General features: G+C 39.3%; 1 protein-coding gene across 1 annotated transcript; it reads right to left on the bottom strand.

Annotated features, from left to right (window-relative positions):
* Positions 1-22777: 22777 nt before the first annotated feature.
* Positions 22778-69394, bottom strand: ARSJ (arylsulfatase family member J). The gene is made up of 3 exons (XM_030450623.1): positions 69258-69394; positions 68765-69150; positions 22778-25115 (listed from the first exon to the last, which is right to left on the bottom strand). The coding sequence occupies exons 2-3, from the start codon at positions 69139-69141 to the stop codon at positions 23699-23701; spliced, it is 1794 nt and encodes a 597-aa protein (XP_030306483.1). The 5' UTR covers positions 69142-69150; positions 69258-69394; the 3' UTR covers positions 22778-23698.
* Positions 69395-72089: the final 2695 nt, after the last annotated feature.

Raw genomic sequence — 72089 nt, 5'->3', positions numbered from 1 at the left:
CCTCTTGGATCACTACTTGGTGAGCTACTATGGCTTTACTTCCTTTGTAGCCATCTTCATCCACTGTGCAAACTATAAGCTTGAAGCACACAGGTCTTTCTAAGCCAGCTGATATGCAAAGAAAAAGCCAGTAAGCAGTCAGTTAAGGTTTTCTTGTCAAATATTAGAAACATGGAAGATATACATCCACACCTCTGTCCTACATCACGATACAAATTCAGTTTTTATTCAAATAACACAAACTTGTGCCTCGTACTGTTGATGTAAATAATACGACTCATTTTGCAAGAGCACAGGTGAATCCCTGCCAGAGTCTGGTTTGCAAGCATTACTAATTCACGCTTTTTGTTAATGTCAGGTATTTGGACAGACGTTAGTATTTACTCAAGTAGTCTTGATTAGCAAAAATCTGACCAGCTTGTGCTGGTAGTGAGATGTTAATTCCTTTCTGATTAGAAATACTTATTGTATCAGGAACCATGGAAGTTTGAAGGCAGAGTTTATTAAGTTTTCTGCTTCGACATTTACCTAAATATATACATCACTTATTAAATATTTACAGAGGAAACCTCTTAAAACAATGAAATATAAATGAGTTATTTGGTGGAGGCGATGCATTTTGCTGCCAAGTCTTATCCAGACTTGTATTTGGGGCATTTTATATAGGGATAGGACTAATGAATCTGGCAAGAGGGAAACAACATGAGAATAATTAATTTAACGTTCTCTTCTTATTTTTCAAAGTGACAGATTGATGAAGGGTCCTGAAAAAATACTAAGCATTATAAATTTTTTTCTACTGTAGGCAGATTAGGTTAGATAAAGAGAACTGCTCTGAAGCCTCTTCCTATCTGACACAGGGATCTTTTTAGAGTGTTATAGAGGCTTCCCAATGAAAATAACAATGATATTTAAAGGAGTAGCTCTTTACACTTCGTGAATGTGTATATTGTAAAGTGGAAGCATAACATATCAATGGACTCTGTACTTAATTTTCTCTATATATTTCATGAACTGTGGTTGAATTTCGTAATTTAATACTGGAGTGTGTTGGTCAGAAAAGAGAGTTCTAACATAAGGGAAAATCTGTGGCTGAACAAGTAAGAACTGCCAGTCAAACAGGGTTGTTTATCTGATTGCCCTGAGCAATTAGGGAGGAGCTACCAGCCAACTGACAACTGTCAGCAGTAATAATCATAGCATGTGGGGTACCTCTCAGAAAAATCCAGAGAGAATAAACCATAAAACTATAGAACAATAAGGGCATGTTATACTGAGTATAGTTCTTTAAATTTCTTTTCATTTGATCTGGTTTCTGACACAATTGATTTGCTGTATTCAGAAAGTGTTATTACTTTCTCTACAGCTTAATTTTTTTTTTTTTCCCACAGATACTCTTCTCTTCCTTTTCTCCTTTCCTTTTCAATGTAAATAAATAATGGAAGGACTGTAACAGCCACACTGGCTGCTGAAACTTGCTGCCTGATTGTAGAGGAGCTAAAGTAAAAGCACAAGAAAGGCAGCCTCACCTTGTTAGCTTCTAGTGGAAAGAATGCCATTGACTCCTTGGGATAAGGATAATTTAACACTGAGTCAGGAAACATAAATACTGGTATTACTATACATTACTATATTTCTAGTATTTCATAGCACCACCCAACAAAAAAATGTCTGCTCTTACCATTTGCTGTGTCTGACTCAGGAGATAAACATCATGGCCATCTTTCCTGTTTCGCAAATCAGAAGCAAACGTCAGCTGTGTTAGAAATGGCATAACCCACAGTAGCAGGATCACTCAGCCGGGAAGGAAAATCACTTATCAACATTGTTGAAATACCTGAATGCAGCCATAGTTTATAACTGGGGCTCTAGACAATGTTTCTTTGGTCTTCAACATGAGTGAGATACCCATATTGCTTTAAGACTCAGTAAAAACAATATTTAGATGTAGTTCCTGATTTAATTATAGAATTCAAAAGCACATAAATGAGGTGTTTAAGCCACTACTTGTTACTCATTGTCTCTCCTCTTGATTAAAGAATACTAAGTTTCTGACATTCTAGATATTATATAGTATCTTTAACCCTTGACTAGTAAGTATTGCAAAAGACCCTCCTTTAGCTCTAGGCTTCGACAACTCAGCTACTAATACTATGAACACTAGAAAGTCTAATAGCCCTTCAATAGTTCACATAATTCAGTAGCTGTTCCACTCAAATTTGATAGAAAACATTGCCATCACAATATTTGAATGACTAAATGAATTAAAAAAAGTTTTGATTCATTTTCTAGAAATAAATGTTCAATAGTCAGTTTCCTGAAGAAGTGCAAAGATAGTAAACTAGGGCTGGTTTAAACTTTCAAATTTATTTTAAGTAGTAATTTCCCACCGTCCTTTGTCAAATTAAACAAATATTAGAGTTTGTGAACAACTGCAGTAGTTTCAGTTTAGATCACTTCAGTTTTGTGGACACTCTCAATTTAAAATTCATGCTCAAGTGAATTCTCTCAACAAATGCACAAACTTTCCTTTACAGCTGCCAGAATAATAACGGATTGAGCTCTCTTAAGTCTTACTCTTCAAACTCCAAGGGGAAAATATTATTGCATGCTGAGACTCATTATCATGGTTCTAGCAAGTTAGGAAAAAACCCCCCTAGTTTACAACTTCATACCAAATACTTTCTGAGCAATAATGGATATTTTGGAAGTTGTTGAAGAGACAACTTCTTAGCAAAACTGAAGAGATGCCTGTGAGGTCTTTGCAAGCTTATGGGGTAACCACATCCAACTGCAGCATTTTGTCCCTAACACACAGTCTGAAGAACACATTCATAACTCTGTTTATTGCAAAAGGGTTCTCATGTATGCAGGAGGTAAAATGGCTTTCTAAGAGAGCATGAAGCTCCTGTTCTTGAGTAGTGCTAAAGTACTGCTCTGAGGAAAGCAGAATGTAACCTTTTGAAGACGGAAAACTGCCTTTTGGCTGCAGTGTCTGTATTAAACTGAAGTCTCATAACATTTTAGTAATCCATGATCAGAGTTTGTATTGTGCAAGTGCCTTTACATCTTGCCTGCCTAGAAATTTCTCAGCCTTACAGCTAGTAGGCCAACTTTTTCCAAACATTACTCCTCCTGAAAATGAGTGACTCTGTGAACACTATCACCACTCCCAACTTAGAACTCCCATACCTCCCTGGGAAAAAACCGATTGATTAGATGCAACATATGAAAACAATATTAGACTACACTTGCCATATGTGGAGGATACAATGCTTGCTAATTTCTGCCTCTCACAACTCATTCCCTTGGCTACTGCACTTAATAATACCAAAACCTGACTTGTTGCCTGGAGCATTTGTAGGCTAAGATGCTGCTTTCACTTTGTACCTGAATTCTCTTTGCTCCCATATTTGCCAAGCTTTTGGTTTAGACCTGAAGTGGGAAGTCACAATTAGCAACTGACATTATGAAGTACAGCTCGTTGAGATCTGATTCTTGTCTCATCAGCATCTTCCTATGGGTTTCAAAGTCACAGCAATACAAATGATACATAATAAACCTTTCCTATAGTTATAAGGATATTGTCTATAATTTGTATCATCCGTAACATGAGAGTATGTATACATACAAATCAAGCAGTCACAACAATGTAAAGTGACATAAATAACACTCAAGCCATTTCTTAAAACAAAGTAAATAATCTAGACCCCTTTAATAAGTTCTGAGGGCACCATTCAGACAACTCTGTCCTTCCACTGCCTGCTGTATGATTTATGTTTTCAGTACTTACACAATTGCTGTTCATTTTCTGCAGGAGATGACTTATTTTACATACAAGGAAACAAGGAAAAAAGAAAAAAAGGAAAACCAAAAGATGAAAGCGTGTGTTTCCTCTTTGCAACTTTGTAACCACTCTGAGATCAAAAGTGGTTATTAAATCTTTTTATCTGGAGTACATTTAGCAAATTTCTATTCATGAACCATTTTTATACTTTACAATAAACTTTACTGAAGTCTTTGGAAAATGTGCAGCTGTGCAAAAAGCATTAGCAAGATGGCAGGATGTATGAAAAACAAGTGAATAAATAAGATGAAAATTGTGAATCCTTTATAGAAACAACAACACAGCCTCTGCAGCCAGCACTTGATACCTCACATAATGAAGGGTGATGCAGAACAGAAGGATTAAGAAAACAAAAGTGATTAAGGGGCTATAAAGCCTCTGGCATGATAAGGGAAAGAAGGCTCTCTGTTTTCTGAAGAGAACCCACAAGACAGATATATTAAAGTAAATCAAATAAAGGTGACTTGGGAGCTTCTGTCTCTGCACCTCTTTCATCCAGGAATAAGCCAATATCAACAAAATTAAGGGTGTGAAAACCAGGACTGGCATAAAAATACCTCTCCATAGTAACTAAAACTCTGGAACTCACTGCTAACAGAAACCACCAAATCCAACAGCTTTGCACACCTCAAGAGGAGGGACTAGGCATCAGGATAATATATTATTTTTTTTTATCATATTAAATGCTATGCTAAATGTACAGTGATTCAGGTCAATACATAACTTGCAAATTGGCAGCAAGAGCAAGCATGGAAAGCCAAGGTAGTCTCTTTCTTGTTTGTCCTGAAGCACCTGGTATGGATACCACAGCAGAAAGAAAAAAATTTGAATTTAGATGAGTCAAAGAAAGCATAAAGACATTTGCATTTTTTTAACCCTAACACATAACTTCACTTATTTTCCGTTGCCATATCAGTTCAGTTATAAAAATTTAATTACGTAGAATAATTATTTCTTTTTGGAACACTACAATATGGCGTAATTCAAATATTGAATTTGTATTTTTTAAAATGTAAAAGAAAACTAATATTAACAAAGAAGTTGACTGCTGGTGCTCTGTGTGTGTGTGCCAAGTCTACATGAAATAAATTTATTTGCGTGCTGAAATTTTTACAGAACCCATTTTTTTCCATGAGTCCAGTTTTACTGCAAACATAGCATGCATGTGTGACTGGTTTTTTGGAAGACAGTATAAAAGTGGAAAAAAATGTATGCTCTCTCTTCCCAATCTTTTCCCTATGCTCTATATAGCTTGCTATATTTTATTTCCTTAATAGCAAGTACTGTTGTTATAGCATAGCTATCTTCTAACTGTCATCTGTTTTTACTTAAGTAATTTGAAAGAATGTTTTTAGTTTTACACCCAATTCAACCAGTAACTCATAACATGCAGATCAGCTAAGTGAGAAAAAAAGAAAAGGTCATGAAAATCAGGAAAATTTTAAAGAAGATTATTTAGTACAATTAATTATTTGTTAATGTTTTCCCCTTCTACATGATTCCCTCTTGAAAGTCATCTGTTATAAGAAAATTATATCTCCTATGGCCTGTAATACTTTAGGTTAATCAATTTGGAAGTGTTGCCTCAGAAGTGCATTAGTTGACCCATATTCCATTTTGACTTAGTTATGCAGTTTGACACAGCCTTTTGATGTATCTATAATTAAACACTAGTAGTTAACTTCCACCTGAATGGAAGTGGAGCTGGGCATCACAAAATAAAGGCAGGCTCCAGGATGATTCTTGGAGTTGCTGCTGTAACCTCAAAAGTTGGAACAGACTGTGTACCAAAAATTTATTTCTAGACATGATTTATTCTTAATGCGGAGCCAGCTTTATTTCCTGAAGTCCAACACAGATAGACTTTGGCCCATCAACAGTCATTCTTAATTAGAGATTAAAATAAACTTACCAGACTAGAATTTTTGTCAGCAGCTGAAAAACAAGGACACAAGTTAGAGTTGTCTCTGGAAGTGCTGCTGAATTCATACAATGTGCTATGCTTCATGTCAAAGAGTTACAGCTCTTGGGTTCCACATGCAATATTGTTAGTAGAGTAACCATGAGAACAACCTCCAAGCCTGGCAGATTTAATGAGTCTGAGCACACTTCTCACATCTCAAAGCAGAGCAGCTGGAATCTGAAAACAAATATTCAAAGTTTTGCTGTCTAAGGACTGTATGGATAGAGAAGGCCTAATGCTAGGGAAAAAACACTCAGAAGACATAGATTTAGTAGAATTTTATGAATGGAAAAGTAAAGGTGCCCAAATTCCATACCCAAGTTGCTTCATACAGTTTTGCTGTGAGATTAACTTTGCTGACATCATATAATGATGCTTGCAAGTCTCTTGTCTTATCTTTTATTGTCTAATTATATTTTATTGCACTAAGTACACATGTAGGCAGTGATTTGAGAACAGGATTTAACAGTCATCTGTTAGTATAAAAATCCCAGATGAATGCTTCTGTTATCTGGAGGTTTTCATTCAAAACACAGATGAAGAACTGGATGAAGCATCAACGTCCTTCCTGAATACAGAAACCAATTACAGCGTGCAGTCACTGATACATCTATATTGAGAGGCTGAGTGCATAGAGCCATGACCTTCATTTGCAGAGAAATGAAGGGAACTCTGTAGATATCTCTATCTCTGGATTTCTCTAACCTTGTATTCTGCATTTTGTATCCAGAAGTTTTAAGGTCCAGCTGAACAATTCCTGAAGCATGTTCCTTTTGCCAGTATCTGATTAATTGCTCCCCAAAACCGGCATGGAGTTGGTTCCAGATACAGTACCAGCTTTTCTCTCATGCTCCTCAGGTGCCCTGTTTTTTACAGGAGCTGCTGCTGAACTTCTCTGTGAAACACAGGAGAAGAAGTCACAGCCACAGTAGTCATGGAACATAAGGAAAGAAATATTGTACTCTGCAGGAAGAATGCAGCTTGGAGGGAATGAAAAATTAATCATGTTGAATAATTTTCACTCACTGAACATAGTACAGAAACAGAGTGTGGGGGGGAAGGGTGTGAATATTGTTGCTCTCTCATTTAGAAGAACAGCAAATCTTCTCAGGACCCCTTAAAAGCTATATGAAACATATACATGTACAGCTGTACAAAATTAAAGGTCTTTATTTAATGCAAATATCCTATGTATGCCTTGAGCTGGATTAACTTCTGCAGAACTTTCTGTAAAACAAGAAATATGTCTCATTTTACTGTATTTTTATTTAAAGAATGTTGCTTTTAATTTAAGAATTTTATAAAATCATTTGAGTAAAGTACATTTGATCAAAATTAATGAGGTCATTCTGGAAATAAAATACATTCAAGATAAAAAGGTAATCTGGCACCCCTCTAAAGTAGAAATTTTGTAAGAGGATGTGTCTGGTTTGGGCCAGGATAAAGGTGATTCCTGTCTTGTAATTTTGCTTTCAGCTAAGTTTCTTGTAAGTAGCTGCACTTACTGAAATTAACAGCAAGTTCTCAATAAGTGTCTGCTTCTAGGCTGATAATACTGGATGTTTATAGTTACAGCTAAGACTGGTATGGAGATATGGAGAACCAAGGATGCTGCTTAGTTCTGAGGAACATTTTGGCCCTCCGGAAGGAGAAAAGGAGTAAACAGGTCACACCTGCAGCCCTCCTTTGGGGAGGAACGGACAAGACAGATGGCCAGAACTGACCAGAGTATTCCATCCCATACATGTCATAGTATAAATTTGAGGGATCACGAGGGGTCAAACCCCTTCCTGCTTCCCCTTCTTCACCTATCCCTGTTTGCTGCGGCATCTGGGAGGATTCCATCCATTCTCTGCCTGTGGTCCTGATCCGTGCCAGCCTGAATCTATGTGTTCCTGCCTCCAGCTCCTGACTGCTGCTGACTCCAGGAGTCCAGCCTGGACTTTCCCAGGGCTGCCCTGCAGCCTTGGTGATTGACGTGAGAGTTACTGGGGGAAAGGGGAGAGGAACATGGTATCAATCTTCCTGTATATTTGTATATATTTAGTAATTTTTTCTTTTATCATTAATGTTTCATTAAAGATGTGTAGTTTAGTTTCCAACCCATAAGCCTCTCTCCCTTATTCCCTCTCCTTTCTTTATCAGGGAGGGAAGGGAGATTAACAGAGAACATCTGTTATTTGTTTTAATTGCTGGGCCAGTGTTAAACCATGACAATGAGTTTAAATTCTTTTTCAGAAATGGCTGTGATGACATGCACCAACAGATGATGATGATGATGATTGATGATGATGATGAGGGATGGGAAACTGAAATTTACAGGGGCACAAGTTCTGAGAAGACCAACAGATACTATAGTATTTCAATTAGGAGCATTCAAATACCCCATCTCAGTGGTCTTGGATGAAGAAATAAATTCAAGTTGTCTCTGGAGGACAAAGCAGATATTTCTGTAACCTCAGTTAACAGAGTTTACCTTAAATGCATTTTTCACTGACTCATCTCCATGCTGTGTTGCTACAAGTTGGCCTCAGCATGGGAAGACAGATTGGCCAGAAAAAAATTCCTCTGCTTGCTCAGGTTCTTCTTAGTTGACTAGCAAGGGCCAGGTTTTCCAGTGGAGCAGGAAAATGTGCCAAGAAGTGTAACTCAGTTTGTTTTTCTTTCTTACTCAGTCAAAAAAAAGGAACTGCTGTCCTGCACCACAGAAGATACAAGTTAGGACAGTCCTATGATTCACAACTGGGTAGGCAGAAGAGAAAAGTATGTGCTGGATGCACAGAGCACTTTTGCCAGCCCAGCTAGAAGAAAACCAAATGGTTTGGTGACAATGTGAGTGAAAAGGAAGCTGCTATAACAGGAAGAAGAAGGATAGTTCCCCCTCCCTCTTCCTTATTAAGGTGAAAGCAAAGAGCTCCGGAGAAGATCTTAGCACAAGAAAAGACTCCCCTGACACCCCAGATCTCTGTTTCCTTCTCTTTGTCCCCCACTTATTTAAACAACAACAACAAAAAAAGAATTACTGCACTCTTTCTTTGGAAAAAAAAATCTTCAAAGCACTTCAATCCTCACTTTGTTGGAGAACAGTATCTGAAGATTTTGTTTCCTCTCAATCTACACGGTACACCATGGGGGAACATGAATATTATGATCTGAGAGCCAGACCATGAAATTGGGAAAAGACAATCAGAAAAAGGGTGCACAACTATGATCTGGGTAATTTAAACATTGGGACAATTTATCAAGATTGGGGTGGATCTTCCATATGGTTAACATGTTTTTTGTACTTAGACTGCTTCATAATATGGTATCTTGCAGAAAATTGTAATCACTGTTTGGCAACAGAAATTTTTGGCTTCAACTTCAGCAAACTGCATAAATAAATTTAAAACCACTAACAGGAAGGCTAAGGAAAACATAATGAAATCACACTATCAGCCATTCTGTTAACACAACTCACCTTTCCTTCAATAGGGTGAGATTTCAGGCAATCTCCAAAAGGGCAGATTGGGTTAGAAAGGAAAAATAATAATTGTAAGAGATTTATAATTAAAGCCAAAGATTCATTTCCGTTTGAAACAGATGGTCAGGCAGAGGCATTCTGGATAATTTAGCAAAAGCCTGTGCTTCAACTAGCTAACAAAAGCATGGATTTAATCTTCCATCTAGTTGCACAGGGTAACTGTTTATTGAGTTTCATGGATCAGCATCCAATGGATATCTATCTACATTGCTTAAAAACTAACACGCTTATAAGACCCATGCAGATTACTGAACAGCCTTTGCTGCTTTCAATGAAAATAAATTAAAACTGCAGGCAAAGAGAAAGACAATCAAGCCTTATCAAATTCCAGGAAAGCACAAGAGACTGAGGGCTGAATGAATCAGGATAACCTCACATGATTAAAAAGTAGACACCTAAAGTATCACTGAGGCATTGCAGTAGAAGCAGTGTGGGAAAAATGCAGTACATTTGATAGACAATAAAAAGTTTGTTTCTTTAAGGTAAAAAAAAGAACCGTAATATGACACCGTTAGAATATTGGATGGATAAATCTCCACAACAGTACCAGAAACTTGCTTTCCTACCTTCAGAAATTCGCTGTCTGAGGAGACAATGCAGAGGGGAGTCACTAACATGGCTTTCCTCTGGGAATAAAAGAGAAAGTTGGCAACATTATATTTACAGTGTTTTTAGTTCCATCTGCCCTACCTCTAATAAACAAATTCGAATTTTGGTTTACTGTTGTCACATCTGCCATAAGCAATTCACAAAATGTCCATTTAAGTCAGTAAGCATCTCACCTGGACTGATAAACATCAGTAACTTCAAACTCTCCCACCTGCCTGTTGTCATTATTAAAGCTGTTCATGTTTTCCAGCAGTACTGATGGTCTTGCAATGCAAATCTACTTCTGTTTATATTTTCAGGAAGTACTTGGTGAAAAAAAATAAACTAATGATCTTTGGGTAACTAATATCACTAGGCAACTACAGACTGAATTTAATTCTGGAATTAGAAGACTGTTCCTCAAATGGTATTTGATACTGTTGTAGGGAAAATATCACTCATCTTGTTGGATGCAGCAAAAGATTTTAGGATGCAAATTATTGTTAGCCTGAGTGTTCCCCTAACCTCTGCACCTCCCAGCTGAACTCTGGGTCCAGATGGTAGCTGATTTTAGAATGTGACCTTTGCCTCCCCAGTCCACTGGATGATGGTGAGAACATCCAAATTTGTTCTTTGTCTTCAAACACCATCCCCAGGCAACTAGGGATGGGTATCACAGTAGTGTCACAGAGGGAATTACACCATGATAACCAGTGTGTTGTACTCAGAAGCAGGAAAATCAGAATTGAGAATTTGTCCCTAGTAATGGGAAATGGAGTAACTATTTTCTGACACTGATTACTCACCTACTCTATCTTCAAACATGTTGGGAAAATGCAACTGCTAAAACACTACAATTATGTGTGCTACCCTGAGGGCTATATCTGAATAAATATATCTGATTTATATAGTGTGAGTTAAACAGTGTGCACCTTCTGGATTCATGAGATGTGAAAAAAAGGCTTTTGAAAATTTACTCGTGGGAGGAGGATATCCATATTTTTCCTGAACTGGACATCATAGGCATAGCTGTTGTTAGTATATTTTGGAATATAAAAAACTAATTAGAGTTTGCTCTGTATCCTCTTTATTTTATACCTTTTCCTCTTCTATGTTTCCCAGGAGTCTTTTGAACCATGGCTGTAGAAGTTGAGACAAGGAATTACTGTGAGAAAACATCAAATCATTTTTCTAGGAGACTTTCAAGCTTGCTTTTAATTTTATTCTTTTTCTGTATAAGATTAAACAATACCTAACGAGCAAAAGGCTGCTTCACATGAAACAGTAAAAATTAATAGAAACTACACAGCCATTTCCCTGCCTGGGCTCCTTGTCTGGGAGTGCCATCCCAAGACAGAAGCAGCAGGGGATGCTCTAGGCTCAGTGCAGCCTGCAGGGCAGAGTTGGAACATTATAGCTCCCTTCCAGCTCAGCAGATTTAGGCTTTCACGTTTCCTGGATGCCAATTTGTTTTGCTACCGGACCCAAGAAATCAACAGGTTAAAATAACTGTGATAGCACAAGCAGACCATACACCAACTTGCACTGGCAATGGCTACTACCTGCTGCCTGCTAATGACTACTACAGCTACTACCATGTAGCTGTTGAGAAGACATCCTACAACAAGGAGGAGAGGACAGGTGCAAAGTCATGCATATAACCTGAAAAAAAAAGCATAGATTTTGTGTACTGAAGTTTATGTAACAGGGAATTTACCAGTAGAAACCTTAAATCAATTTGAGAGCACAAAGGATATGCAATTCAGCAGAGGCAGAGGAGTTCTCATTTCTTAGAAGGTGATATTTCTTCCCTTTATATGGTTTGAATGAAACTTGTATTGGAACACTGCACTTACTTTCGATGTCCAGATTTTTCCTAGTATACAGAAAGACTGTAGAAAGTCTGCAAAAAAGCTTCATCACCTGTCCAGGAACTGGAGAACATGCCATACAGTGATTAGACCTTAAGAACCCAACCTCTTCAGCTTCTAAAAAAAACTGAGATTGGGAATAAAGATGTACAATCATAAAAGGAGAACACCAGGTACCATAAGACTCTTAGTCTTGGGATAAATGTAACATAATGCTTGAATCTCACAAAAAATCAAACTAGATAGAAAGCATATATACTTTTGACTGAGAAATTTACTATTGCAAGAGATTTACAATGGGAAAAATTAAATTTATTGTTATTTTTCTGCTTTAAATCAGAACTGGATGCTTATCTTCAATGTTTATTCAAGTAACAGTTATCTTCTAAGATAAACAGAATGAAATGGGCATTAAAAGATTTAGGAAATAGCAACCTGGCAGCTTGTGCCATTAGCCAAGACACTGTATGTTTAACAACTCTACTGTATTAGGCAGACAGGATGATGAGAACAGTTTATTCTCTGTTTATGAATTTAAGCTGAATTTAGTATTATCTTATATGAAATGCTTTTCTGTTTGTTTCTGAGGAAAAACCATGACAAATATGAGAAAGACATGATTTTAGCTGGACTTCAAGGATTGTCTTTCTAGTACAAACCTCATGCTGGTCTTTGCTGGCATGGAGTAGAAGGAAAAGAATTGCCATGGGATCTCAGCCTACTGAATTCTGTAAAGAGAATATAACCATCCCACAGGTGTGGAAGTAAGTGGTTGGAAAGGAAGGACAAGATTTAGAAAGGGCAGCATTTCAGCTAAAATTATTGATTAGTATGGGGATAACGTATCGGATCTTGGCATACTCACATGCTAAACAGCTTAATGACTTTCCTGTTATTCACTTGGTAGCTGGAGCTGTGGGAGGCTGAGGAGAGCAGTGGAAGCAGCATGGTGTGCTCCTCCTCATGCAAACACCAGGCACTTCTTGTTCTTGTGCTACCTTTCTATATAGGGGGTTTCCAAGCAGACTCTCCACATCTGATGTCGAAAGCAAATTAGTCATTTAGCCTTTTCCCTTTCAAAGAGAAACAAAAAGAAATCTAGTGGCAATAAAGATCTCCAAGAAATCAAGTCTGAGGACAAAAGGTTGTGAGTTGCTGAAGTCATTCTGGCCTTCGGGCCAGCACTCTGTGCTCCCTCTGCATCTCTGTAAGCCTTTCTTTGTGGAGATTACCTTTAATTAACTTCAGATACTTTCCTCTGCTGCCCAAACAGAATGGAGAGGATGTAAATATGATTTTCAGCTCCTCAATAGCCACACATAGAATAATTAGAAATCAATTAACTAAGTATATTAGAAATAGGTCTTGCTAAGATATTGCAATTTGGTAAATACCAATGAAAAAGCTCCAATATGTTCTTCATCAACACTAAATATATTCACTCTGCCCAGAGTGACAACATCTAACAAAATCTGCTCATGGAAACCCCAATAAAGCTGGAACCGATCACTAAAAAAAGGTATGCTTACAGAGAAAGACTTAAGAGGGTTGCCCAAAGGTAAGACATTACTAGTTACATTCTTGGCCATAAAATAGGGCCAATATTCAGAGCTTTGAAGGGCAGGGATTTAAAAATAAAAACAGATTATGAGAGGTGAATTATTTGTTTTATGACATTCAGTTCCTCCTCCTAAAATGCTCCTTTTCAGCAACTCATAATTTCTTCATTCCATGTACAATGCCAGTCACAGTGTAGTACTCCGCGTTTTCTCACAGGGCCACGTTTCCCCTCCTTCTCCAGCCCACCTCCAAAAATAAAAAAGTATCTTGGTTATCTAAACAAATGAATTAGTCTATTGCATTAGATTTTGGCAAGTCTCTCCAAATTGATCTCTGGATTCCAAATAGATACTGGATTCTGATACTACTGATGTCCTTTTTAAAAATGTGCTGTATATACTGAGACTGGAAAACCATTCTTAATTTTAGAGCCGCTTTTTGACTGTCTCCTGCAGTGCTGGTTAATCGTAACCGGCAAAAGTAAAAAAAAAAAAACTTTGCAAAAGCAAAGCTGCATTTCAAAGAGGAATAAACACAACCTTGTCAAGTAATTTTCTAAAGCAATCTTTTCACGAAAATCTAGGGAATAACACCAAACATCATGAACTGGTTTAATTTAAGGTGTTTAAATACTTGACTTTTACAAAGACTGATCTTTATAATGAATTTTTAAAATATGTTTTTCAGGCTCTGTTTCTGTGACATTTCAGGACTCCGTTCTCCATTTTTTCTGTTACTTCAGTCACAAGCTAAACTTTAGCAATGTTGCCCTGATTATAATTGAAATAAATGGAACTCATGAAATAACTTTTAACCATATGATGGAATATACCTTTGCTGCAATTTTAATTCAACTCCAGGCACTTGATTAGATCTTCTCTTATGATGTTAACTATATTTATATCTATTGTTATTAATTCACTTGACAGAGGCAAAACCAAGTGTAATTCAGGGAAATAGAAAATTCTTGTATTTTCATCCAGGCCTGCCTTTTACACGACCCCTTCATTTCATCAAGACCTTGACACATGTTCCCCAGCAATGAAATAAAATGCATTACTAAGTAATCTGCCGAACAGGAATGGAATGCTGAAGTGAAGTCTGTGTTATCTAAATACTAAATTAAATCTTATGCTCTTTTTTTATTTCTGTGAGAACATGCATTCTCTGCCCATTCTTGGAAACAAGAAAATAAAAGACTAAAAGCAGCAAAAGGAAGCCTACTGCTCTCCAGAGAGTACAGTTCATTAAGTCAGTAGCCACAAGGTATATTCTATACTCCAGCATCTTTCTCTGTGTTAACATTATCTTTTGGAAAAGTGAACCTAACATCAATAGTATAATTTATGGTGTATGTTACATAAAATAAACTAGATTTTATGTGCTATGCTTCAACATCAGTGATGGGTTTAAGCCAGATGACAAAAGGAAGTTGTAGTTTGTGTTAGTCTGTGTCTGTGTTACATATTGGTAACTACTGGTATTTTTTCCAGGACTTGTGCATAATGAACTATAGTCAGCAAATGGGAGGAACTCACGATCTCCTTGCAGTTCACAGAGAACTCATGCATACTCATTTGTCTAATTACATTGTGAAAACTACTCTTACTCTTTGCTACCAACCAAACTGGAAGATCCTTCAACTTCAACAAAAGCAAGTCCATTCCTGGTTTAGTTCCTAAATACTGCAGCCCAGTATCTAACCTAATACATTTTCACCTTTGCAGCTGCCTCACTATTCGTTGCAGAAAGCTAATGCTTTTTATAAAATGCAACGTTCAAAATGTGGATGGCTGGGTAACAGTGTGCATGTTGTTTTTGGTGGTGAACATGCAGTGCATGAAACACTGGCAAAGAAAAAGAAGCTTATTCTGTGCAGTGTCATTACAAAACCCCAAGTTTCAGTGTTGTCTGGAGAATACCCCAGATAATCCATTATGCACAATCTTGCCCAGATGGAAACACAAGTGCTCTTTCAGCAGCTTGAAATCAAATCAGCACCTATTACTTCTAGGGAGAAAAAGAAAGTTGCTGGCTTTAATGGTCTATTTCACTTTCCAAAAAGCCTCACGCTCCAGCGGATAGAGGAACCTTTTGAATGTCTTCAGACACTAATGACTCCATTAGTTATGATGATTCATATTCTATGCCTGAGCTTCACAACCACATGGACTTACATCTTACTACACGACCCATACATAAACTCTGCCATTTTAGATTTATTTACCATTCGTAGCACTTCCTCCCACTGGTGGTTGTAGCCAGGGTAGTCTCCCATTTTATGTCAGACTAAATGACAACAAAAAAACATCAATAACAACAACAACATTAACGATACAATTGTTTAACCACTAGGAAAGTAATTCAAAGAGTTGGGATAAAGCTGAAAAACTTGAGAAGGACAGAACAAATCTTTTTCGCTCTTAGAAGATGTTAAAAACCAATTTTGCATGACATATTGTGTTCAGGGAGCACAGATCATAAGGCAAGGCTTTCTTGCTTCTGGTTTCCTTGAGTGTTTCTTCTTCGTCAAGTGCTTCTTTCTTCCTCTCTTCTCTGCAGTTATCCTCACTTTTCAGGTTACCTTGGTGTAGAAATGACAATCCAGGATCACAGCTATCAGCAGTACATGGAAAAAAAAGAAATACTGTCTCCCTGCTAAGGCTGGTCCACCCAAAAGTGTGGATGTCACTAAGACCAGATGAGAGAGTTACTGTCAGGCCTGCATCTTTCTTCTGCCCTATGCTGTATGCCCATACAGCATAGCGCAAATAGAAGACTTGAGACAACTTAAAAACAATGAGCAAATCCTCCTCACCCTTCCTTCCCCCCATACAGTCTTTTTCTAGATCTCCTAAAAACACATCAAATTGGTCTTCAAGTGTGCTTTCTCACAAACGCAGCTGGAGTGAAGTGAGAACTCCCTTGTGATGTCTGCCCAGCAGTCAAGACTGCTGGGTTTCCTTCAGAGTAGAGGATCTGTGGTTTCAATAAGCCTGGCAGCCTTTCTGAGTTGTTTTCAGAGTTTACCTCTCATACCTTCCCCAAGCCTGGGTACGTAACACACTCTGAGGCATAAATAACCTGTAAAACCCTGATGATAGAGTATATGAACTACTCACAGCTCTGTAAACAGAAAGTTTGAGAGCTACACAGTTATCACCAGAAACTAAGAGACTACTCTTTTGCTGCAGTGAAAAGAGAAGTACTGCAGGAGTGCAGACACAAAAACTGCCATACGGTATTTTCCCAGATTCATGAAGGCTTCCAAACTGTGGGTATTTTCTAACCCACTCTAAATCCAACTTTTGCCCTGTAACAGAGTATTGATTTCAAGGGAATCAGCCTAATAAGAAGCCAGTGCAGCCTCAGAAAGCTATTTCCATTGTGTACTCTACAAACACTGACTCCTGTGGTGCACTTTTTTAATATTCAGGCATGCAAGAACTGCTCCACTGCTTTGTCCTCATTAGTTTCAAGGACTCACATTTTGCCTGAGAGAGAACAGATATAAATAGTTATAGAATAAAATGTTGCCAGAGAATAATGCTTTCTTGTTGCATCAGTCCAATAGAAGCCAAAGCAATCATAAAACTTCCATGGAAAAGAGCGCTCACTGATTCTAACACTTTATTATAGTGCCTTGTTTCTATTATGCCAAAATAAATTAAAATATTTTACATTGAGTTGCTGGACCAAGTTCAGAGAAGGGCAAAAAAGCTGGTGAGGGGTCTAGAGAACTAGTCCTACAAGAAGAGGCTGATGAAATTGGGAATGTTTAATTCGGAGAAAAGGAGGCTGAGGGGAGACCTTATTGCTCTCTACAACCACCTGAGAGGAGGTTGTAGGGAGGTGGGTGATGGCCTCTTCTCTCAAGTGAACAATGATAGGAGTAAAGGGAATAGCCTAAGAAAATTTGCACCAAGGGAGGTTGAGACTAGATCTGAGAAAGAATTTCTTTATTGAAAGAGTGGTCAGGTGTTGCAACAGGCTTCCCTGGGAAGTGGTGGAGTCACCATCCCTGGAGGTATTTAAAAGCCATGATATAAGGTTACAAAAAACCATGATATAAGATCCATGTAAACAGATGAGGCATGTCAGAACATGCTCTAATGGGGCACAGTGGTTTTGTTTGTTTTTTTTTTGGGAAAGTGTTGATAGTCAGACACTGTGATCTTAGAGGTCTTTTCCAACTGTGGCAATTCTGTGATCTTAGTCCTTCTTTATGTATAGTTTAGCTTACACATTTAATTTTGGCCTTTTTAAAATGAACTTGGAAAATCAGAATCATTACTATTCCTTTCTAGTGCTGAACTAATGCAACATGAGTATTTCAAACATAAACATCATAGTTTATGTGTTAAGGCAGCATCCTGTTTCAAAATCAGTTCCTGCTTCCTTCACTTCTCTTCCAATGTATATTACTAAAATGTAGATTCTTTCCCAAAATACAAAAGTGAGGCAGTACAATCTCGAACTGTTAGTACCGAACAATTGTTGATGGAACAATTCGACCATAAGCCCTGGGCTATGTGCAAGGACAGTGCTGCTTAAAGCATATTTTGTAACCACAAGGAACAGCACGTTAGAACACTCGAAGGTTAAGGAGTAAGCAAGACAATTAGATTAAGGGACTCGGCACGATAACAACATCTACGAAGAAGCTCGAATGTGTGAAAGATAAGCTTTGTTAGTTAATTGTTGCTAAATGCTTTGTAGCCAATCAAGTTAAAACGTGTGTAACGAGATGTAGAAATCACCAATCAGCAATATGTATACGTGGCACTAGCTCTTAGATTAGTGTATAAATATTGCCTTCTGATTCAATAAAGTTGGACATTTGTTTGCATCAAACTGAGTCTCCGTCTCGCATCTGTTTGCATCAAACACCCACTGCGACAAATGGTGACCCCGACGTGATACGGGCTAAAGACTGTAAATAAAAATTAAAAAATTACTAAAGATTATTAAAGAAAAAAGAAGATTGAAGATTATCCGGTCGCAGGTCTCCAAGAACTCGAGAGTGAAGAAAAAGGCTGAAAGGAAGCCGGTAATTGTGGTGCGCACCTTCATCACCTCCTCACGATTGGCAGGTGAGTTTGGAGAAACTTTTTGTTATGGATTTAAAAGAAGAACGAGACGTTTATTATACTTTAAAGACTTTACTTAATAAGGATAAAAAAGTTATATCCGGCCATGATCTAAAACTGCTTTTAAAATGGACTCGTGAGCATTTTTCTGACATCAATTCGGTCTCTATTTATGACCCTACATTTTGGGAGGTCGGAGTTAAATTATGGGATGCCACTACACGGGGCAATAATGAAACCGCCAAACTCTTAGTACCTTGGCGAACACTTTTTGAAACTTTAAAAGGAAAAGAGTCTACTACTTCATCTGCTCCCCCTTCTGCCCCCCCCCTGCCAACCACTGCCTCTATGGTGAATGCGGATTTGGACCCAGAACCCTTTGACCCTGGGGGCTGGATGAAAACTAAAATGGGACTGAGAAGCAAAACCAAAAGCGACCGAAAACACCACCAGAATCATCGGAGTTCCCAGAGGGAGAGAAGCCGGAGAACACAGGCGAGGAATCTTGGAATGCAGACTCCCTCCCTCGTGCCTGCCTACCGCGGCTCCCGACTGCTCTGCCACCTTTCCACCTCGGAAGCCTGATTTATCTTCTTGACCACAGTTGCCATCAATTAATCCTCTGTTTCATCTGTCAACACCATCAGTGCCTGCTATAGAGCAACAGCCAAGGAAAGAACTGGGACTCGGAGACAAGCAACTAAGGAAACTGCTGAAGAAGCTGACAGAGCTGGAAACCAAGGATGAGTATACCCCTGAAAAAACTCTAGTTTTTGCTCCAGGGAACATCCCGAACAAGGGAGCACTAATCCATTTTTACCCCCTGATCTGTTCCCTATTCCTGCTCCTATTTCCCTTAACCCTTTAACACCCACTGCTCTACCTCTTCCAGATCCAGCATGGGGAGGGGAGGGTAGTGGGGGAGGTGGTAATGTGTATCCAGTAACTAGATGGAAGGGAATTATTCAAAATGCTATAGTTGAAGGAGAAATGGTTCCCAATATGAGTCCGATGGTTTTCCAGTGATTGTGGGACCCGGAGGAGGAGGTCAATGGGTTGCATTAGATTGGAAAATGGTAAAAGAAGCCAAAGTTGTCATTGCGCAGTACGGTTTGAAATCGGCTTGAGTCATCTCCTTTGCAGTATCTTTTTACTGCTCAATTGTTGATGCCATACGACAAAAAAAATGCTCATTAATACTCTATTAATTCCTTCTCAATAATTGCAATATAGTTCTCAATATTGATGCATATTGTGGTGCATGGTACACTGGTGTTTCATACAGAGATAAAAAACTTGGTTGGTAATTATACTTGCAGTTTTGATTTAGGAAATTGTACCATTTCATTTTGTTTCAGGGTGACTTTACCAGATTTTAGTAGCAATATCATTTCATTTTTTAATCTTCTAGTGGTGGTTGTTAGTTTTTCTTATATATTGGTGAGAAGTAAGACAAAAAACACAGTTATGAGAATGAGTATTCCTTTTTGGAGGCTGGAAGTTGCTGTGGAGAGCAAGAGTTGCTCCTGGTACGGAGAGCACTCCCACTCCTGCCTCCGCAGCCGCTTCTCGCCCCCCCCCGCACACACTGCTGCTGCTCAGAAAACGAGCCCACCATACCTCTAAAAATGTATCTAAATCCACCAACAAACTTTTATTGCTTCCCCCGGGTTTGTTTTTTTTATAGACCATGGCCTGAAAGTTGCTGAGGAGAATGAGAACTGCTCCTCGTACAGAGAACACAGAGTAAAAAAAAAAAAAAAAAGAAAAAAAATGAAAAAGAAAAAAGAAAAGAAAGAAAAAAAAAAAAGAAAAAAAAAAAAAAGAAGAAAAAAAAAGAGTGTGTATGCCTTTGCTATTTAAAGGCTTGGAATTTTGTCTGTAAATAATTTTATTTGGCTTTTTAGGTTTTAATTTGGCAACCATGGAGGAAACTAGGACCACCGTGCTGTGATCCGGGAGGGGTCTGGGGACGCTTTTGGGGCCCCCCGACCAATTTTTGTCGGATAAGTCTCCTCTACCCCCTTGGTTCTATGCACCAGTGGACATCTGAACTTCCTCATACTAAAAAGTTGTTAAAGTCCTTCCACTGCAGTGTGAAATGTCCTTTTAGTATTGTGTTGTATTGATAACATGTTTTGTTAGTGTTGTAATTCATGTGATCGTTTATATGTCGACTAAGGGATCCCTCGTCTATATGTTGATTGTTGATTGTGCTATTCTGTTGTACTGCTCTTTTATTGTTAGCTTTTAGGTCATATTTGTGAAGATTTTAATGGAATGTGTTGTATGAATCTTTCTGATCACTCTCAATCTATACATGCTGCAATGCAATCACTTAAAGAAGGGGTTGCACATTTGCAATCACAAGATAATTAAGGACTGGTTTGATAAACTTTTTTCAGGATGGGGTCTAACGGGATGGTTGCGAAGTTTAGTTAAGACTGTTTGTTATGCTTTACTTGCTTTCTTGCTTTTGCTAACATTGCTACCTTGTATCTTCCAATGTTTTCAACGGATGCTCAACCGTGCCATGAAAAGAGTTTATCTTGTTCAGTCAGAAGGGGGAATTGAGGCAGTACAATCTCGAACTGTTAGTACCGAACAATTGTTGATGGAACAATTCGACCATAAGCCCTGGGCTATGTGCAAGGACAGTGCTGCTTAAAGCATATTTTGTAACCACAAGGAACAGCACGTTAGAACACTCGAAGGTTAAGGAGTAAGCAAGACAATTAGATTAAGGGACTCGGCACGATAACAACATCCACGAAGAAGCTCGAATGTGTGAAAGATAAGCTTTGTTAGTTAATTGTTGCTAAATGCTTTGTAGCCAATCAAGTTAAAACGTGTGTAATGAGATGTAGAAATCACCAATCAGCAATATGTATACGTGGCACTAGCTCTTAGATTAGTGTATAAATATTGCCTTCTGATTCAATAAAGTTGGACATTTGTTTGCATCAAACTGAGTCTCCGTCTCGCATCTGTTTTGCATCAAACACCCACTGCGACACAAAAGATACATCATAAAAAGTCATAATTCCTGCATTACTCAAATCCTGTGTACTGATTGCAGATCCAGACTAACTTCAACATTCTCACCTCTTCTCGAAGGCAAAAAAAAAAAAAAAAAAAGACGTTTTCTCAAATGCATGGATTTTATACATCACATTTTGGAGTATATCTCAAGGTGCTATGAATATTTATTTTAAGGACATCAATGGCACATTAAAAAAAGAAAAAAGTGACAACTTTGTGAAAATTTGCATTTCTGATTACTCTTTGAATAATCTAAATCTTAAGGAAAATTAGACAGATTTTGAAGAAAATTAATTAGTCCTCTTAAGAACCACACAATCTGAAAGATAACAGTGATAATATTAAACACACAAGTACACATAATCCTTATATAATTATTATTTATAGGTAAGTATCCAATAAGTCAATTTCTATCTTCTCCCTGGAATCTTCACTGAAAAAGTATCTCTAAATTATGAGTAACTTGTTTCTAAATGTTTGTAAAGAACAGCTTTATTTTGCATTTTAGAAAAAAATAGACAATTTACTAGGTTTTGGCAGTATATGTCTGCAGTTAATTTAATTTTACAAAAAATCAGGGGATTTTTGAGCACTGGACATGATTCAGATTTCAATGTCCAGTGATTCTACAAATATTTAATTTTTAACATTAATCCATCTATATAAATGTGATTTCTGGGTCAAGCAAGATGTAGTTGAAAAGCATGCTTGTTTTAAATTTTAACAAAATATGTTGCAGCTTTTTAACACATGAATCATCAATTTTACTTAACGTAATCAATCTTGAAACTTAAATGTGCATCTGAATTGCATCAGTTATCACAGATCACAAAGAATATGCAGTCAGTAAATCCATTAATCATCCCTGCAGACACCTTGGGAAAGGGTAAAGTTTGAACCACATCTCAAATGACAGACATATTGGAAGAAAAAATTCTGTTTCAGAAGATAAATGTCATCAAGTCATCTCTGCACCAAAAATAATAGCACTAAAAATCTTACTGAATTCTTTTAAAATAAAAAAGGATGTAATTGTTATCTTTGATGAAAAAAAAAAAAAAAAAAAAAAAAAAAAAAAGAGGCAGATTACTTTTATGAATGCCATAAAAATAAACTATTTTAATAGATATATAAATAAAAGGTTTAAAGTAGAATTTTCTCCCAAACATAAAGATGGCCTAGCTTCTGTACAGAAACCTAACAATATTCACGTGACTACTAAATTAAATAATCACTGTTACATTCAAAATAATTGGAGGCAAATACATAGGAAATTATTCTCCTTTCTCATTGTAGCAGTGTATACAGCATTTTCTTGTTTTACAGTACTCTGAGGATATCAATCTGTTAAATAAAACTCTGACTGATAGAGTGGAAATAAAATTAGAAATCAAAGAGAAAAAAACCCAAACAATCCTAGTACACAGAAGGGTACCTTGCATCACCCAGTAATTAAAGATTTAATGGAAGTGCTGTAAAATAAATTATTCCTTTTACATATTTTTATCTAGTTACCTTAAAGTGTTTAAATATTACATTCACTTTGGCAATCTGTTTTTGTCTATGCCTATAATAAATTATATGTCGTGTGCTGGCTGTTCACATGTGTTGAATAACAACCTTCTGGTTTCACTACAAATCAGGGGAGCTTAGCACATTAAGGGAATTTAAAAAATATTTCTGATTTATGTAAGACAGGTGAAGTCTAATCCGAAGCAGCTTTCCTCCTATCATGTCCCCCTCCACAGCACCTCTAAGAAGTTATCCTGATGGCTTTATGTTGGTGTGTTGTATCAAAAAGTGTCATAGGTTGATGACTAACGCCTTATGACCCAAACAGATTCTCAAGTTTTATTTTTTCTTTCTATGAATCATCTGTCAGTTCAACATCTGCCATTAACATCTCTGTACTCTCTGAATATTCCAGTTTATCTAGGCAAGGAACCACCATTTGTCCATCAAAAATGAGTTTAGGAGTTATCACCATTGTTATCTGAAATGGAGCTGTGATAGGTGAGCACCATTCACCCTGTAGAGGAGAAAGTTTGTCATGGGAAAACTCAAGGAGGAGCATTGAGTTATCTTGAGAGAAAAAATTAAAAGATGACAACTTTCATCCATAGTGCAGAGATAGCATTTCTAGTATATTGTGTCCGAAGTTCCAGAAAGTTGGGCCAAGCTGACATATGCTTAGCAGGAGAGCATGCTTAGAGACTATCCACCAGCAAGATGTGAATGACAGTGGAATGATTGCCCTTTTTTTGATTGCCCTTTTTTTCTATTAGCTTTTTTCTTATTCTTGTTCTTCTTTTCCTTATTTGCACCTTTACTTTTATCTGATTTCTTTTTCTTTTCATCCTCTTTAAACCATGGACCCCAGACTCCTCCATTCAGCTTCGGGTTACTCCGAGGGTCCTTAGGTGGGTATCGAACAGGAACTGCCGTCTTATTAAACTGGGAAAGCCTCTGCAGCAACTGCTTCACAACATCAGGATACCTTGTGGAGAGGTCCACTCGTTCGTAGGGATCAGCAGTGATGTTGAAGAGCCAGACAGTTTTGCCAGCTGACCAAGAAACACGTTCGTTGTGCCAGCGGTTGGGGCCTGCGTTACTGAAGGCCTGAGGAGGTACCCAATCGCTATACCCTGGGTTTCCCGTCAGTAGTTTCCAGTGATTCACTCTGATGGCAGATTGAATTGCAGTGTTCCAGATCCCATAGCCAGCTGCCCAGGACCCATTCTTGGCTTTGGTGTAAATGGGGTCAATGTTGTGCAAGATATCCACCCGCGGAGAACGCCTGCCTTCACTAATGGTTTCCCATATATCGTAGCCATCCAGCTGAGTGTCTTCATCGATTTGCCCTTCTGCCAGCGTGATCAAGGTGGGGAACCAGTCTGTGATGTGCACAAGCTCCTTACACACAGACCCTTTGTTTTTCAGAAGGGGGCTATGGACAAACCCAACAGCACGGATACCTCCTTCCCAGTAAGTCCCCTTGCTTCCTCGGAGAGGCCAGTTACTTCCTCCAGCCATTGGCTGCCCACCATTATCTGAAGAATATATGATAATGCTGTTCTCATAGTAACCATAATTCTTTAAAGCAAGGGTTACATTGTTTATGGCTTCATCCAAACAAGCAAGCATTGCAGCATATCTTCGCCTGTTGATGTTATTTATTGATCGATAATGTTCAAAATACTTGCCTGGAGCCTGAAGAGGTGAATGAACAGCTTGGTATGCAATATATAAAAACAGAGGTTTCCTGGGGTTATGAGAAGCCAGGATTTTTTGTACCTTTTGGGTGTACATCTGCGTTGAGTAGATGCCATTATCATGATCCCAAGCTGCATTGTCATTCTCATATAGGTCATAGCCACAAATCCCAGGGCTGTCGCATTTGAAGTGAGTGTAGTAGTCCCCACTGCCTAAGAGCGAGCCAAAGAAAGTGTCAAATCCTCTCTGTGTGGGCATGCATTCTCTGCGATAAAATCCCAAGTGCCATTTGCCAACCATGTGTGTTGAATACCCGACCTCCTTCAGCTTCTGAGGTAGCGTGACATTATCCAGAGGTAAGCAGTTGGGCTGAGTCGGTCGAATGATGGAGTGCTGAAGGCCAGTGTGGATCTGGTACCTGGAGGCAGGGAGGAGACAGGCATCAGATATGGAGAGCTCAGGATACCCATGTGCATAACTCTAGCAGAAAACTTCCCTATGCATGCAGAAACTTTGAGGATATTTTGTCTTGTGCATGTCAAAAACTAACAAGGTCAAACTATAAAATTTGCTGGAACAGGAGAATGGCATTTGCTTCATTTCACAAGTGATTCAGAGCAGTTCCCCCACCTCCTCTGGCCGGTGGGCAACAATACTGAACAAGAACCATGACACAGCAGCATCACATCCTCCTCTCCCTGTTGGCCTCATTTTTAATGTTTTTATTTCCATTTAGCTGTAAGCGATGTCAAATCAGGATCTCAGAGGCACTGTGCTACCTATGAACTGTTATTTTGGTACTACTGCTTTCAACCGAGCCGTCAAACATGCAGACCTTTCTAGTCTCCCTTATGTGTAAATGTAACACCTTTTTAAAAATATTTTTATTTTTTTTCCCCTGAACATCAACCTGTACTACAGCACTGACTTGGTTCCAGCTCTCATGGCATGTGCAACACTGACAGCCCAAGGGTCTGATTTTTGGTCATTCATCATGTGATACGCAGATGGACTATGACTTTGCAAAGGTATTACTAGTATTATCATCACCGAGCCAATTGCCAGATTGCACATGATGGGTCTGGCTCTGCTCTCTCCAGGAACTCCAGAGGTGTAATGGCTTTAAACTGGAAAAGGGCAGGTTTTTTGTTAGACATTAGGAAGAAATTCTTCCCTGTGAGGGTGGTAAGACACTGGTCCAGGTTGCCCAGAGAATTACAGAATCAGAATTGAAAAGGATCTCTACAGATCATCTAGTCCAACCCCTTGTTAGAGCAGGATCAGCTAGAGCACATTACACATGACTGCATCCAGGCAGGTTTTGAATGTCTCTAGAGGACACTCCACAACCCCTCTGGGCAGCCTGTTCCAGTGCTTTCTCACCCTCACAGTGAAGAAGTTTTTCATGTTTATATTTACCTTCTGTGTTGCAGTTTATGCCCATTGATCCTCATCCTGCTGCAGGGCACTTCTGAAAATAGTATGGCTCCACGCTCCTTACCCTTGCCCTTTAGATATCTATACACTTTGGTAAGGTCTTGGCTCAGTCTTTTCCTCTCCAGGCTAAACAGTCCCATCTCTCTCAAAATTTCTTAATAAGAGAGATGCTCCAGTTCCTCAGTCATCTTTGCTGCCCTTCATTGGACTCTCTCCAGAAGTTCCCTCTCTTTCTTGAACTGGGGAGCCCAGAACTGAACACTGGATTCCAGTTGTGCCCTCACTAGGGCAGAATAGACAGGGAGGATGATCTCCCTCTTACCTACTGGCCACACTCTTCCTAACGCATCCCAGTATACCATTGGCATTCTTGGACACAAGGGCACAATGCTCAAATGTGCACAATGCACAAATGGCTCAAAGTTGTGTAATGTCGTGGATGCCTCATCCCTGGAAAAGTTCAAGGCCAGGCCCGGAGCAACCTGGTCTAGTGGGAGATGTTCCTGCCCACACAGGAGCTGGAAGAAAAAGATCTTTAAGGTCCCTTCCAACCCAAACCATTCCATGATTCCATGATGCTATGATTTGTTCCTGAGTGACAGGCATGAGTACGTGTGAATGGCAAACACCCAGTCCAGAACTCAGACACACATGCAGGCATAGTGAAATTGATTTATGAGTGACCACTCAGAAGGAAGGGCTCACTTAATCCCTGGATCATTTGGGCAGCCGTCTTCTTCTGTCCCTGCCTAACTGTTCAATGAAACACTTCCCTTCATAAGCCAAAATTCCTACATATAATAGTCAAAATATCTACATATAGAAAAGCACAGGTATTTTGTAGTAGTTTCTTTTTTTCCACAGGAAGCTTTCACATGTCCCCATTTAACAATTATTATAGCAGAACACATAGATAGATGGAATTTTTAACAATACCTTGTAATTTGTTAGTGTAAACATATCTGAAGCATATAAATATGCACCAACTCCCTTAGGCACCTCTTGTGATCCTGGGTGTGCCTTACACAGGAACAGGAGTTGGACTTGATGATCCTGATGGGTCCCTTCCAGCTTGGCATAGTCTAGGATTCTGATTCTATGTAACAGCAGTATATTTAAAGGATGGGATAATAAATTCTGCAGTACAATCTATGTGTAAAGAATACATATGGCCTCCATATGATTACAAAATTAATTCCGTATGGGCAGAAGTATCAGAAATCAAGGAAAAATCCATTTGTATCAGTTTGTCACTAAAATCTAAAATGTAATAGCACATTATAAACCAAAGAAGACTTCTCCCTGAGTATGAGAATAGATCAAATTCCCAGTCATGAGTAGAACAGCTAGGTCAACCAATACTGCCATCCTCCCCCCAAACCACTTTTTTAATTAACTTGTGGTAGTAGGAGTTGGGACTTCTGGACACATTCTGCTAGCATTGCCAACATGATGGGCCTCCTGAGCTATCTAGAAAGTTAAAAACATTAGGCTCTGCCTGTCCATAAATAAAATCTGCTTTTATATGATGTCTTCCTGGCCAAGATCTTAGAAGACACCACAGATTTCTTTAATGCCTGCCAATCTGTAATCATTGTGCAACTCTCATTTTACTTTGGAACTTATTTCCCCAGAACCAGAAGCTCTAGTCTAATTTATTGCAGAAGCTTTAGGTGTTGCGTTCCTCTGCTTTAAGCTAGTCTGGACTCAGTACACTGCAGCACTGCTGCTTTTCTTTGTCTCTCTGGTATTTTTTTAGCATATTGTCTCTCCCAGAGTTTGTGGATCTGGAGCCCAGCCACCCAATTGTCCACACACTCACAGGCTGGTGCTGACACAGGAGATATTGCAGTAGTTAAAGCATACTCTCTAAATTATGGGTTATGCTTTTGTAAAAGAAATTTCATGCACACATAGATGCCTCCATCTTCCCCATGATTCAGGTGTATTATTCTTCTCCTTTTAATACAACAAGGAAACCACACTGACCAATGTTAGTGTCCCATCCTTCAGTTCACTCCATCCTTGAAATCCTCAAAGAACTATTTTCACATTTTGTTTTCTTCCCCTTCTCCTACTGCCTTGTTGAACTCCTTGAGTAAATTCCCCTTATTTGACCCAGATGTAAAAGTCCTTGCACTGATTCTGCTACTTCAGTAGTAGCTTCTGCTTTCTTTAACCTTAACATCCTCCTCTATCTTGAGATCAACCCCCAGTCCCAGATGGACATTTTTTCCCCTGATAATCTAATATTTCTGGAAGTCAGAATTTTCTCTAAAGCCATGTTGTTATAATAGAGATCCTCCCACCTTTCTCCTCGACAGATTCTGAGCCTGGTAAGGGGGAAGAGGTAACAAAATTTGCAATACATTGCAAACCAGCCTGCCTCTTGAAAAGTTTACACAGAAGATATTATATTCATAATAGTTGATTCTCATGAAGAATCCCTAAACAACATGTAGATTCCCCAGCTAGGGCTTTGCAATTATATATCATACATCCAAACATGAAACTCCTACACTGTTAAAGTGAAAAATACCAAGCCAAAAAATATGAAGAATTAACCTCAGTTATACACATTCTCCTTAGGAAAATATCTGCCTCTTATTTCAGCAGTTTCCTCAGTAAGTTTTTCAATATGCTGGTTACAGTGCACAACTCCTGCCTCAATTCTCTGCTGCTGCCTTTTTTTCCCCGAGATTTTGGTGTATTTCCCATACGTGTGTGTGGATGCTATCTATGGCATAGCTCTGCTTCTTCACGCACAATATTCATATATGTAAAATTTGATCTGCAAAAATAATTTTTCAGTAAGAATATAGAAACTGTAGAAATGTATCAAAGATATATTAACCTCTGATTATCAGAATATTCCTCTCTATTACAAAAGTAGTCAGGATTTGTTCACTTTTCTGTACCACAAGCCTTCTTACTTGATCTGCTATGTTCCAGTACTACTTTTTCAGTGAAAAGTATTTTGTTTTCAAAGGACATGCAGACCATTCATGGGAAAACAAAGCAATCTGAGCAAAAACCTAGTGATTATACAGAAGTAAAAGGTATTGTCAGGAATATAAAAAGTGTCTCAACATCACTGTTTTGAAACTGTACTTTGGCCATGCAAAAGAAGAAAAAATCTAAACAAGGCAAAATAAAGGCACTAAGAGACAGATGCTGATTTGGGGTAAGCTCTCTAGAACAAGAACTCATGAGCCCATAAATTGCCATGAAATGTCTGTGAAATACAGTCTATAGTCTTCATCACTTTCCACCACAAGACCAGCTAATTCTTCAGAATAAACTGCTTGAATTTAATCTCAAATGCAAAAAGCAAGTTATGATCATGAATAGTCTGGAATTCATTATGATAATTACAACACTAGTAACCAGTTAAATTCATGCAAATGCTGACAAGCCACGGAATCTAATTGCATAGTTTTTAAGACTTTGATCTTTATGGGTCTTTATGGATAGTAGACTGGTAATATTCTGTACAAAGCACTGGGGTTCAAATCTTGTGAATACGTTTTGCACAGGTACCATGCTCTCTTTCTCCCTACTCATCCAAGTTTCTAGACAATGTTTATATCTGCTAGCTGCTTGAAATTTGAAATCTGAAGAACAAGAAACTAAGTAAAATTTATGTGAAATGTTCAGGTAATAATATGAATACAGAAAATTAATTTATCATGAGGGTGGGTTTTTGTACGTTTTTCTTGTACTGTTCCAGCTAAGGAATTTAATGGTAGTTGATTGTTACACCATTTTGTTTACTTGTTTGTAGTGGAAACTTTAAAGCAACATACTACCAGTGGGATTATCTCAATGACTTCATATGTCTTTTGCTTCTTCAGTGCTGAGAGAAATATTTCAGAGCTTTCTTAAAACAAATAAACAAATAAATCCTCCATGTGAATTTGAGGCCAGCATGACTTCCCTTCCTTTTTTTATCTAAAAAGACACAAAGCTAAGTCAGTGGCTTTTACATTACTTCCGCCTTAGGTCTGAAGGTGCAGAAACCATTAGGATGTTAAAGGTCAACTGTACATTCAAGTGCTAGATGCAAATCACCACAGGGACTAAAGTCAATTTGACCTGAGCTGGAGGAACACATTAACATTTGCAGCCTTAATTTCCCCTTTCTAATGTCCTTAGTAGAGCTAAATTAGTTTCCCAGTTCTCATCTGAAGAGCAAACCAAAGTAAAGAAGTGGATCAATGATATTTTCACTACTATTCGCTTGAAACAGAAAGCAAGACTCAATGTCTGGGTGGTAGAAACAATTCTCCTGGCATGCCTCATATCCCCATGGTGCTTATGCTGTCTTAAACATATGAAAGCCAAACCAGTTTTCCCTAAAAAAGTTTCCCTAAGGAGTTACCTACTGAGTATTTTCCTCCTTAACTTCAGGGTGGATTCTGTATGAAAAAGAAGCTGGGTTGTTTCTAATTTTGTAATGTACAAAACTATTGATTTTGAGCTCTAATAATTTTAAAATACTGCCTAATTGTCTTCAAACTGAGCTTTTTTTAAGGTTCTCTGAAGATCAAAAAAGAAGCGCAGTTTGAAGTTTCTAATTTCATGAACTTTTGCTAGCACAGTTCTAGTTGGTATGTGTGGAAAATGTATTTTTATTATGCTTGCATAACAAATTGAAAAATTTTCTCAATTTTTAAAATAATAAATTCTAGCCTAGAAATTAAGAAAAAAATATTTTAAATAAATAAATCATCTGTCAGAAGAAGTTGCAAATAGAACGATAGTACTGAGGTATGCATGTCACATGAATTAAAGGGATCATTATAGATGATTATGTTAAAAGATTATGATTATTGTTAAAAATAATAAAATACAGCAAGTACCTACCAGTCTATAAAAGAGGCTTAGGGATTGCTAAAGAACAGTCTTTTGACATCTTGCCGGAAGCTATTTGTACAACACAACAGCTAGAAATATAGTTATTCCAGATGGGAAAATGATACAGAATTCTATGACCTTTTTTTCTTGGAAGTTCCTGGTCCTCAGTGGTCCAAGTCAGTGGGGAGGAAAAAAACCCAAAACAATATCCCACTTGGTGCCAGCAAATAATGAGAAGAAAGACTCAATGACCATTAAGTGAAAACAGATATAATGGAGACTTCTCTATAGTGAAATGAGGCTTTAGCATGGAGTCCGCAAACCCTAATCATTTAAAAAAGCTTTGGAAGATATGTTTACTCCTATATACCTCAAAGATGTTTTGAGCTCTGGAAGATGCTCATGAGCGAAGTGGAGTCTCTTCTTCTTTTAACTCTTCAAACAGGCTGGTGAAGAGCACAGCAGAGAGACTCAAAGTTCCTGAGCAGACACTGATTAAATGAAAGATTCACACCAAAAGGACTTTGCACCTGAAATATTTGTCATGAACCCTAAATGTTTTATGCTGCATCTGCTAAGGTTTTTAAAAGTAGAATCAGAGAGTACAGCTGAAAAAAAAAAAAAAAAAAAAAAAAAAAAAAAAGGTCGGGGGGGGGGCAGGTTTATATGGAAGACACTGGGTCAAAGAGATAGAGCTAAGCTGATTGAAATGAGATTCATATAAACCTGCCACAGCCTGACATGAACTGCTGCAAAATAGTCAGCCAGTACCAATCCATAGCCTCTTCAGATTGATGGCAACAAAGCCACAGCCTGTAGCCACAGTGCCTTTTTCTCATTTTGTACTCAATAGATTTACTTATAGGCAAAATGTTTTTCTGTACTAGTCTATGTGATAGATTTTCTAAACACTCGCATAAAATTTTTGGTTTCTGTGCAATATATACTTCTCAGAAACAATTCTAAAGATCCTTGGGCCTATACTCTGTAAGTTACAGTTTCTTTCAAAAATATCAGCTATGCAGCAGTGCAGCAGAAAGTTTCTTTCTGGATACCTGGTTCCAAAGTAAAGTTAAAGCTATGGCTTCACTTCAACATTGAGTTTAAATAAGAATGTGATTTCAGCCAGGTAGTTGGCTGAAACAGGACCAAAGTAAGCAATCAAAGTTTGTTCCATGAACATGAGTGATGCTATAGGTATTGGAAATAACTCTCAAGCCAGCCATGAACTATTTTGTCCTGGTTAAAAATCAGGTTGCCTTAGGTTTCCTGCTCTCCTTGAGAAAGAAACCGAGGGGTACAAACAGGGAAGCCTGACCAAATCTGAACAGGCCCCTGGGAATATCCTCTCCTCTCAGTTCTTCTGGCAATGTTAAATATATGCTAGAAAAAACACTATGAATCTACCATTTAGCCATTTTTATCTTCTAGATTTTAACTTCTAAGACTTCAAGAGGGAAGATGGGTTATGAATGTAGATAGATCAGAAAAGCAAATACAAGTTTAAAGGCTAAAAGTGAACTCCAAACCTCTGCAGACTTTCACTGTGTCAACCCACATCACACAAAGCTGAAGTTTTTGCACATAGACATACACACACATTCACTTAATCTTCAGCTCTATGCCTTGACTTTTTACGTGCAGAAAAATATCTACTTCTCAACCAATGGTTTACATGAAACGTCTATTTCATATTATTTACTGTTTTACCATTCTGGCAGTGTAAACATTTCACTTGAAAGATCCTGAATCTTGCCCAACTTTCAAGTTTTTGGGGGTAGTGATGTGGCTTGTTAGTGTTTTTAACTCCCTCACCAAGTACATAAAATAAAAAATAAAAAAGCCAACTATTGATGGACTAATTAATAATGTTAGCATTTTTGTTTTCAGTACCTTTTTCCAAGGACCTGCAGAAGTGGAGGTATCCTTGTCTAATCAAATGCCATTTGGATTTTGATGCATTACTTGAACCTCAAAGTCATTTGGAAGTTCTGATCTCATGCATGCCCTGACATCCAGTTGTGTAATGTCTTCAAACCACTGTATTGCTTATACTGCAAATGTATTTTTATCATCTGGCACCTAGAAATGCCACCCAGATTTCCATTAACAAAAATAGACATTTATCGATAGGAAGAACCAGAGGGACTTCCATTGAAAACTTCATGGTAGTTCAGAAGCTCTGATTTCTTCAGTCTTCCCAACTCCTGCCAATATAACTGGCACGCCAGGACCGAGGCAGAGCTTGGTGACCAGTGGGAAAGGAGCTTGCCTGGAGAGCTGCTAGCTTTAAAGGAAAAGTAGCTGACTCTGGAAACAAGCTGGGACAGAAAAGAAAATATCTACCTTTCTTTGGGGTTGCTGTCCCTGGATGCAAGGGGTGGTTAGTACAGGGAAAAAACAAAAATCATATAATGAAGCCCAAGCAGAAGTTTCAACGTTCGATCACCCTACAGATTAAGTTGTAATTAATAGTTTCAGACACTCATTCCATTTTTTTCACAAGACATTATTAAACTCGCAGCATGGATGCTCCTAACCTTTCCTGTCTTTGAGAGAACTTATTTGCTCAAATGGGAAGACAAAAAGGACAAAGGAGAATGTGGGAGTCAGCAGCAGCTGGAATGCAGGTGTGTACATGCAGCTATTGTTTTTTTTTGCTCTGAGTTCACTGCAGCTGTGGAAACAGAGCCCAACATTTCCAACTTTATCACTGAGTATTATTAATTAGAAAAAAAGGGGGGAAAACATGTCATTGCATAATCAGCACTCTTGGCTTCATGTTCAGATATAAGTGACATGAGCAGAAAACAATTTGACTAAATATTTTGCACATCAACCACAAATCCAGACATTGCCCCCAAATTCTGGGCTCTCAGCAAAATCAGATCCCGTTGAATATTACACATAATCAACATTTTACAAGGAAAAGAAATACACTCCTCTGAGTTGAAGACTATGCTGGACCTACATTGCCAAAAAGAGTTCACATAAATAGCCTTCCCCTGAGCATTTTTCTTAAGTTACGGCAAGCAAATGGAAACCCAACTAATTTTTTAAATGAATTTTTTAGTCCTGCTTCATCCACTTTCACAGAAGGAAAATGAGATAAATGGAGTCTAAAAGGCATAAAGTAGCATGCAGAAGAATTCCCCCCCTTTGGGTCCTTTGAAACGTGCCCTGCAGGCCCTGCTGTAAGCACTGCATGAGGCTGGAGCAAGGGCTGCATGTCAGGACGGGGACAGGGCACACACCAGCTTGTAAAGGCTGCTCTCTGTTACAGCATGTAGTGAAATGAGGCAACCAGGTGCCACTAATTGCCAGGTAGTGGGCGTGAGCTTGTGTTAAGCCCACCTGTGCCTGATTAGGGCAGGCCCCCACTGCACATGAGCAGGACCAGGGGGCCGATAAAAGGTAAGGCTCAAACTCACAAACTCAGCTCATGCTGGAACTCACAACCTCAGCATCCTTGGCTTTAACTGCTTCTTTCAGCACTGCACTACCTTCATTGCTCCACTAGAACTCATCACTGTCAGGGTGAGGCTTGAGTGGTGCAGTCAGCTAGCACGCAGTAACCAACAAACCCGAGCAATGCCGAGGCCGCGGGTTCGAGACTCAGAAGCCTCACCACTGTTGCCTTTCACAAGATGACATCTTTAATTAAAATGATATATTCAAGAGCAGTCCTTAAGGTAGCAGCTGAACAGTTATTTTCTTATCTTCCACTTTAATTAAAGTACCTATTTTGACCATTTATTACTATTTTTGCATTAATATTTTCCTTATGTATTATTCATATATCCACTGCTTAGGGTTTATATCAATCTAAATGCTGTACAATGACCTTGAATTGACAGCAAGGATGGCCGAAGACAAAATGACAAGATGTAAAATACAGGTTAACTAATACCACAGCAAGGTTTTATATGTTATCATTTGAGAAAGGGCCCAGTTCTGTTCAATATCTTTATCGACGACCTAGACAAAGGGATTGAGTCCATCATCAGCAAATTCGCAGATGACACCAAGCTGGGAGGAAGTGTGGACCAACTCGAAGGCAGGAGGGCTCTGCAGAGGGACCTGGACAGACTAGAGAGCTGGGCCGATTCCAACGGGATGAGGTTCAACAAGGCCAAGTGCCGGGTCCTGCACTTTGGCCACAACAACCCCATGCAGCGCTACAGGCTGGGGACAGAGTGGCTGGAGAGCAGCCAGGCAGAAAGGGACCTGGGAGTCTGCATTGACAAGAAACTGAACATGAGCCAGCAGTGTGCCCAGGTGGCCAAGAAGGCCAATGGCATCCTGGCCTGTATCAAAAACAGCGTCACCAGCAGGTCCAGGGAGGTGATTCTTCCCCTGTACTCAGCACTGGTTAGGCCACACCTCGAGTACTGTGTCCAGTTCTGGGCCCCTCAGTTTAAGAAGGATGTAGAGGTCCTGGAACAGGTCCAAAGGAGGGCAACCAGGCTGGTGAAGGGACTCGAGCACAGGCCCTATGAGGAGAGGCTGAGAGAGCTGGGGCTGTTCAGCCTGAAGAAGAGGAGGCTCAGGGGAGACCTCATTGCTGTCTACAACTACCTGAAAGGAGGCTGTAGCGAGGTGGGAACTGGACTCTTTTCACAGACGACCTTCAACAAGACAAGAGGACACAGTCTTAAGTTGTGCCAGGGGAGGTTTAGGTTAGATATTAGAAAGAATTTCTTCACGGAGAGGGTGATTAGGCTATGGAATGGACTGCCCGGAGAGGTGGTAGATTCTCCGTCCCTGGAGACATTTAAAAAAAGACTGGATGTGGCACTCAGTGCCATGGTCTAGCAACTGCTCCGGTGGGTCAAGGGTTGGACTAGATGATCTCTGAGGTCCCTTCCAACCCGGCTAATTCTATGATTCTATGAAAGGTAATTGCTTTATAACTAATGAATATTATGACATTGAAAGAAATCAGGATTATTCAGAGCTTCAGAAACATCCTAAGTGTTTTACATACCTTCTCACAGCACCCAAACTTTGTGAAAGCTACAGTTTTCTACTACCCACTGAATAACCACATAAACATGCAATTTCTGAGTGTGACATTGGAGAATGGCATAGTTTCGTCATTTCACAGAGCTTAAGTTTATCATAGACCATTAAGTTTCTCTTGAAACCTCAGATTAGTCTTTAAGACTAATTTAAACATAGAGATAAGTTATTATTGAGAGTATGCTAATCAAGTGGTAATGGCTGAAAACTCTCTTTAACGTTTATAATATTCCTATTATCCTGCTCTATGATATAGCCCAAGCTGAAATGTGTCAAAGCAGCTCTCACAGGAAAGAGAGAACAGATTCCAGCCTCCTTAATCAATATGTAGCCACTTGAATAGAGGGATCAATTCCATCAATTTCTTTTAGATAAATTTTTGTTCAGAAATGTCAATTTTTTTTCAAAATGTCAAAATGAGCCCCTGAATTAATGTGTGAATTTCCTTTTCTAGTGTAGAGATTCATTGTGAATGCTGATTAGTTAAAAAATTTGTTTCATCTCCACTTTTCTATTTGTTCTACATAATATGGTGTGTTTTATAACATTATTGCAAAACACATATATTTGCATAAAATGTTAATTATTACCTTTCATATATTGCATATCAACTCAACATAGCAGGATATCCACCTAGAGCAACAAGACATAGCTGAGCATTTGCGTTCAAAACTTAATTACAAATTTCTGGACACTTGTACTTTCTATGGCTGACACTGCACATTAGGTGAGAAACTTGCTAAAAACTCACACAGCGAGTGCACCAAGCACTTCATCCACTTAAGCAGCTTTGAGCTTCACAAAGACTGCAGTGCCCACACAGACACCTCCTGTTCAGCATCTTTATCACCAGCATTATGGTCATTGAGATGCCCTTTGCTGCTGCTCCTACAGATATCCTGGGACAGACAAATGCCAGAAATAATTTCATGCCACTCCAGAGCTTTTGCTAGAACTGAAGTAATTTCCCAAGAAAAGCTACAGCCCTGCTAATCTGAAGAACAGCTTTATCTGGGTGGAAGAAAAAAGGCATTTTGAGTTTTCAACAACACAGCTAGTTTTCTGGGCTGATATTTCATGGCAACAGCAGTGGCACTGAATCACTAGCCAAAGGAATAACCTTGACTTGAAAGAGAGGGCTGGGAGCCAACAGATATCCTTGCTTTTGAGCTTGGTGTAGTTTTTAGCATGAGCATTGCAACTGAGCTCGAATTCTTTTGTCCTTTTGTCATGTTCATATTAATGTCAGTCTTTCTTGTTTCTCATCCCTTTAAGTGGGGACAGTAGTGTGTCCCTCAGATAGCACAGGTGATACTTTTTAGTCTTCTGATAAGAAACATCAGCAGGATGCAAAGGAGCATCACCTTCATGCTAACACCACTTTGTAGCTGCATTTGGCAAAACATAGCACTTACAAGCATCACTTATTTACACTGATTACAGGTAGTTATATGGGAATTTAGTAACATATTGTTGCCTTCTGAACTAGTATTACTTCATTAAAATCAGACTGTTGTTAGCACTAGTGGATTTTCTTTCCTTCTTGCCAATTCACTTGAAAAATACAAAATTAAGATCCCTTTTTCAGAACCGACCACAACCTTCAAGTTCATTTTTTGGTTAAGATAACAGCCGGTGTTGAAGGCCCTGTGTGCAATTCCCAAATAAATCTTGCGCTGGCATAGTGAAGCATTTTATTAATCTGTCTCCCAGATGAAAGGTTCCTGATTGACAACACAGGGAATTGCAACATCTTTGTTTACTCACAGGAGGGATTCAACATGAAAATACTTTCGCTGCTGCTATCCGAGTGGATGTAGGTGTAAGTGTGCTTCAGTAGCAAAGGAAGGAAGGAGTGGGGAGCTGTGTTTCAGGGCTGTCAGTCATCTATGTGACAATTTTTAACAAATACATTAGAGATATTATATACTGGATAATATGGCATAAAAAGGAAACTAATGTCTGCATTCACAGCACAATGTCTTTGTTGATCTAGGGAATTTCAAATTTCTGTAAAGCAACGTAAGTGTGAAGATAAATTGAGCTCTTCTCCCACATATCCTTAAGTGTTGTGGTCATCAGTTTCTTTCTCTCTTAAAAGCTCCCTATGTTGGAACACAAAAGGAACAGAATAACTTCAGGAAGTATTGTGTTCAGCTCACTGCAACCCATCCCCTCTAATAGGAACAAATACTAAAATGTCCTGAGATTCAGCTCCCACAACTACCTCCAAGGCAGCACAACTCCAGAAGCAAACAGAGAGGGGCTGGTGAGAGATGTAGTGGTCGGTGGACGTCTGGGACTCAGTGATCATGAAATAATAAAGTTTTCAATATTCAGGAATACAAGGAGGGTCATCAATAAAAACTCTACGTTGGACTTCTGGAGGGCTGATTTTTGGCCTATTCAGAAGACTAGTCCAGAGTATACCCTGGAAAACAGCCCTTGAAAACAAAGGGGTCCAGGAGGGATGGATGTACTTCAAGGAGCAAGTTTTGAAAGCACAGGAGCAGGCTGTCCCAGTGTGCCGAAAGATGAGCCAGTGGGGAAGACGACCGGTCTGGCTGAACAGGGAGACTTTGAAAGAAATTAGGCTTAAGAAGAGGGCCTACCAATTATGGAAAAAAGGGCTAACTACTCAGGAGGAATTTAGGAATATAGTTAGGTTGTGTAGAAAGAAAATTAGAGAGAGAAAGGCACAACTTGAACTGAATCTCGCCACCTCTGTGAAAGATAACAAAAAGTCCTTCTACAGATACATCAGTGGCAAAAGGAGGGGCAAGGAAAACATCCATTCTTTACTGGACATGGGAGGGAATATAGCTGTCAAAGATGGAGAAAGGGCTGAGGCATTTAACACCTTCTTTGCCTCAGTTTTCAACAATAAGACAGGTTATCCTGAGGACAGCTGGCTTCTAGAGCTTATAGAAGGTGACAAAAATCTAAACAGCCCCCCTGTAATCCAAAAGGAAACAGTCAGTGATCTATTGAACTGCTTGGATCCCCACAAGTCTATGGGACCAGATGGGATCCACCCACAGGTGATGAGAGAGCTGGAAGAAGAGCTTGCCAAGCTTTTCTCTATCATCTACTGTGGGAAAAAATTCTGCGGAGGCTTAAGGATTCCATGTATACATCAAGATGATTGTATGAAATTGTTTATTAATAATTTGCACTCACTTATATAGAGAAGCCTTGTTTACACAATCATATCACGCAGGTGGCTTTGTATTCCAATTACACATTTCATCCTCACGGAACCACTCTTCTCACATAATTATTTTTCTCTTCTGCTGCCAATTAGTTATCTCTTTCCCATTAGCTCATTTTTAGTAACCTGTAACTAGGCCTCAATAACCATTAACCCACTGTAGCCTAAGCCGAAGTAAGTCAGGATTGTTTACAATCTGTATATTTCTGAACGTTTTCCCCAACAATCTACCAACAGTCCTGGCTCACTGGGGACATCCTAGATGATTGGAAGTTGGCGAATGTCACACCAATCCACAAAAAGGGCCGGAAGGAGAACCTGGAAAACTACAGGCCCGTCAGCCTGACCTCAGTGCCTGGCAGAGTTATGGAACAGATCATCCTCAGTGTAATCACACAGCACCTGCAGGATGGGCAAGGGATCAGACCCAGCCAGCACGGGTTTAGGAAGGGCAGGTCCTGTCTGACCAACCTGATCTCCTTTTATGATCAGGTGACCCGACTGGTGGATGAGGGGAGGGCTGTGGATGTGGTCTACCTGGACTTCAGCAAGGCCTTTGACACTGTCTCCCACAGCATACTCCTGAAAAAGCTGTCAGCCCACAGCTTGGACAGGAGCACTCTGAGCTGGGTTAGGAACTGGCTGGAGGGCCGGGCCCAGAGAGTGGTGGTGAACGGGGCTGCAGCCAGTTGGCAGCCGGTCATTAGTGGTGTCCCCCAGGGATCAGTGTTGGGCCCAGTTCTGTTTAATATCTTTATTGATTATTTAGATGGGGGATTGAGTCCATCATCAGCAAATTTGCAGATGACACGAAGCTGGGGGGGGAGTGTCGATCAGTTGGAAGGCAGGAGGGCTCTGCAGACGGACCTGGACAGACTGGAGAGTTGGGCTGATTCCGACAGGATGAGGTTTAACACGGCCAAGTGCCGGGTCCTGCACTTTGGCCACAATAACCCCATGCAGCGCTACAGGCTGGGGACAGAGTGGTTGGAGAGCAGCCAGGCAGAAAGGGACCTGGGAGTCTGGATTGACAGGAAGCTGAACATGAGCCAGCAGTGTGCCCAGGTGGCCAAGAAGGCCAATGACATCCTGGCCTGTATCAGGATCAGCGTGGCCAGCAGGTCCAAGGAAGTGATTCTGCCCCTGTACTCAGCCCTAGTGAGGCCACAGCTCAAGTACTGTGTCCAGTTCTGGGCCCCTCAGTTTAGGAAGGATATTGAGGTCCTGAAGCGGGTCCAAAGGAGGGCAACTAGGCTGGTGAAAGGACTCGAGCACAGACCCTATGAGGAAAGGCTGAGGGAGCTGGGGCTGTTCAGCCTGAAGAAGAAGCGGCTCAGGGGAGACCTCATCGCTCTCTAAAACTCCCTAAAAGGAGGTTGTAGCCAGGTGGGGGTTGGTCTCTTTTCCCAGGCAACTCTCAGCAAGACAAGAGGGCATGGTCTTAAGTTGTGCCGGGGAGGTTTAGATTGGACATTAGAAAGAATTTCTTTACCGAGACGGTGATCAAGCATTGGAATGGGCTGCCCCGGGAAGTAGTGGATTCTCCATCCCTGGAGATATTTAAAAAGAGACTGGATGTGGCACACAGTGCCATGATCTAGTAACTGCAGCAGTAGTGGTTCAAGGGTTGGAATTGATGATCTCTGAGGTCTCTTCCAACCCAGCCGATTCCATGATTCTATGATTCTATGATAAGCTCGGTACTTCACCAATCTGTTTTCTGCAACTGTTTCCACAACCAGGGACTTGAAGTTTCTGCCTCTGCATTATGTCCAAATTAGGCAAAGGTTAGGAAAAAATGTAAGGCTTATATGGGGAGCAGGTGTGTAATGAAATGAAAAAGCTCTCTGTTTCAATGAAGAAAATGAAATCAGAAAGCTGTCCGTTTTAGAACCTGAAGAAAGCCTATAAGAAAACTAGGGAAGGACTTGTTACAAGGTCATGTAGCAATAAGACAAGAAGTAATGGCTTTTAATTGGAAGAGGAGAGATTTAGGTTAGATATTAGGAAGGATTTCTTTCCTGTGAAGGTCGTGAGACACTGGCCCAGGGTACCCAGGGAAACTGTAAATGCCTCATCTCTGGAAATGTTTAAGACTTGGTTGGATGGGGCTTGAAGCAAGCTGGTCTAGTGGGAGGGGTCCAGGCCCATGGCAGGGGACTGGAACTAGATGGTCTTTAAGGTCCTTTCCAAACCAAGCCATTCTACAATCCTATGACCCTATGAATCAGCTCACACATTTGATGGTTGCAAGATGCCAGGGCATGGGGCATGATGAAACCGTCTCCCACCATTCCGCTACACTTTTCCTTTTCCTTCAGTCTCTTACACCATGGAAGAGAACTAATTAGAGTTAATAAGGGATGGAGGTTAACAGCACATCTGTTTACAAGGCCTCCATATGACTGAATAACAGTGATTTCTATAAATTCTTTTTTATTTCCCTTTTTAAATCTATCTGAACAAAACCATTGGCACTATCTTGCATGTCACTGCTGCACACTCTAATCCTTTCTAACATTTGGTAATTTCTCATTTATACTTCTCCTCACTACTATGTTGCTTTAGTCTTTGTGCTGCAGGACTGTCCTAACAGAAACGGAGACTACAGAGCAACAGGCACGGAAATAAAATGGAATATAAGATAGGAGGTAAATGGAAATGAGTGCCTAATAATTGTTAGTCAAAAAAAAAAAAACCCAGAGAAACTATGTATCTCACGTGTGATATTATAGCATTTGTGTCTAAAACCAGACAAAGCATAAATGAAATATTTGCTATAATATGTAAACATAGTAATTAAACCATGCCTTATTTAAGATGTTAGTAGGTGGCTTTGATCCCACACAATATTCAGAAAGAATGACTCATGTAATGCTGTAAGTTGGATAAGCTTAAGTGAAGTGTAAATTACACACGAAGTATGCATTTAATATATCAAACAATGAAATCCTAGCACATTCCTGTAGCCCTTCTATCAATGCCATCAATGTTGTATCCCTGACTTCTGTGGGGCTTTCTCCCAACAGAAGAGAGTTTGTTTAATAGAGTCTTATTAGCACCACATACTCTGTGATAAATGATTTAAGGACAGATAGTCTCTTGAAAATGTGGATCACTCATATTGAGGTAGGAGGTATACTGCTCTCTATATATAATGTTCTATACTATATTATGAAAGAATTTCAAGGCAAAGAGTAACCTGGCAGAGGTGGACAGAATTATCAGCCTGATTCAGACATCAAAACTCAAGATGAAATTTTCACTGACTTCACAGGGCACTTGTTCACATCTCTTATTTTTATATTTTGAACATAGCTGCCATTTCCATACTCAAAGGCACTCAGCTGAGTCACTGCCAGATGGAGGCTTGATAGTAACTGTGTACAGTCAAACGAAAAGAGGCTCATTCATTCATATTTCTCCTGTTCAGCTGTACGCCGTGCTTAGTTTTTAAGTTCACTACATCTCACTTATGTATATTATATGGACTGAGCACAAAATAAGGTGTTGTATATATTTTCATAGCCCATGAATTTCCATGAATAACTTCAACAGCTGAAAGACCAAAACACCAATATATTGTAAATTAAAAGCAATTAGGATAAACTGATATAAATTGTGATCTTTCAGAATGTGAGGCATTGACTTTCAAAGATTTCTTTTGGGCCTGGGAGAAATGAAGTCCTCTTCAAAAGTGAAAATAAAAGGTAGAACTAGTGATTCTTTGAGAAACATTAGTTGTTTAGGACAAAGGGAAACCCATTTAGTATTCATCAAAGCGTCTCATTAAATATAGAGCTCTGACCCTGGAAGATTCCTTTGTATGGATAGTTGTACACCTGCTTCAGTTCCTTGGAGGTAGAAGACCTTCCTTGATTGTGATGGGTTTAAACAACTGCCCATCCTTGCAGTGATGCTTAAGTACACTTCCAGTCTTTGCAGCATGACAATTTCAGAAACCAGTTGATGTAAACACTTTGAAAATACAAAATATGTCTCTCGAATCAGTATTTTTTCTGCTCTTTTTAAAATATACCAAACATTCCCAATTAACAGATTTCTTCCCCAAACTTAACTAGCTTCTGTTTTGTATCATGCTTGACAGGCACCTAAAGATAAGACTGCTTATCAGGTCGCCTCCTGGTACACGGCCCAGACAAAGATAATAAATTTAGCAAGGTAACAAGGACTGAAAAATAGTAATAAATAAAAAAAGTTCTTGGGATGGCAAAATTTGTGTTATCTTTAGCAAGTCTGTGTGCCAGTGATTTATGAAAAGACAGAACCCCTTCTACTGTATAAAACTCCAAGAGAAAACGGAGAAGTGGTGGGTCTTCTTCCCCCCCCTTCTCTCTCGACACTTCGGCTACGGGACAACAGCAGCGGAGGAAAGGAAAACCGGAGAACATCAACCCCCCCCACTCCAGCCAGAGACCAAGATCGGGACGGTGATAAAATCTTAATTGCTACCTTGTTTTCTTTACTTTTCTTAACAACTCTTCTCTCCAAAGTTAACGAATCGTGTTTACCCTTTATTAACAGTGATATTTTGTTTCCCCTTTCCTAAAATAAATCCTTGTAACTTGCTTAAGTTTCAAAACGCGTTAGTGTGCAATTTCCGTGGTTTTCTCTGAGTAGTGGCTGCATTTTCCTCATAATCAAAATATTAAAATAATAACTCAGATCACGACACCAGTCTATAGATGATTTTACAGCTACAGACACTAATAGGTACCCAATGGGATTCTCAAAAACCAATCTCTAAACCTCCATGAAATCAATCAAGTCACAGCAACTAAACACAGACCACTGATTCCTAATCAGCATCATCAGCCTTTCTTTAATGCACAGGAAAATCTTGAAGAACCCTTTCTCATGCAGCCTGTCCAGGGCAACAGACTTTGTTATGTGGGTACAAACTTACATATACTTATGTGCATGGGGAGGTCAAATATGACATCTAAATCCTTAGAGTAGCATGGCAGCTTTTTTGTTTGGAGAAAATATGTACTCTGTCCTAAATGTTTATTTTGACAGAGGAGATCAATAAATTGTTCTCCATTTTGACTTGTGATCTTCTTGCTCCAGTAGAACTGTGTAATGTGTAAGTCAATTCACGAATGATGTAATCCTCCCCCCCTATTTTATTTTCTTTTTCTTTTGTAAAAGTGAAATTAAAAGGGCATATTCTGTTTTCTCAGAGGCTCCAAACCAAAATTATCATCACCACAGAAAAGCAACTCCTACACATTTGATCTTTAACCTTATGATTCCTTGTGGGAGCCAAGCACTTGTTTAAAAAGACAACAGTAAGACCAGAACCCATCACTCTTTTTCAAGCACAATTAACTGCATGGAATATTACTCAGTCAGTGGCATGTAACTTGTGGTTCCCAAATCATTTACTGCCTTTCAAGCTTGTGAAATTATGGATTTCAGTGGTTAATAATCATGGTACTAATGTCAAAACCAACAGAATGCTGTAATGCCAAAAAAATGAAATATAATTTAGAGTCTGTTCTTGTTATTTTCAACATTCATCTCAGTAAGGGGAGAGTTGGAGATTGTGACGGGAAAAACAGGGAAGAAGAAGAAATCAGGCATGCTTCTTGTCTGTCATGAATGAAAGGACAAACTATTGCCTTCCTCTTCAGGAACCAAGAGAGTTAAAAGGACAAGATGATCAGCACAAATGAATGCATGCGCAGTAATTTGCTAACATTGTATACTGTTGTTTGCATTCCCACTGTACAATACCATGGAGAGCTGATGAGCTGTGACAATGCCACAGAGCTATCATCATTTGGGAGCACATGAAGATGTTAATAAAACTGCCAAGTATCAGAACACCACATCTGTTTTCTTTTTGTTTGTATGAGATGCTTCCATCCACTAGGCAAGTCTGTCTTCTCAGCGTAGCTCTCATGGGTCATATCAGAGGGAATAATCCTGGAAGAAGCTGTAAACCCTTCAGGGAGCCTGTCAGCTAACCCAGTAGCTTCCTATCTAAATTTTCCAATTAATTGTAACAAGATATAACTCATTTGCACAGATTTTCCTCTAAAACCCCAAGTTTCCTGCAAAACAGATAATCAACATCCCTATTTTATATATAGGCACTCTGACAGAAAAATTTTTCATCTCACAGAATTACAGAATCTTGAACCATGGAATGGTTTGGGTTGGAAGGGACCTTTAAATGTCACCTAGTGCAACCCCCCTGTAGTGAGCAAGGTCATCTTCAGCCAGATCAGGTTGGTCAGAGTCCTGTCCAACCTGACTTTAAAAGTTTCCAGGGATGGGACATCTACCATCTCTCTGGGCAACCTGTGGCACTATTTCACCACCCTCAGTGTAAAAATTTTCTTCCTTATATCTAGTCTTAATCTCCCCTTTTTTAGTTTAAAACCATTACCCCATGTTCTGTCACAACAGGTCCTGCTAAAAGCTTTGTCCTGATCTTTCCCATAGGTCCCCATTAAGTACCTAAAGGCCACAATAAGGTCTCCAAGGAACCCAGCACCAAAGGCATAATTGTAGAGAGAGCACTGATCTTCCCAGTCTAGCCCTGGGGCTCCACAAAAGCATAAATTCAGGATTAGGTTCAGTGCCCCAAAGTTGTAAAATGAGAGCTCTTCAAAAGGCAACCTCACCCAAGGGAAGATTATAAAATCAAGAACACCATTGAATGCATGATGCAAACTGATTTTCAGTTACAAAGTAGATCAGGTTTCTGTCTTGAAAAATTTCTCTACAGATTTTTATCCAGCTACATTAACCAAACATGAAATTTCCTCCACTGCATTTCCCCTTTATCTACAAATGAGCTTAATAAATCATTGCAAACTTCAAAAATACTGTCTGAAAGCAAGGGGCTTATCGAGGACCAATTAACGAGGTTTCTAATCAGAGTTGGTGCACAGCGTAAAGCACATTTTCACTTTATTGTGAGGCTGTGCCCCTGCAATTTAACCGCACTGCCTAAATGCGCCAGTTCTTCATTAACAGTCCCAGATGGCTTGTTCAATATTCAGCACATAATATATTTTGAATTCTGGCAATATTTGAATTCTGATAATCTGGATGCATGACTGTAAAAGTCCTCAACAGTTCATTTTATGTGGACCTTTTTATCAGCAGTGCTCTAGAAACTGTAGGACCAACTTCTTAGCTTTTATTATATTAAAATCAAACATCTGCTTTTCAAAACCAGATTCACATAATGCACATTCAACATCAACCTGCAAGGGAAGTGAATAAAGTGCCAGCAGCAGCAAGATGGCAATAAGAGTGAAAGTTCTGCAAGCCTAAGCTCATATTCCTTGGCCAACTGAGAGTCTGGCCTAAACATGCATTTTGTCTCTGGATAGGGAAAATGAAGCTTCTTCTATCTTTCTGCTGTCATCTGTTTAACCAACAGGGAATCAGTATTGGTGGTCATTTGGAGAAACTGCATCAATCTCTCCTGGTAAGAATGGAGACTGCTGCACCATATTAGGAAGAAAGGAGATGAAAGAAAGAAAGGGAAGATGAAAAATCCATGGAAACCACATTAGAATCTGACTGGAACTTATTAGTATCTTTGGGGCTTGATCTGGTTATTAACATTACTTGAAACTGTCTTTCATAACTTTTAGTACACTTTTCTTTACAATTTCCAGTTAGTATTTTAGACTTGAAGCCAGTAGCAGGTATTTTTATATAAGCACAGAGGTTTTTTTCTAAAAAAAAAAATATAGCTACTTACTTAAAATCAAAAGAAATCTGAGAAGTTTCAAATGTAGACATGACAATATATAATAAGAGTATGAAGGACTCTATGACCTATCCAACAGACAACAAAAGTACTTCTCAGACTTTCATTGCCTGGAAGACAAGACCTTTTTTCTGCTTTGGCAGGGGGCCTGGGGGGTGGGTTTTTTTGGAATGTCATTCAAGTTTAAGCAGTCCAGTAAATTTTCTGATATTTCTATCCTTCTGCCTTTTTCATTTACAGTTTGCATAATTACGCAGAGAAAAAAAAAAAAAAAAAGAAAAAGCTTGTGACAAACTAGTTTTCTGTGCTTTGTCCAAATGAGCATAGTTTGGAAATGCTGCCTCAGCCTAAGAACAATAGAATAGCAAATAATTGAATTATTAGATTTTGAAATTACATACACCCTGGGACAGCTGTGGAAAAGCCACCGCTGGACACATCGCCTCTTGAAATATATACATTGGATTTGGCTGTGGGATGTGAAAGAAAGTTTTATGGTGGTTCTTCCATTCTTTATAACATTGCATAAGCTCCTTTCCCCTTTATTTCCATAACAGCACATAATTTTTTTATGAACTATTGGGTTTTAAACCCTGTTTCTCTGACCCATTTACTGCTTCTCATTTGCCTTTGAAAAATTCTCATACACTAAGACAAATTCATCATCCTCATCTACCAAAAAAAACAACCAACACAAACCCCATGGCAGTAATACTATTTGTAACCAATGCAACAGGTCAACTCGAAAGACAAATTTCCACCTAATGCTAATATCAGGGTTACATGGAAACAATTGTATTCTGATATATTAGAAGCAGTAAAGCTCAAAGAGCTTTTAATTAATTCTTTATATACCTTAAGTTAGCCACTCCCAAATATACAATAGAAAAGGAACAAGAGAATAGTATTTTCTCTTTCACTGTGGGTTAATGCAAATCCTGATTTCCACCAGAAAAATAAAACATTGCTTTATATGCATATGCATCTTTCTGGAATTAGGGATGCCAGTAGAACACAGGCTGTTCTGAGGCTAGTCCAGGCTAACAGTCAGTGCTTCATAGTCTGAACAAGATTTTGTAGTATTATGGAAAAATGAATATCTAATGCAAGGCATTTCATACAGCCCCTGAATATGGCTCAGTCCAACATAGCTAAATAGGCCTGCATTAAGTACAGTTCCTAGAATCCTCCAGATTTTTCCAGTGTCTTTCCCCTTCCCCCTCCACTGTTTCCCATATGTCTTCATTCTCATTCCTGCGATGAAAGAAAAATCCCCATGCTGGAAATTGCAGCTGCAATTCTAGAACCTAAAGTAGAATGATTGGTTTGACAAGGAAACATCTACTTTTCTTCTGAGATTACCTGCATTATCTGTACAAGACCTGAAGTAGCTATTCTAACAACTCAAAATTAAGCCATTAGCTTCGTTATGATTTAGAGCACTTGCTTATGAACAATCCTCCTTGTTATTTCGTTTACTACAGAAAAATCTCTCACCAGTATTCCTATACAGAATACAAATATCCCTTGCATCAGCTACACTTAACAGATATTATGCACTGGAGGAAAAGTTTTGCTGAGTTACTGGAGTTCCTTAGTGGGTTCACTGGGACCAAACTAATAAAAGACACGTAGATTTGCCTATGAGAAGTTTTGATTAGCCTTCTACTCTGGATTATATGGTTTTCTTCAGCATATTTGCTGCATCTTCTACAGGTTTCCCACATTTCAAACAGCCTATAAGTAGACAGCCAGGATAGCAGCATTCACAGACAGCATTCACATTGCTAACTTTTTCCACTGCATGTTAGACTTCTCCAGTAAACTAAAAGCTCTTTAGTAAAGTCAGAGTAATTAAATTTGGTCAGCTTTCCACTGAAATAATATTTCCATTAAAAAGAAGTCATTAGACTACCCCATGAAATCCAACCTTTTAGTGCAAAAAGTACTATCAAAAATCTAAATTGGAAAATATCTTAGAAGAGACAAACAAGTCAGCCTTTATCATTAGCACCATGACCTGAAATCTGAGGAAGCCAACATCTCTTATAAGGTGCTCTTTTTAACATGTTCACTGACAAGGGCCTCGAGCTATACTGCAAGTGAGAACTCTCATTCCTGCTCTGCAGACACAGTCTCCAAGTTCAAGATCATTGCAGCACATCCAGCAGTGAAACAGAGACTCATTTTAATCACAGCTACAGGATTTACAAGGGATAATGGACAGATAGGGTGAAGTTCCTTCATTCAGGTTCCCAGTTCAGATCACAGTCTCAAAATCTGGTTCTTTAACACTAGAAGTTAAATGGTTTGTGAGAGACCACCACCACCTGAACGTCCTGGTTTTTCTGGGTCACATGCATCATTACAAGGTGGGACACTTTCCAATCTCCAAAGAAGAAAAATGAGAAAAAGATCTCTATCTCTAATATGACAAAAGGACATAAACAGAAATGGTAAAATAGTTCAGTTGACGTAGGAACAGTTCAGAGGTTTACACAACCTCTAATACAGTTACAGATGTTCCAATGGCAGAAAAAAAAAAAAGAGCCAACAAAATAAAAAGCACTGTATTTTGCTCATCCACCTGTTTATCTTTTGCTTTCTAACGGAAAAAAAATAGTTACGTTAAAAATGTCAAGTGCTTGACTATTATAGAGCTTTTGATTAGCCTACAGATGGAAAAAAAAGATGGGAATTAGTGCTGAAGAAGTGGATTCATGCAAAGCATACTATACCTTTTAATAAATGCTCAAAATGCATGTACATTATTTCATCCTCTCACCAGAAAGAACTTTTTCTCCCACTCACTCCCCTGAGGAATGCTTTTACAAAATTGCTCTTCTCAATAACTCCTATTTCAAAATTCTTCCCTATCATTTTCATGTTTTTTCAGTTGTTTGTTTAAAAAGCATTTGAAATCCTTTTACTACCTGCAGGTAGTTTTTTCTTTTCTAGAAAAGAACCCCCCAAAAATTAAACACTATACCTGCACATTGCACTTTTCCTTCCTAAAGTAAACTAGTAGCTAATGGAGCAAAATATGGATTCAGGAAAGGTGGAATTTCTCTGTTTTCCGTCTTGAGCTTCCTCTGAGATGCAGGACAAAGTATATAGGACTCATTTTAAAAAGGGCATCCTCTTTATGTCTTGATACTGTGTTGAGTTTTAGGTCCCTCACTATAAGAAAGCTGCTGAGTTGCTGGAGCATGTCTAGAGAAGGGCAATGAAACTGCTGCAGGGTCTAGAGCAAAACCTTTATGAGGAGCAGCTGAGGAATATGGGATTGCTCAGTCTGGAGGAGGCTGAGGTGGGACCTTATTGCTCTCTACAACTACCTGAAAGGAGGTTGTGGTGAGGTGAGGCTTGGTCTTTCAAGTAACTACCAGTAGGAAGATAGGAAATGTCCTCAACTTTCTCCAGAAGTTTAGATTGTATATTAGGAAAAAATTCTTCACTGAAAGAGTGAGCAAGAATTGGAACAGGCTGCTCAAGGAAGTGGTGGAATCAGCATCCCTTGGAGGTGTCCAAAAAATGTGTGGATGTGGCACTTCAGGAATCATTTAGTAGGCATGGTAGTCTGGAGTTGACAGTTGAACTTGACTATCTTAGAGTTCTTTTTCAAACTTAATTATTCTGAGATCTTGTTCTCCCTACCTCCTGTCAGATGTTGCCCACAGCAGAGAAAATTTGCCTCAGTCCTAGCAGAAATCTAGCTTCAGTGATATTTAATATAATACCCCAGATTGTGGCCCAAGTTGGCAAGACAAAATTATGTTCTCTTTTTCTCCCTCTGGCACCTGTACAGTAATTTCTGTCTTCACAAAGGTGACAGATTTGAGTAAGGCACAGGTATCTAAAGCCACATAGCTAAGCTAAAATTAATTTATCTGCAACAGCTCTCTCTTCATTTTAGCAAACCACAATAATAATTCAGTTCTTCTCCTCTTGCAGAGCATTGTGAAGCCAACTTTATAAATGTCTCTAAGGCTGTGGGAAATCCCTGGACAGAAACAGCTACCACAGGCCAGAACTTTAAGACTGAAGTAGCTGCAGTGTCCATGGTTCCAGTTACAGATACTGGATTTCTCATCCTGTATGCCTCTGAAAATGGCTCTCCTAGAGTGAGTCCAAGGTGCAGGGTAGGTTACAACAAAGAAGGAGAAAATGAGGAAGTCAGGCCCATCTTTTCTATTTCTTCCCTTTTGCCATTTACTTTCATGACCAACCAGTGTCTTAGTACAACTGGGGCTCTTTTGCAGAATGAGGAGGACAGCACATTCTCTGTCCTAGAAACCATTTTTCTCTTAGCTCACTGAGGCTGAACTCTTGCTTCCCTGGTCTTGCACTATCATCTACCTATATAAACCAAGACAGTTTCTCTCCTTCCTAAAATAAGGGGTTTATGAGGTGCACATTTACAAGCAAGCAGTAAAACATAGCCCGTGAAGACTTTTTCTTAAAGAAACAACTGTGTGCCATTGATAGTAAATAGGTTAAATCATCTATGTCATGGAAGAGGAGCAATCTGTTCCCTCCCTATCAAGTTTTCTGGCATGCCAATCTCTAGTTGTACCAGGCAAATTGAAAACACTCAGGTTTTTTGCCAGGATCCTCAGTCCCAGCAGATGATAGAAAATAGGAGGGGTCATATAGTTAACCTGCATTCAGACTACTGTGTGTTTGTGTGTGTAAATTTCTCTGGTTTTTGCATCTTACCTGTCTTCTAGTGCCTACCATTTACCTAAATGGACTCTCTGGGTTTATTTAGATTTATTTAACTGAACAACACATTTAAGAAAATCCACATTGTTATTTCTAAAGAGAATTTCAAATTACGGCTTTAACGGAATGATATTTTTTGTCTAACAAAATATTCACATTTTAATAAGTCATATCTTTTCCTCTAACCATAGCAAAATCATGTGTGTCTATTAAAGCCTTCACTGGCTTCTAAATTTATGTTCATTTAGCTAGCAAAATAGAGACAGTAATGCAAAAATACACCAAAGTAAAAATGATGCTTCCAAAGTGCACACTGAATATGAGGAAAAACACAGTCACTAACAGTTAAGAAAATGAATAAATCATCTACTTGGGACTCCCACTCTGGAGACAGAAGTTCTAGATCTGGTTAGGTCATCTGTTTGCTTTGTTTTCTGTTTGTGCCACACAAGACATGGCCCCACATATGTGACTTTATCAACATACTACACTCTATCTCTGGCTCTTGACCAGCTTTATAAGGCTGACCTGAGCATTTGAAGACTCATGATAAGTGTAGAAAATGTAATTGTCTCCTACATGGTTGTATATCACCTTCTACCTGCAGCCATGGAGAGGACATTGCCATTAGAGGAGGTGGCACATTGAGCCATATACTCATCACAGGGGTAGGAGATGGAATAAAGTCACTGGTTGTCTTCAACAAAAAGAATAAAATAAAAACTGTAAAATAAATTTTTAAAATCACATTTTTTAACTGCAAGAACCACTAAAAGAAGCCTTTGTTTATACAGACATATTTGCAGTAAACTTTTGTAAAGTTCTTTTCCTTTGCTAAGGTTGCCTAAAAGAAGTGACTGAAATGTATTATATGAAGCCTGCGGTGTTTGCACCATTTGCAATAAATATTTTAGTATGCTTTTAAAGGATGTGAAGTTAAATTTATGCTCTGTGTTTAGTTCATTTACACTCAGAATTTGAATACTTTCCAATATGAAGTCACTAACTAGTCTGCACTGGACCACTGTAAACCCAGCATATTTCCATTCATGTCAATGCAATTGATGTTAAGTTATTAATTGTGAAGGGCAGCAGATTTTGATGCACTGGAGGTTTTGGGGTGAGAAAAATTGACTGCAATTAAACCATGGTTGTTAAAGCCCAAACTGCTGAAAGATTTCTTTGAAAAGAAAACTGCTTACTCAGGAAAATGTTTTTAGTTTGGATCAGCGTACTATACTTCTGTATGGCATTAGCATCTGATAAGCTTAAAGCAGATGGTGAAAAGGGAATATTTTAATTCCATTCCTGCCTGGCCAGTGTTGTACCAGCACCAACTGTTTCAGACACTTTGGAGCATGGTAATATTTGCAAGTGTTTTCTTCAAAAATGTACAAAATCTAATGCTAAGTACACAGGACTGTTTTGATACAACTTATCAACTGCTACCAAACAGAGCAGATTCAGACCACATTTATTCCATTTGCTAAATTCAGAATTTCCCACGTGCAAGCCAAGGGTATTATGCTAGACAAAAGTGGGGGGGTTGTACACTTCTTTGTTTGCTTGTTTGTTTATAAGACAGCTATTATAGCCACGTACATTTCTTGCCAGATCAAAAGTTTGAGTGAGAAAACAAATTTATTTTCCACTGAAGAATGGTGGTAGAGAAAGTTAAATCTTTTATATCTCCCTTGTTATCTTATTCTAGGTACAAAACTTGCCATCATTTTCCCTTTTATATTGGACGCAAGACAGTTCTCTTAAAAACTACTTCCAATTATGTACATGATCATTTGGTATAAATCATTTTATAAATAATTTTAAAACTGGAACTTTTCTACCATCATTTTCATTTGGATGCTTATTCCTAATACAGTAGTTGCACTTCACAAAAAATTAGGCCAGGCAATACATTAAGAAGGCCAACAGACATCTGTTCTATCAGCACTGCAGGGAAATGACTTTCTTTTTAGGAGTAATATATTTTTGAGTATGGAAGTTTTTTCTGCTTGGAAGCCTTTTTAAAAGGCTGGAAACTTCTTTAGAGCTTACTATTTTGAATACTGGAGGTTTAAAATCTTAAACACTGTCTTATGAAAATTATGAGTTAACACTGAATTTCACTGAAGTAAAGGATTGTGCATAGAATCTTGCTAATTCAAAAGGATGTTTTAATATTAAAGAAAAAAGACAACAAAACCTGTACATAAACCACAAACAAGAATCCCTGGCTGAGTGATAGATCTTGACCTTTCCAGTAATGCCATTTTAAATGAAGAAATTGACAATTTCAAATTTTTGTGATATAATCTTGATGGTTTCCATCTAGTAAGGATTATTTTCCCTACTTTATTCATCATAATCCATGTACTTTGGAGAAGAGAAGAATCCCTTATGAACAGCTATGAACATGCATGGTTTATTCCTGAAACCAAAATCCAATATTAGTATAAGTGACAATTCCATTTTGCTGGATATGATTCAGAATAAAATAAAGGTAATTTTACAAATAAAACCAGGTTATCAGCTATAGTAGAAGAAACACCAGCATACCTGATTGGTCACCTCTAATCTGTAACATCTACCGAGGCCCCGACAGTAATCTTGTAGGCAATATCCTTGCTTTAAACACCATATATCTACTTCAAAATATCTGAAATCTCTAAACAGTCTTTAAAGAAAATGCCTTCTTATGTCAGTGTCCATCAATTTGTGAAATTCTCAGCAGAGAAACAAAGCAATGAGAATAAAGAGCACACATGTACTTGTATTATTAAATACAGGGGCTGTACATGCATATTAGCTTTCTGGCCCTGTATGTGATTTACCATCACTCTAATCCGCAACACAGATGACTTTTTGTGAAGAAATAAACTTAGTCATCTTTAAGGTCTGCGAGGCCCAAGGCTCAGCCCCATCTATGGAGAAATGATGCCTTGTAAATAACAAAGCCTTCTTTGCCTACTACAGGAAGTACACAATTGAGATTCAAACACTGACAGCCTGGTTTGACTGGCTTGTTCCAGCCTTGTTCTTCCAGATTCAGCACAATAGGTCTACAGTACTTCTGTCCACTCATCTTGGTAATTGTTTGCCTCATTTCTTCAGAGAAATATGGAAACAAATCAAGATCAGACAATCAACTTATTCCTATCTTCATTTAACACCTGCAGATGACAAGCAGTAACATCCTAACATAGCAGGATGCATTGACAGGGGCATGGCTCGTGTGACATTACAATGCCAAAACCTGAGATAATCACAGAATCACATAATGTTAGGGTCTGGAAGGACAGAATCACATAATGTTAGGAACCTGGAGATAATAATTTTGCCTAATGAACGAGAATCATAGAATCATAGAATCATAGAATCATAGAATTGTCTGGGTTGGAAGGGACCTCAGAGATCATCGAGTCCAACCCTTTTACCACCGTTGCGGTTGCTAGACTATGGCACTGAGTGCCACATCCAGTCTCTTTTTAAATAGCTCCAGGGACGGAGAATCCACTACTTTCCTGGGCAGCCCATTCCAATGCCGGAAACACAGAGAAGAAAGGAGCAGAAAGAGGTCAAACCCAAACCAAAGTAAACAACCAAGACTCCAAAAGCCCAAGGCTGAAAAACACACTATGAAATGCTTGTATGATTTCTGTAACTCAACCTGAAAAGATATCTGGCAAATTCAGTTTCCAGTTCTATAATGAAGAATTTGGAATAACTATATATTTAAGTGACAGGCTTTTTCATTCTTGAAATACATCTGTGAGGAATAAGTAAAAACAGTTGGGTTAATTGCATTTAGTGATTATTTTCATAGGGGTTGTAAATACATTTTTAGGGTGAAATTTAGACACAGTACATGTCATTACCTGTGCAGACTGTGAATTTATGCTAATTGCCTTCAGGAGAGGAGAGAAGAAAGTCAAAACTAACTTGAATTAGTGGAATAGCCTGAACTAAAAAGAAGACAATTCATAACAACCACAAAGCAGTACTATTAGGTAGGGGAAAAAAATAAAAAATAAAATAAAATTTAAAAATCAGCCACACAAACTTATTTTCTCACAGAATAAAAATATCTAGAGCTTACTGATAACTCAATCTGAAGATGAGTCAGCAATGACCTGGTGTTGTGAAGTATCATCTTACTGGGATGCCTAAAAGTGACTAAGTAAAACAGATGGCATCCTGTTTAAAGTAAGGCAATAAAACAGCTGACATAGGGGTTTCAGGCCTGTTAGAAGAAAAGGAAATGCATTTGCTTCATATCCAACCATTCAGACCCAAGAGGAGACACACCTCAAACTTGGCTTTTATCTTACTGTGTTTTAGGGTGGCTTGAGGGCACTTTGACCTGCACTGCACCAGAACGTGGGTGTTCTAGCAGGAACAAACCCATCAGAACATTCATCTTGGTTGAATTTGCAGATCACACCTTAATGGCTAAAAATAGTAGGACAACACAACAGTGTGTTGTTCTTGAAACATTTCCTACCCATTCAGAGTGGAAAAAAAGTCGTGCACTCTGATGCACAGATGCTTTGGCTACTTTTTCTGCTGAGGTACATTCATGCCAGTAAAGAAGTTGCTGTACTGCCTTTCAATTACTCAACAGTGAAAATATTTCAGAAAGCCTGGGGTTTAGAACAAAATATCTTAGGAAGCACTGGTCAAACTTCAGCTGAAACATTGTGTACTGTTTTGGGCATCACTTTTCATGAAAGTAGGCCCAAATATAGCAATCTAGGTGGAAAGATGGAAATAATGGATTTTACTCAGGCTAGAGAAGGTAAGAGCAGACACATGACAATAGGCTTCAGATTTATAGATCTATAGCCTTTTTGTAACAGCAGGAAAGCTGGAAAGCAGCAGGAAAGATGGAAGTTATACAATTAAAAGCTATATAACTGGAATTAAAGCTAAGACTGAGTAGGGAAAGTATGGAAATCTTTGTTGAAGGTACCTGTATCTGAACCAGAGCCATGGAGAACAATAGAAAAACCAACATGAGCAACTCATTCCTTTAGCACAAAGAGAGCAAGCTCCTCCCCAAGGGAACCAGCTCCAGCAACACCAGCCATCCTGAATCTGGGCTGAACACAGGGTGTTGTAGTCATAAGAGAACATCTGCTTTTCAGAAAACACCTTGTTCTCATCTCAGATTGCAAACCAAAGTGTAACAAATTTCCCTGCCCTGCCAAGACGAGCTGGCAGTAGCAGTGAACTAAATTCAGCAACTTGTAGTAAATGAATGAGCCACAATTTGGTTTGAGGAAAGGGTGATCTTAGAATCCTGCATGAATAATCTTTCATATTTATCATATCACATCACCTACCCTATCACGTCATATCTAATTAGAAACTCATAAACTGCTTCCGAGTGCTTTAGGTTTGTTTCCTTTTTCAACACACTTAGGAATAGCACAGCCTTGTTGTAAAGCTTCCTCTTCTCTCTGGTAGTTTCACCTTTTCTCTTCCAATTTGAAAATACTATCCTGATGGCAAGCTATGGGGTAAGAATAAATATTTATTAGAAAACTCTCCTTTGACAAGTCTTTGAAAGTGCTTTAAATATTTTCAGAACTGTGCAGGGATTATTAGCTATTATACTCCTCAAAGTACCCTAACTACTGTGAGGAACAATAATTAATCCAGTCTTAAAATACCCTGATAAGGCAGGTATAAATACTTTTACCTTAAAAATACAAAAACTGCATTCATGCATGTCAGTAACTTATAATCATGAACATAAATTCTGATTGTGTCTGAAAGATACACAAAGATACAATTCAGCCAAAAATACTTAAAGAATTAGAGAGATAATTAGAAGACAGGATGATATGATTCATTGATGGAGAGAAGACTTGGTTTGGCTCCCCCTTTTCTTGGTGCCAGAGACAAGGTAAGGACAGAAAGGAAGGAAATGGATTTAAGCCTCGGCAGCTGAATTGGCCTGGGAAGCAGACCCCAAAGGACAACCTGCTGGGCTGATATTCAGGAAAACCTGGAAGATGTTTGGCAGGGTGCAAAGGTTTAAGACTGATTCTGGTGCAAACTGAAAGGCTCAAATTTTTGGGGGGGGATGGTGTGAAAAACGTGAAATTGGCATCCTGATGGATAAATGTCGGTATTTTTTTCCAAGTAACAAGAGGAAACAGCTTCAAGTTGCCCAGGGAAGGTTTAGTTTAGATGTTAGGAAAAATGCCTTCACAAAAAGGCCTGTCAGGGACTGGAATGGGCTGTCCATGAAAGCATTGGAGTCATCATCCCTGGAGGGGATGACATGTAGATGGGGCGCTGAGGGACATGGTTTAGTGGTGGACTTGACAGTACTGGGTTAACAGTTGAATTGCATGATGTTAAAGGTCTTTACCAAAAAAATGACTCTATGATGGGAGGGAAGCATTGCACAGAGACCCAATATTACTATGGATATAATAATTTCCTGTACTAGAAATACGAGAGATGACAGAAGGAACTGGTCTGGGTCAAGCTAATAAGTGCTGATTACATGTCAGAAACCTCCCCGCTCCAAACCTGTAACAGCAATGTCATCAGAAGATTCATTGATGCAGATGTGCAAATTGAAGCTTGGACAAGTTATGCTGCTTGCCCACAACCATAAAGGCAATCCAAGAGAAGATTTAGACCAGGACAGATGTGGTAATTGCTGTAGTATGCTCTAACTACTTCCCAGTTCTCCCCAGCCCCAGTAAATAAACTTGCCATTGTCCTTGAAAGCAAAGCCATAGCATTCTGGTGGATACAACTCCACATTTGTTATCTATTTCTCTAGCTTTCAGAGAGTATGCGTAGTAAGACTCAATGAATTTTATTTAAATTTTACACACAGAGAGAGCAGCCATACATTTTAAGTACCAAACTAAGGCATCTTGAGTCTCCTCATAGATGTCCATTTATCTCCCCTGACTGTCTATACATGGCCATACAGGATAGTGGCAGGATTAGGATATGTATAATACCTTGATTACTCCCCAGGAGGAGAACCTGTATAAAAAAGTTGCTTTTCATAGTGCCAGCCATACTATTTTCAACTACTGCTGTTTTTCTTACACAAAATTTTGCATTATGAATACCAAAATTAATGTCTGGCATGAATACCTGAATTTGAAGACATTCAAAATGTTTGCCTTTTTGTCTTCCATCTTTATATTCTATATAGTAATTTAAATCAATTATTCTAACACAGAAACTTATTCTTAATTTATAATTACTATCAACTGACCTGCATTCAATTAGAAAATTTCTCTCTTCTCACACAAGCATCCCTATCATCACAGTTATGTTACTCTAATCTTGTTTTCTGAAGCACACATATATCACAAGAAACACAGTTCAGGACGCAGCTTCCTCCTAGTTAAAAGGGAAGGAAAAGGGATTGCTTACCATTTTCCCTTTTATGTGACAGATGCCTTTATCCTGCACACATGAACCTGGGCAAATGATCCCAAGGTTAGAAAGTAAAATCTTTATCATCGGACTTACTTTTTTTTAATAATAATTACTTACTTTAATAATAATTACTTACTTTTTAAATTTTTAATAAATAAATTAGTATGAAGAAAAATTTTCTAAGGAGCAGAAATGTCCCCTACGCCCTCCCCCCCAAAAACCCCACCCATCTGTGGCACGAAATAATTTCACATAGAACTATGTTACTCTGATTTTTCTTCATTTAGGATGTCTTAGACTGCAACTTGTTCATCAAAAAAACCCCAAACAAAAATAGCCAAACTTAATTTTGTCTTACCTAAGCTCTGACGCACCATGGTTAATGGTAGCAAAACGTATGTTTTTGTTACTGAAGTGAGCGAGTGGGTATGACTCAGTTATGTGGAGGAAGCACATTGAATAATGAAGTGTTACCCTGATATGACAGTTTTTCAGATTCCAAAACACTATAAGGACTTGCACTGAAAAGCTACATCTATACCAACAAAACAGTTAAATCAGCTTACTGGTAAAAATTACGCCTAGTTAACAAACACTGTGTTGGAAATAACAGCAAAAATTCAGAGTGTTGATCTCGAGTGCACTTCAAGGTGAAATTTAGTATCAGAACAGAGTATCAAAAGGATGTTGAAGAAAGCCACTTGTTAACACAGGTTAAAGCCCTGAGGTCAGTGTAGAAGCCACTAACACACTACTTGAGCTACATTTCCCCAGTGGAAAACAGCCTATATTTTGCATGGCAGAAATATAATGTACTATAGAGAAAACTCTCAGCTCCAAGCAAGCAGAAACATTTTTTTCAGCAAATGTCTATGAGAATATTTGACTTCCCCAAACAGAGGCAAAAAAGCCTCCTGCTGCTGGCATCCAGTCTGCAACCAACCCAGCCCTGACAAGATTCATTCTGCAAATCCTTGGCACAGCTGGATAAAGTAATCCCAAAATTTCAAGTTGATACAAGGAACATGCAAACAGGACCTGGTAACAATGGAAATACCATATAGAAATCACAAAATTACCTCGAGTGGCAAAAACATACAAAACACTGAAATCAGCTGAGAAGCTTAAAACTCTGCAAGATGCTCTGTGCAGTTGCACCATGGGAAGCACATTCCTGCCAAAGGTTTTAAAAGGAAATCTGCAATAGAATAAAAACTCAACGGGCCTTTAACAGTGCCAAACAGCATTACCTAAGCTCTTAATCATGACTTAACACTGCATTCACTTACACCATCTTTACCTAGTATTACCAAAATGGCCAAATATTTTTCAGTTTATTGCAGAGGTTCATTCTTTTTAACCTTAAATGAAGGTTTTGCAATGCAAAAGGGACAAAAATATATAGTTACAAAATATAGTTACAAAATGAAAAACCAAGGAAATGTTTGCCTTCTGAACTTTATATAGGATTGAATTCTCATCTTCCTATTAAAATGAATCCCATACTGTAACAGCAGCAACAATGAAGAAGAAAGAAGACAGGAATAAATCTCACAAACTGTGTAGCCACTTCAGTGAAGTATCCACCTGGTATGTGTACATCTCTCTATCTTTAGTGATGTACAGGGGAGGGGAGGGGAGGGGAGGGGAGGGGAGGGGAGGGGAGGGGAGGGGAGGGGAGGGGAGGGGAGGGGAGGGGAAGGGGAGGGGGAGGGAGGGGAAGGGAAGGGAAGGGAGGGGGAGGGAGGGGAGGGGAGGGGAGGGGAGGGGAAGGAGGGGAGGGGAGGGGAAGGGAGGGGAAGGGAGGGGAAGGGAGGGAAGGGAGGGGAAGGGAGGGGAAGGGAGGGGAAGGGAGGGGAAGGGAGGGGAAGGGGAGGGGAAGGGAGGGGAAGGGAGGGGAAGGGAGGGGAAGGGAGGGGAAGGGAGGGGAAGGGAGGGGAAGGGAGGGGAAGGGAGGGGAAGGGAGGGAGGAAAAAAAGAAGAAAAAAGAAAAAATGAAGAAAGGAGAAAAAAGAGGAGAAAAAAGGAGGAGAAAAAAAGGAGGAGAAAAAAGGAGGAGAAAAAAGGAGGAGAAAAAAGGAGGAGAAAGGAGAGAAAAAAGGAGAGAAAAAAGGAGGAGAAAAAAGGAGGAGAAAAAGGAGGAGAAAAAGGAGAGAAAAAAGGAGGAGAAAAAGAGGAAAAAAGAGGAAGAAAAAGAGAAAAAAAGACGAAAAAAAGAGAAAAAAGAGAAAAAAAGAAAAAAAGAAAAAAAAAGAAAAAAAGGAAAAAAAAGGGAAAAAAAAAGGAGAAAAGAAAAAGGAGAAAAGAGAAAGAGAAAAAGAAAAAGGAAAAAAAGAAAAGGAGAAAAAGAAAGGAGAAAAAGAAAGGAGAAAAAAGGAAAAGAGAGAAAAAAGAAAAGGAGAAAGAAAAGGAAAAAGAAAAGGAGAAAAGAAGGAGAAAAGAAAGGAGAAAAAGAAAAGGAGAAAAGAAAAGGAGAAAAAGAAAAGGAGAAAAAGAAAAGGAGAAAAAAAAAGGAGAAAAAAAAGGAAGAAAAAAAAGGAGAAAAAAAAGGAGAAAAAAAAAAGGAGAAAAAAAAAAGGAGAAAAAAAAGGAGAAAAAAAAGGAGAAAAAAAAGGAGAAAAAAAAGAAGAAAAAAGAAGAAAAAAAGAAGAAAAAAGAAGAAAAAAGAAGAAAAAAGAAGAAAAAAGAAGAAAAAAGAAGAAAAAAAGGGAGAAAAAGGGAGAAAAAGGGAGAAAAAGGGAGAAAAAGGGAGAAAAAGGGAGAAAAAGGGAGAAAAAAGGGAGAAAAAAGGGAGAAAAAAGGAGAAAAAGAGGAGGAAAAAGAAAATAGAGGAAAAAAGAAAAAAAAAACAAACAAAAACCCCTTACACCAAGAAAGAAACAAACATACACAAACCCCCCCAAAAACTGCAAACCACAAGCTACAATCTGTAGCTTAAACTCCTCAGAGTACTGATAGTTTACAAATACAGATTTTGTATAAATTGGATAATGAAAAAAAATGTCCATCATCTCACTAGTTGTGTATATCAGATAATCCTATGTTTCTCTTACAGGCAGCTGACCTAAACTACTGAAAAACATTCTTAAATTTTATCAGAAACTGATGCAAAAAAAAAGTTATCACAACCTGTCTTACACTTTGCTACTTGTTTCATGTTCAGGTTTTTTTATCTTTATCGTTTGCATGTAGTTTTCTTTCCAACTTCTCCCTCCAAATGCTCAGTGCATTAGCAATTATTGTGATATGAACAGATTTCTTACAGCTTGAGATCATAGAGCAGCTCAGCCTGGATCTAATTTTCTGCAGAACAGAGAAGAGCACAGAAAAGCAAGAAAAGGAAGTTCTTGGATTTAATTATTTTTTAATTCGCTGTCTATGCTGCACACACACACATACATATGTCAACTTAAGTGAAAGACATAACAAGAACATGGAAAAAGATAGTTCAACATCTTTGGCAGCAGTCCCACAAATTGTCCTGAAAGCAGTAAGCAGAAATAAGTAATTACATATTGCAAGACTTATGAAGGCCTAAGGGGAGAAAGCCTTGAAAAATTTCAGAGAAAACGAGGATACAGAAACCAGGAATTTCTAGGAGGAAATTGAAATGAAACATTCACACAGGCTATTTTCTCTCAGAATGAACACTGAAATAATTTCTAGTGTTTAAAAATATTTTATGAACACTCTCCTGCAGACGCCTTCTGTAGCTCATATGTACTTCAAATGAGCCACAGATTAATTCAAGCTGGAAGAGAAGCCATCCAGTTCTACCCTTTTCCCCAAGACAGATTCAACTACATTATGTCATTCCTGACATATTTGTCCTGTCTGTTCTTAATGACTACCAATGTATAAACTCAGCAATTTCCCAAAGCCAGCTATTCCAGTGTTTCACAATCTTTAGGATTTGAAAGCTTTCACTACTATCTAATCTGAAGTTTTTTCTCTACACAGGAAAGGCCCTTATTTCTTGTACCGTCATTATACAGAAACACTGCCCTTTATCTTTACATGGCTCTTAAAATACTGAAGACTCATCATCAGTCCTTTCTCATTCCCCTCTTCTTTAAGCTGAGCAATTTCATTTCTTCTGATCTTTTGTCCACAGTTATCTTTCTCATATATCTGACCACCCTTAGCTGGAGACATTCCAATGACACACACTGCTCTTAGAGATGCCCAAGTTTGGGCACATGGGCTCCAGCTGTAGAGTAGGACTGCCTGACATATCTACTAGGCTCCTCAGTTTATATAAACTGGTATGATCCTTGCCTTTTTTGTAACAGTGTGACACTGTTGGCTTTCTATTCAGTTGCATGATTCAACCTAATTCCGGCTACTTTTCTACAGAAATGCTAAGCAATTGTTCACCATCCTCTGCTTTTGAAGTTATTCCTGCTTTAGCACAGTCTTCTATTTATCACTGCTGACTACATTTCTGCTTTTTTCCAAATGATTTCTCTAATTTGTCAAAATTATTTTCAGTATCACTATAGTCCCTTAATGCTGGCAGTCCCTCCTATCCTAGTGGCACATTTAGCCAGAATATTTTATTTCATCATCCAGCTTTTTAATGGAGACACTGACCAGACTAAACTCGGGGCCAATGATTGCCAAGTCTCTTTGCTTCAGAGCAGATAAAGCATCATTCTACTTCTTAATACCTAAGGCTGATATTCTGCAGTCCTTCATATTTTAACCACAAAACAGGGAATATATACAGTAGAGTGTTATGTACATTTCCCAGTATTTATTCTCTAGTATTATAAATTTCTTCTATATGCTAAATACTTTAAAACATTAGATTTCCTCTCTGCATGACTAGATTCCCCATCGTAAACCTGTAAGTGCATGTGGTAAGTTGTATTACAAGTGCAAAGTCCTTTTCAATCACAAGTGACTATAATATTCTTGGGTGGAGGAATGGTGCAAGTGGGTTGCCAGAAGGACCACCTTCTACCCAGTGACAGCACAGGAAGCAGAGATCACTGATTCTGCTGCAATGAGACGGTGTCAGCAAGCTGCAGCCACTGTGCACCCAGGAAGCAGGGAAAGAGAAAGCTTACCAAGAAGTCTGAACCACAAGAATTCAGTATTTCAAATCAAAGTACTTGAACTTTATTCTATTTCTATTTGTCAAAGTTTGTCTAGTTTGCCAAGACACTGTACTTTGTAACAGTAAAATATGTAATGCTGCACAGGGATGCCCTCAAGAGAATACATACTAACTAGCTATATGTAGCTATATCAATTTACAAATGTCTCATATTTCTATTAGAAAACAGATAGAATTATTTATATTAAAATATCACTTTAAATACGGCTACTAATTATACAGTCTATTTGTGTCTGCTTTGAATAACCGAATTCCCAGTATTTCATTTTATCTCAAGGGTAAAAAAAAGACTTTAATTCCCCAGATATTCAGTATTTCTGAACATCTTCAATCTGCACATTCTATCCATTATGCAAAGCTCATTCTTGAGATTAATGCAGGGCTTCCATGACTCAAATATTTCCTGCAAGATGGAATTCAGATTCCTTAGTGATCTGTAACCCTAGCTATGCACTGGTTTCTACAGAGATCCTTTCCCCTGGGTAGGTCAGGAACTTTGCTGCTGCTTAAAGGCATTCCAGTGCACATAAAGGTCCTAAATTTATAGGTCTAATGGTCTGCAGAAAACCAGCAGCCTAAAGAATGAAGTAGATGCCTGTTACCCACATAATGCCAAAAAAAACCAAAACAAAAAACCCAACATAGCATACTACATCTTGATTACTTCTTTTCTTATCAGTCAGTCTTATTTCTCAGATTTCTTTTCTAAATTAAGTATTACTTCAGCAAATGCAACTACACAGCATAATGGCCCTCTATAGAACTGGGTAAGCTACCCCAACAGATGTTCATCTAAGCTTATAGTCTTTTTGTCTCACTAGCTCAAAGGAATACTCCTTCTTTGAAGAGTTATTATTTTGGTAATAAACTTTCAAAATTTCTTAAAAATCTCTGGGAAATTATCAACACACTATGTTTCAACAACTATTCATTTAAAAGAGAGATGAATCTTCATTATAATGTAATTTAAAAAGACATCTAAATAAGCAATACCACATGTGAACATGACAAATTCATCTTATACTCTCTACACCTCATCTCAATCCACTTACATAAACGCACATGCAGAAAACTTCATGCATTAATAACCTTAGATTTTCTTAGCATGTTATATGGCTTGTGTTCGTCCACTAATCAAAATGTTCTTAAACAGTACGACCAAACTGGTCTACAAAATTATCTATGCAATGAAAAATCATCAAGGCTATTAAGCACACAGATACAACAGCTAACACAGTAAGTCCTTAGCCAGCCAGCTGCTAGGCACAGGCTGAGTATCCTTGTGTGCTCTTAACCCCATTTTCAAGGGGGAAGAACTTGAAGGCTTGAAGTCTGAGCCATTATTTTTTATGTTCTATGCAAATCATAAACAACAGAAACATGTATATTTTCCATTTCTTTCATGGATGAGTTAAAAAGTAGCATTTTAGTTTAGCTACATCGTGTACTGCATTCACGTCCTAACGATCTTAAGGATACTCCAGCATGGTTGATACACACACATATAAAAATTTCTTCTTACCTTACTCAGTAGCTGTGTAAGATAGGTTTTGCCTCAGCAGAAAACTAGATATCGAGCTATTCTGCATCAATTGTGTAATTTATTGAGCCATGCCTATTCATTGTGAGGAGAAAAAAAATAACGTGTCTTACAATTTAATTTGTTTGGAGAGCAACTTATGCTCCCTTCCTTTAGGAGAAAAAGATAAACAAAACCCAACAGTCTTTCTCCACTTTATCAGTAGGTCAAAAACCTCTTGAGTACATGCAGGCCACTGCCCTGCTCAACCAGCACAGAGCAACACTAGGATAAGTCTCTGAAACCCACTGATTACCAAAATTTCAGTCCAGCTGTACGAGGCCCAGGCAGGAACTGCAGTGGTCCCAGGAGCAGCATGAGCCAGAACAAACTCACTTGCTGGGGTCACTCGTGCTATGTCAGTTGTGCAGCTGTGGAGCTGAGCCACATCCCAAGAGCCATGTTCCTTCCCTCACCTCCCTGCCTAGGCCCCTGCTCAACTGGCTGGGAGAGCACATCACACATGGCACTCAGCCCACTGGCTCACACTTCTCTTCTTGGTTCCCAAGATTCAGATCAGCTGCAGCCCCCTCCCCACACATCAATAAAGCCCCAGAAGAAAAAGCTGTGGAAGCTTGCCTTGCTATTAGCCTAAAAGCAACAGCTTTTGTGGGAGTGAAGGGGGAAAGAGGTAACTTCCTCCTTCCCTATACTCATCCACTAGCTACCAACAGAAAGGTCTCTTTACTAGCACAAACCTTGAAGCGACTGACTGGAGACCCATGAAGAATCTGAAGCAGTCCAAGTCTCTTTGGTTGAAGACAAACTTCCACCTGGCAACGTGAGTCAGTGCCCCTTAGTGAGTCTGGTGTACACAAGTCCCCCTCTTTTTCATAGATTAGGTAATGTTTGGAACATGCTAAGCACAGTTACGTGTGCTTCAGTGGACCAGCAACCTTTTAGCCATTTGGGAATTCAAGAAAAACCAGTGCTTCTCCTGCATTAGAAGTTTCTGAGTCCTGGCATCTTAATTAGGCTGCCTCAACTACAGAAGCCTTAAAAATAGTTATCACTTCCATTTATCTGCAGCCAGAATGGATAATGCTATCCTCTCAATTGCCTCTCTGCCTTAATACTCTATCCAAGCCTGCTAGTCCCTCACCCATTTTTCTCAGTCATGTGAGGCAGTTCTTTCTCTTCGCTGCTCTTTTTTCCCAAAAACAGGACATGAAAAAAAATGTTCTAAAGGTTTTAAACCAGCAAACTAATAAAATAAAAATGAAATATAAGCAAATTTCTTTTTTCCTGTAAAAGGTTCCAAAACCAAAGTAGGCAGATTTGCAGAGCCATTTCTGCCTGGTGAGCCAATGAAAACGTTCCTCAGAACATGTCTGTCTTTTCTTATTAGTATATATTCACTCACAAATTGCCCCATCTTTAACCAAGAATTAAAATAGTTAAACTGAGTAACTGTAACTCCTTACTTTATTTTTATTCTTTTTCATGTTTAGACAGCCTCACAGCTTCCAAGAGCCAACACAGCACCCTGGTCCCCCTGGAACCCAGTCATCCCATTCCTCCAGCCACTGCATGAGTCATTGTTGCACAGCATGACATTCCCTTTGGAAAGCACTGGTTCCCAAACCACTGTCCTCAGAAAGCTGGCTGGCTACACGCTGCTGGCACAGGTCCTTGCTTCCAACTGCTGCACAGATTTAAAGGCAACCAAGACACATTAAACACTATCCTGATACACATTTCCCTGGTAAGCTGTTAATTTAGTTGCCGCAGGGCAACAATCTTCTTGTGAATGAACAAGTAGGTACCTCAAAACAATTTATGATCACTCCACATAAAGAAAAAACAAACAAAACCAAAACTGCACAGAGGAAGTCTTGCTCTAGATAACGTGTCAGCTCTCTGTGCAAATCTTGCAAGTAGTCTGGGAACTAGGCCGAGATCAGGAATCATCTCCAGCTCTACCATATGGAGAGGCAAGACACCAGGCAGTCACTTGTTTTACTTAAACATGTGTTTCTTTTACCAGCAGTATTAACATTCCCTTGTTCCTGTTTATACTTAAGCTACTAACTTTTTCCCTTTCATTTTGTTTTTGCTTTTTTAAGAGTTCTCTGTTCCTGTCAAAGGGAGTTAAGCTAAGCAGAAACAAGGTGTGTATGTGGGTTTATTACAGAGTAAATGTGTCCCCACTTGGAGATACTGGGGAACCATTCCTACAGTTCATATGCATACCCCCCCTTAAACCTTACTAACCTTCACGTGTAAGATGGCACTTGGGTTGGGTAACTGGTTGTTCACTTAATAGACCACAATAAAGCACAATTTAGCTGAGACAGCAAGGTACACAACACCAACCCCTGGTTTTTACCATTTGTAAAAGGTGCCTATTTTTGTAACTTAAGACAGACTTTTCTAATCATTTGCAAAGCAGTGATAACATCATGGCACGAGAGATCCTGCAGCTGATCTTGAAAGGGCCTGGATTCCCTGCACTCATCCCCAAGTGACACCTTGGGGAATTGTTTCATAAATTCAATATAATGCTTAGAGAGAACTCATGTTAAGTCAAAGTTCGTTGGGACCTGTGACCCAATGTGCAGACTGCAAGGAATGTATCAGAGGAAAAGTAACACTTTCAGTTTCCTGAGATGGTCTCCTCCTATAAGTCACTCTGAAATTGCTCAGAAAATCTAAGCTGATCCCTTTCCTGTAAGAGCAGCAGCACTTGACAACCAGCACGTATGTTAGCAGTAAAATACATGTTACCACAGCAGGGGTAGCTCACAGCACTGACTCCTTATTGGCTCACATGGCGCGAGTTTTTACTTCACTGTTTCAAATCAAGTGAATCAGAAGGTCATCTCTCTGGCCACAGGCTAAGTCAGAGGTGTACCTAGCCAAGTTCGACCCAGGCTCTCTTCAACAGGGACAGCGTTTAAGCTGGTGAATGAATGATGAAGTAGTAGTAAACTTACTTTCCAGTGATTAATTGGCTTCTGGATGGTGTGCACATAGGCTGAACATAATAGTTCTCCAGTTTAACCCCTTCAGCAGCTAGCTTGTCCAGAGTGGGTGTCCTGATCTCCGATCCGTGGTACCCTACGTCTCTGAATCCCTGATCATCAGCCAGGATGAAGATGATGTGAGGCTGTGAGCTGGGGGCGCCGACCCCCAGTTCCTCTCCCAACTCGCTCCTCGTCGCCTCCCTCTCTCCAGGGCCGAGTCCGAGGCTGTCCCAGGACAAATAGCCGTAAGCGAGGAGGCTGAGCAGCGAGAGGCCGGCCAGAACCCCCACAGCCAGCATTTTCCCTTTGCACAGGCGGTGAGGCCAGCTGCACCCACCGCGGGCCATTCACCTCGGCTGGAGCAAGAGCGAGTCAGAAGAGAAAAAGAATAATAACCCCCCTCAAAAAACACCCCAAAACCAAACCAAAACAAAAAAACCCCACGACCAACCAACCAACCAACCAACAAACCGAAGCGGTCTCTGAGGCGGAGGCAGGGACCGTCAGGGGTCCCGCCAGGCCGGGGAGCGGCGAGGAGCCGCTCTCATCGCAGCTACCGCCAACTTCCACAACTTCAGCCGCTGCCGCGGGAGAGGCGGCGGGGGCCGCCCTGCCCGGAGCTGGCTCTGGAGCCGCTGCCGGAGCCGGCCGGGTGGGCAGGGCCCCGCCGGGGGTCACAGCATCCTCGGCCCGCCTCCGGCCCCGCACCGGGGCGCCGTTGCCTGCCCGTCCCGGGGCCGGTGCCCATGGCAGGGAGGAGAGTCGGGGCGTCCCGCCGGCGAGAGGCACCCGACGGGCCGGGTCGGGACGGGTCGGTAGGTGCCTGTCTGCCTTCCCCGCCCGCCCCGCGCCCCTCAGCGCACACCGTCCCGCCCCCTCCGGCGCTGCTGGGCCCCTGCTGGGCCGCTCCCGCCCCTTCCCTCCTCTCTCCTCCCCCTCCCGGCGCACGGCCCCGCCGGCGGGAAGGGCACCGCGGCCTCGGGGGCAACCGCAGCCTAGCTTATCCTTGCCAGAAGCCCCGCAAACCCATTTCCTGCCCGCGCCTGGCCCCCGGCAACTTCTGTCGTGCTTTCTTTCGTCCCTTCCCTCCCTCTCCTGCTCTCTCCTTCCCGCGCGGTAGCAGCCCCTGCTGCCCTCCGCATTTCGGAAGGGGAGCCCCCCCGCTGCAAAGGGTAGCAAAGGGTAGCTTTCCCTGCCATCCTCGGTGGTCGTTTGGCACGCACACACACACCGAAATATTAAGTGTTTCTGAAATGGCCACAAACATCTGGAAGGTTGGAACGGACCGGATTTGTTTTCAGCCACAAACCAGTCCTGAATCCCCAACCTTCCAGTTCCTGTAACGCTGGGTGAAATGCAAGGAATGTGCCTTTTCAAAGTTCTGTCATTCAAAAAAAAAAAAAAAAGTTAAAGTGTGAGAATGTGCTGCAGTTGCAAAGTACAACTTCACCTAGTCCTGAAAGACGCTGCAGCAAGCAGAAACGAACATTCATGCATCAATGAGGCTAAAACAAAGTAAAAGCACAGGTTTGACCTGCCTAACATAAGTCATCATGACAGGAACAACTTTTACTCAAACTAGATTTTCTAAAGCGTTAACTCTTAAACAGCTGCTTGGAAAAAATGCATAGTGTGCTTACTAGCTGTCAAATGTTGGCTTACACACTTTAAGTATCTCCAGTAACATTCTGTAATATGAGAGACTGGATTTTGCCTGCTTAGATGTCTGAAAATATAATACAGTTAGTAACAATGCTTGGTGTCCTTGTCCTGGAGAGAAACAAATCAGTCATGCTGTCTTGAAGGAACTTCGAGTTTAATCTAAGTTATTTTGTGTGACCTAATGTGAACAGAAAAGTCCCTGTTCTGTCCCTGCGAACAGAAACATCTGTTGAAGAAGAGTTGTTTGGAGATAACTAAGCCTCATGCTGCATTTTATAATGCTGCAGCAGGGATTATGTGGAAGTAAGTAGATTTAGTGATTTTAACGTGCTATTGAAGGGCTTCGCCACAATGGAAAATGATATTGATAACATTGCATCTACATTTCAAAAGCTACACAGTTTAACTCCTGAGGAACAACATCTTTCCTGAAATCAGAGAAACTTTACAGCATATACAACTCAAGCTCTTTTCTGCAAAACAACCCCAAAACAAAACAAACCTCCAAAACCTTAAACTGAAGAAAACCTTAAATTTTCATATGTTGAAATGACATTCCCTTTAAAAGAATTCTCTACATTCTTTTAAATTCTCTCTAAAACGACCAATGCAAATTGGATTAGTAATACTGTTTTGGCTTTAACCCCTCTGTTACCAAATGGCAACCAAAATCTGATGTCCTTTGCATATAAACAGTAATTGCACCATGGGCCCAGACAAACATTAAAGCATCACACTGAACATATGATCAAATGTATTTCTATTTCCAAGTAGTTATTGTTATTTTTTAAAATAATGTTGGTTTTCTGTTTTTAAAAATATCAAACACCAGCTATCACAGTACATGTATGATATCCACATACAATTACCTATAACAAGCCATATATGGTTTTGCTTATTTAATCAAAATACATTCATCCAAGATTCAGCTTGGTGGGAGACTGGCCAAAGGGGCTCATTCCTGAGTAAGTGACCAACATCAGTAAGCAGAACTACAGAATCATCTCAAAGAGAGTTTAGAATAGTAAATGAAACAAACAGAACAACACAGCCTTCAATTTTCCAATGCTGCCTTAATGGCAGTGCCTGTTAGCTGTACTAAATCCTGTCAGTCACCACCGAACTACCATGGAAAATCATCAAGGGCAATCCCTATCAGGCATCTATAAACTTGGCCTTCTTTCCTTATAGGCCCAATGAAACTTTTTATTTGATTGATTTTCTCCATTTTTGCAAAACCAGTAGTAGGCTTATTTCAGCAAAATATTTGGCTGACCTTCACTTGAAGAGGTCTTGGAAGATAATGTGCTGGAAGATAGCATGCTATTAATATTCCAATTAAGAAAATACTTGTGCAGTTCAGGAAATCCAAGAATGACTTATACAGCTCATTCAGAATGCTCAGTGAAAGGCATTGAAGGTTTGTGACGGCTGAAGGGAGTGCATTTCCCTTATGGAGAAAAAAAATACAGAACTTCCATAAGTATTTAAACCTGAGGGCAATGAATATATTAATTCAAATATACAGTAGTTAAAATTGAAATATTAAACCATTAGAAAACTTTGCAGTTTCAGTAGTTGTGAAACAGTCTCTGAATGTGTTGAGAACATAATGATAACTCAGCTAAACATG

Source organism: Calypte anna, chromosome 4B, assembly GCF_003957555.1.
Source record: "Calypte anna isolate BGI_N300 chromosome 4B, bCalAnn1_v1.p, whole genome shotgun sequence".
Taxonomy (NCBI): domain Eukaryota; kingdom Metazoa; phylum Chordata; class Aves; order Apodiformes; family Trochilidae; genus Calypte; species Calypte anna.
Note: the sequence above shows the minus strand (reverse complement) of the source record. Positions and strands in the feature narration are given on the sequence as shown.

Bases quoted from the DNA above. Each gene is read 5' to 3' on its own strand.
- ARSJ (XM_030450623.1), bottom strand. From the start codon at position 69,141: ATGGCCCGCGGTGGGTGCAGCTGGCCTCACCGCCTGTGCAAAGGGAAA. The intron at 25,116-68,764 runs GTAAGTTTACTA...CCCTGCCTCCAG, and splicing joins AGCCAATTAATCACTGGAAA to GTACCAGATCCACACTGGCC.